The 71,258-nt window shown below is 46.1% G+C and overlaps 1 protein-coding gene across 3 annotated transcripts; it reads left to right on the top strand.

Moving 5' to 3' along the window:
- Positions 1–29,152: 29,152 nt before the first annotated feature.
- Positions 29,153–68,103, top strand: ANP32A (acidic nuclear phosphoprotein 32 family member A). Of its 3 annotated transcripts, none has more exons than XM_027553064.1 (7): positions 29,153–29,412; positions 59,704–59,853; positions 60,086–60,208; positions 62,791–62,989; positions 64,371–64,468; positions 66,610–66,673; positions 66,874–68,101. In XM_027553064.1, the coding sequence occupies exons 1-7, from the start codon at positions 29,359–29,361 to the stop codon at positions 66,933–66,935; spliced, it is 750 nt and encodes a 249-aa protein (XP_027408865.1). In that variant the 5' UTR covers positions 29,153–29,358; the 3' UTR covers positions 66,936–68,101. The 3 variants fall into 3 exon arrangements, with proteins under 3 accessions (XP_027408865.1, XP_027408866.1, XP_027408867.1); XM_027553065.1 differs by lacking the exon at positions 29,153–29,412 and adding an exon at positions 32,618–32,785 and having other exon boundaries at positions 66,874–68,103; XM_027553066.1 differs by lacking the exon at positions 29,153–29,412 and adding an exon at positions 56,169–56,201.
- The last annotated feature ends 3,155 nt before the right edge of the window (positions 68,104–71,258 follow it).

Genomic DNA, 71,258 nt, shown 5'->3' with positions numbered 1-71,258 from the left:
ACTGTATGATCCAGGAAATTCACTCCTGGGTATACAGCCACAAAACCCACTAATTTCAAAAGATGCATGCAGCCCATTGTTCACAATTGCCAAAATATGGAAACAACCTAAGTGTCCACCAGCAGATGAACAGATAAAGAAGATGTAGTGTATATAAATGGAGTACTATTAAGCCATAAATGGAATCAAACTTTGCCACTTAAAACAGTGTGAATGGATTTGGAGGGTATTATGCTAAGTGAAATAAGTCAAATACAGAAAGATAAATGCCATATGATATCACTCATATGTGGAATCTAAAAAATAAAACAAACCAGTGAATATAACAAAAAAGAAACAGACTCACAGATATAAAGAATAAACTAGTGGTTACTGGTGGAGACGGGGAATCGGGAAGGGCAAGATACCAGTAGGGGATTAAGAGGAACAAACTACTAGGTATAAAATAAAAAAGCTAGCAAATTCCCTGGCAGTCCAATGGTTAGGACTTTCACCTAACCTAGGACTTTCAGGATTCATCCCTGGTCAGGGAACTAAGATCTCACAAGCTGCACAGTGTGCAGATAAATAAATAAATAAAAAATTTTAAAGGGAATATAGCTAATATTCTGTAATAACTATAAATGGAGTATAACCTTTAAAAATTGTGAATAATGTTGTACACCTGAAACATATAATACTGTACATCAACTATGCATACATGTATGCTTAGTCACTTCAGTAGTGGCTCTTTGCGATCCCATGGACTGTAGCCCACCAGGCTCCTCTGTCCTTGGGATTTCCCAGGCAAGAATACTGGAGTGGGTTGCCATTTCCTTATCCAACATCAACTATACCTCAATTAAAAAAAGAGAGAATAATGCTGCTATGAACGTTAGTGTACAAGGTTTTGTGTGAACACACATTTAACACTTCTTTGAGAATATACCTGGGAGTGGAATTGATAAGTTATAAGGCAACTCTATTGTTTAACTTTTTGAGGAACTGTCAGATTTCCCACGATGGATGCACCATTTTACATTCTTGCCAATGTGTGAAGTTTTCAGGTGAAGTTTTTTAATGTTGTCATTTTTTAAACTTTCTAAAAAGGTTGTATAACTGGGTTTAAGTTATATAGTTTATGTTTTGCTTTGCAAATTTGTAATAAAATAAGCTGGGAATGCCACACGTGGGAAAAAACTATTTCAATAATAAAAATGTAGTACTACCTCTGATATCTATAAACCAGATTATATTTCTATTCAACCCTAACACCTGTAGTCTCCTGGCCAACAGGAAAATATGGGGATGATTCTCAGACCTTGCGCGCGGCGCGGGCTAGACTGTTTCAGCAATCACCATCACTCCCACCAGTCCTCCGCAATGCAGAGCAGCGGAGAACTACATTTCCCAGAATACCCCCTCCCCCAACTCTCGCCCACCTCCGCTTCCAGGTTGGAGTTTGCACGAAGGGAATTCGGGGGAAATTTGGAAAGCAGAAAGGAAAGGGAATCTATCATTCTCCAGAGGTGGCGAAAGCCAGATGCTGCACAGATGTGGGAGTGACCGAGGCTTCCCAGCAAGCTCTCAAGAGCTAACCACTTACTTCAGGCTGTGACACCTTCCACATCCACTTCTACCTTCGCAGCAGCTGCCCCGAGTTCCGCTCCCTCCGCTCTGCCAACAATCCTGTAAGCCCCTAAAGCTATATTAAGCCCCTTTTATCCAAAGACGTACGTAGAGTGGCTTATGTTTTCCTGAACAAACCCTGAATAAGACACATGTATATTGGGACAGTGGTACCATTTAACGTTTGAAATATGTAAAATATAACGAAAGTAGGGAAATGTGATGTGTCTAGAGAGACAGTGTTTTTTTTTCACCAACGGTAAATTTCTGTTTCGGAGCCAAACCGGAGTCCTGGCTTGCTATTCTTAATTTATCATGAACATTTTTTTAAAAGTGACATTAAAAACTCATTGTAAGCACCATTTAATGGTGGAATAATCATCAGATATCACGTGACTTAACGAATTAATTCCATAATGTTTTACATTGTTATTATTTTGGCTATTATGAATAATCCTGAAAAGAGCGACTTCTTTGACTACCTCCTTTAGACAGATTCCAAAAAGAGATATTTCTGATTCAAAGAACAGAAACATATTAAAGATTATGGATACACATTGCTAGAGTGGTTTCCAAAAATGTAATTTACACTCCTACAGGCAGTGACCAAGTATTCCTCTTGCCACTCTGTGACTGCCATCAGATACTATAATGTAACAAGAATGTGTGCTAATTTGAAAGGTAAAATTTCAGGTTTATTTCTTATTCACTTGTTGATTAGCCATTTCTGTTCTCTCCACCCCACCCCCACTTCCTTTCTTTCTGTCCTGACTTCCGTCGCCTTCTCCCCTCTCTCCTCCCTTTAGCTCTCCTTTCCTTTCCTTCTCTTTTTTCTGTCTTTCCTTCCTCCTTTTTTTTCCTCCCTCCCTCCTTCCTTCCCTCCATTCTTCCTTCCTTTCTAGAGTTCATATACTTTGCCTATATAAGTCTGTCAAATGTTTTTGTATAAGTCCTCCCAATTTCTGTTGCATTTAATTTTGTTTATATTTTATTATATAGCCGTATTTTTATGTAGCAGAAATCTATTCCTTTAGAGTTCCCGACATTGTTTTTAATATTAAATAATTTATCTGCTATTCAGAAGTCAAATAAGTATTAACTTCTATTTTCTATTGTTTATGGCTTGATTTAAAATTATGGCTTGGTTTTATACATTAACTCTTTGACTTACCTGAACTTTTTGGGGGGGTTATATTTTAAAAGGAGAAGATCTAACTTAATTTTCCCCCATAACAACTAGTTGCTTGAGTACCCTTTGGACAAGTCCTTACTTTTATATAATTATATATATTTATTTTTAGATTTTAGATGTGCCTCTTTTAGATAAGTAGGACAGACTTGAAAAAAGTCCAAACGATTCAGAAATACATGATGTGGAAACTGAAAGACTCTTACCCTCTAGAGCTAACCACTGATAATGATTTAGTGAATATTTTAAAATTAGCCTTTTAAGTTGAAGTATACAAATAATGTGTATAGTGCATAGTTTGATGAATTCTGACAAATACATACACTCAGATAACCCTCATCCAATCAAGATATAAAAATTTCCACAAAGTTCCCTCTTATCCTTTTCCAGTCAATCCCTAATTCCCCAAAGCAACTATTCTAATTTCAATCTCTAGATTTTTAAAAATTTTAAATGGAGGATAATTGCTTTACAATGTTGTGTTAGTTATTGCTGTACTACAGTGTGAAACCTCTATGGTTTTGTTTTAGCCGTTCCTTAACTTCATATAAATGGAATCATAAGCGTAAATTCATCTAGGTCTGGCTTTGACATAAGTTTTTGAGAATCAACCATTTGTTCTGTGTAATAGCAGTTCCTATATGTTACTGAATAGTACTCCATTATGAGATAAACGACAGCTTATCCGTTCACTTACTGATGGACATTTGGGTTATTTCCAGTTGGAGACTGTGTCAACGAAATCTGCTAAGAACATTCTAGTACAAGCTCTTTAGTGGATCTTTCTAGGAGTGAAATTACGAAGTCATAAAGTAGATATAACTTTAATTTTATAAGAAACTGACATAATTTTCCAAAGTGGTTGTACCATTTAACCATCAAGCAGGGCCAGCTGCTCTACATCCTCACCATACTTGGTATTATCTTTTTAGTGTCATTATAATTTTAATTTTTTTAAAAAATAGCACAATCACAAAAGTTACAAGTACAGTACAAAGAATATTTTTCTTTCACCATTTTAGAATAAGTGGCCAACCTGGTGCCTCAACTCCCCCTAATTCTTTAGTGTGCATTTAGTACAAATAAGGACATCCTCCTACTTAAACATCATAATTAGTAAGGTAACATTGGTAATATTGGCCTGTGATTTTCTTTTTTTGTGTATGATATCTTTGTCTGTTTTGATATCAGGGTAATTGTCACTTCATAGAATGAGTTTGACAGTGTTTCTTGCTCTGCAATTTTTTGGAATAGTCTCTGAAGTATACGTGTTAGCTCTTCTCTGAATGTATGGTAGAAGTCAACTGTGAAGCCATCTGGTTCTGAACTTTTGCTTTTGGGACATTTTAAAATTACTGATCCAATTTCAGTACTGGTAATTGGTCTTTTCATATTTTCTATTTCTTCCTGGTTCAGCCTCAGAAGATTGTACCTGTCTAAGGACTTGTCCATTTCTTCTAGGTTGTCCATTTTATTGACGTATAGTTGTTCATAGTAGACTCTTATGATCCTTTGTATTTCTGTGGTGTTGATTGTTCCGTTCAGTTGCTCAGTTGTGTCTGACTCTTTGGGACCCCATGGACCGCAGCACGCCAGGCCTCCCTGTCCATCACCAACTCCCGGAGTTTACCCAAACTCATGTCCATTGAGTCGGTGATGCCATCCAACCATCTCACCCTCTGTTGTGCCCTTCTCTTGCCTTCAATCTTTCCCAGCATCAGTGTCTTTTCTAACGAGTCAGCTCTTCGCTTCAGGTGGCCAAAGTATTGGAGTTTCAGCTTCAGCATCAATCCTTCCAATGAACACTCAGGACTGATCTCCTTTAGGATGGACTGGTTGGATATACTTGCAGTCCAAGGGACTCTCAAGGGTCTTCTCCACCACCACAGTTCAAAAGCATCGATTCTTCGGCGCTCAGCTTTCTTCACAGTCCAACTATCACATCCATACATGACCACTGGAAAAACCATAGCCTTGACTAGACGGACCTTTGTTGGCAAAGTAATGTCTCTGCTTTTTAATATGCTGTCTAGGTTGGTCATAGCTTGGAGTAAGCGTCTTTTAATTTCATGGCTGCAGTCGCCATCTGCAGTGATTTTGGAGCCCCCCAAAAAATAAAGTCAGCCACTGTTTCTACTGTTTCCCTGTCTATTTGCCATGTTGATTGTAACTTCTTCTTTTTAGCTTCCAATTTGATTCATTTGGGCCCTTTTCCTTTTTCTGTTGATGAGTCTGGCTAAAGGCTTATCAATTTCATTTATTTATTCTCTAAATTTAGTTTAAATTTTTTTTTAATTGGAGGAAAACTACTTTACAATGTTACGTTGGTGATTATACATATATCACCTCCCTCTTGAGCCTCCCTCCCCTCCCCCAGCCCACCCCTCTAAGTCATCAAAGAGGGCCAGGCTGGACTCCCTGTTTCATATAGCAGCTTCTCACCAGCTGTCTGTTTTACACATGGTAGTGTATATATGTCAGTGCTACTTTCTCCATTCATCCCACTCTTTCCTTCGGCCACTATGTCCACAAGTCCATTCTCTATATCTGCATCTCCATTTCTTTCCTGCAAATAGGATCAATACCATTTTTCTAGATTCCACATATATGCATTAGTATACTATATTTGTTTTTCTCTTTCTGACTTACTTTACTCTGTATAGCAGGCTCTAGGTTTGTCTCCACACTAGAACTGACTCAAATTCATTCTTTTCTATGGCTGAGTAATATTCCATTGTGTGTATGTACATCTTCTTTACCCATTCACATGTTGATGGACATCTACATTATCCTAGCTGTTGTAAATAGTGCTGCCACGAACACTGGGGTACGTGTGTCTTTTTCAATTATAGTCTCCTCAGGGTATATGCCCGGTCATGGGATTGCTGGTCACATGGTAGTTTTGGGCTTCCCTGGTGGCTCAGATGGTAAAGAATCTACCTGCAATACAGGAAACTTGGGTTCGATCCCTGGGTCAGGAATATCCCCTAGGAAAAGGAATGGCTACCCACTCCAGTATTCTTGCCTGGAGAATCCATGGACAGAGGAGCCTGGAGGGCTACAGTCCATGGGGTTGGAAAAAGTCAGACATGACTGAACGACTAATGCACACACACACGGTAGTTTTATTCCTGCTGCTGCTAATGCTAAGTCGCTTCAGTCGTGTCTGACTCTGTGCGACCCCATAGATGGCAGCCCACCAGGCTCCCCCGTCCCTGGGATTCTCCAGGCAAGCACACTGGAGTGGGTTGCCATTTCTTTCTCCAATGCATGAAAGTGAAAAGTGAAAGTGAAGTCGCTCAGTCGTGTCCAACTCTTGGCGACGCCATGGACTTCAGCCCACCAGGCTTCTCCGGCCATGGGATTTTCCAGCCAAGAGTACTGGAGTAGGGTGCCAGTGCCTTCTCCAGTTTTATTCCTAGTTATTTATTTTTTCAAAGAACCAGCTTTTAGATTCATTGATCTTTTTTATTTTTATTTTTTCGTGTCTATTCCATTTATTTCTGTTCTAATCTTTATGATTTCTTTTCTTGTATTAAATTTAGGTTTTGTTTCTTCTTTCTCTAGTTGCTTTAGGGATAACTTTAGGTTGTTTATTTGAGACTTTTCTAATTTCTTAAGGTGAACTTGTTTTGCTATAAGCTTCTCTCTTAGAATTGCTTTTGCTACATCCCAAAAGTTTTGGATTATTGTGTTTTCATTTTCATGTGTTTCTAGGTATTTTTTAATTTCCTCTTTGATTTCTTCAGTGATCCGTTGCTTGCTTAGTACCATATTGTTTGGTCACCACGTGTTTGTAGTTTTGGCAGTTTTTTCCTTGTAGCCAGTGTCGTGGTTGAAAAGGATGCTTGATATGATTTCAGTTTTCTTAAATGTCCTGAGACTTGCTTTGTAACCCAACATTTGCTCTACCTGGGAGATGTTTTGTGTGCACGAGAAAAATGTATATTCTGCTGCTTTCAGATGGAATGCTCTATAAATATCAGTTAAGTCCATTTAGTCTAATGTATCATTTAAGGCCTGTGTTTCCTTATTGATTTTCTGTCTGCATCATCTGTCCATTGTTGTAACTGGGGTATTAATGTCCCCCACTCTTATTGTGTTACTGTCAATTTTTCCATTTATGTCTGTTAACATTTGCCTTACATATTGAGGTGTTTCTATGTTCGGTGCATATGTATTTATAATTGTTATATCTTTTTCTTGGATTGATCTTTTGATCATCATGTAGTGCTCTTCTTTATCTCTTGTAACAATCTTTATTGTAAACTCTATTTTGTCTGATGTATTGCTACTCCAGCTTTCTTTTGATTTCCATTTGTGTGGAATACCTTTTTCCATTGTCTTACTTTCAGTCTGTATATGTCTCTAGATCTTAAGTGAGTCTCTTGTAGGCAGCAAATATTTGGATCTTGTTTTTATATCCATTCAGCCAGTCTGTGTCTTTTGCATGAAGCATTTAATACATTTATATTTAAGGTAATGATCGATACATATGTAATTATTGCCATTTTGTGAATTGTTTATTCTTTTTGTACGTCTTTCCCCCTTCTTTTCTTTTGTGATTTGATGACTGTCTTTAATGTTATATTTGGATTCCTTTTTCTTTTTTGTGTGTATATCTATTATATATTTTTATTTTGCAGTTACCATGAAATATTTTTTTAGGGGTCTATATTTTTATGTGTTTAAGTTGCCAATCTCTTACTTTCAAATGCATTTTGGATACCCCACATTTGTACTCTTCTCCCCTATGATTACTGTTTTTGATACTATATTTTACATCTATTTTTTGTGCATCCCTTAGCTGCTTACCGTGGATACAGATGATTTTACTCCTTTTGTCTTTTAACCTCCCTACTAGCTTTGTGCGTGGATGATTTCCTACTTTTATTCTATGTTTGCCTTTACCAGTGAGCTTTTCCATTTTGAAATGTTCTTGTTTATAGTTGTGACCTTTTCTTCCCTTTTTTTTGTTTCTTTCTTTATGGGTTACACTGGGTCTTTGTTACTGCATGAGGACTTTCTCTAGTTGTGACAAGTGAGGTGCGCTTGTCATTCACTGACGGGCTTCTCACTGGAGGGGCTTCTCGTTGCAGAGCACAGGCTCTAGGTGCAGGGGCTCCCGTAGTTGCAGCACATGGGCTCAGTAGTTGCAGCTCATGTACTCTAGCGTGAGTGGTTACGGCACATGGGCTTACTTGCTCCATGGCATGTGGAATCCTCCCAGACCAGAGATCAAGCCCATGTCCTCTGCACTGGCAGGCCTGGGACCCCTGACCAAAGCAACAGAAGGTGAAGGAATTGCATTAAGAAAAACCTGGAGGGGAGATCGACCAAGATGGTAGAGTAGAAGGACCCTAAGCTCACCTCCTCTCATGAGAACACCAAAATCACAATTTGCTGAACAACAACCATCGATAAAGTAGACTGAAAACCTACCATAAAGCATCCTCTACAACTAATGACATAAAGACAGAAACAAAACAGATGGGTAGAAGAGGCAGACTTGTGATCTAATCAAATCCCATACCCCCTGGGAAGGCCACCCATAAACTGGAGAATAATTATATTATAGAAGTTCTCCCACAGGAGTGAGAGTTAGCCGCATGTCAGACCCACCCCCCGACCCAGCATGGAGGTCTAGAAATGGTTAGAGGAGCCCTGAGAGCATTTGATTGTGAAGGCTAGTAAGGCTTGACTGCAGGAGCTCCAGAGGATTGGGGAAAATAGACTTCACTTTTAAAGGGTGCACACAAAATCTCACATGCACCAGGACCAAGGGAAAAGCCATCATTTGATGGGAACCTGGACCAGACCTACCCATTGGTCTTGAAGAGTCTCCTGGGGACGCAGGGAGGAGGTCTGGCCTACCTGGGGACATAGGCACTGGAGACGGACCTATCAGGGAGCATTCATCTGTATGAGCTCCCCTGGAGGCTTACATTTTGACACCAAGCCCTGGTCCCACCCTACAGCCTATAGGCTTCAGTGCTGGGATTCCTCCGGCCAGACAACACACTGGGCAGAGGCACAGCCCCATGCATCAGCAGACAGGCTGCCTAAAGACTTCCTAATACAGGCACCTCTAGACACACCCCTGGACAGCGCCTTGCCAACCAGAGCACCAAGACTGAGCTCTGTCCATCAGGGGCAGGCATCAGTCCCTCCTACCCGGAAGCCTGAACAAGCCTCTAGACCAGCTTCACGCACCAGGGGGCAGACACCAGAAGCAAGAAAACTATGGTCCTGCACCCTGCACACCACATCTGCTAATGCAGGCCAATCATTACTGGGACAAGCTGGCCCCTGGCCCTTGGGTAACAAGAGGAGTGTACTCTTGGGACACACAGGACATCTCCTACTGAGAGCCACTTCTCCAAGATATGGAAACATCACCTGCCACATACATAAAAATACCAATAACAACTTAGATAAAATGAGGTGACAGAGGAATATGTTTCAGATGAAGAGAAGAGATGAAACCCCAGAAGAACCAAGTGATGTGGAGACAGGCAGTCTACCTGAGAAGGAGTTCAGAGTAATGATTATAAAGATGATCAGAGGGGTCTTCCCTGCCAGTCCAATGGTAAAGACTACACTTCCACTGCAGAGTTCAATCCCTGGTCAGACAACTAGATACCGCTTGCCACTGCACCATGTGGTAAGGCCAAAAAAAATTAAAAACAAGGAAATGGTAAAAAAAGAAAAAAAAAAGGATCAAAGAATTCAGAAGAGTGGATGCACAGAATGAGAAATTGAGAAATTAGAGGTTTTTACCAAAGAATTTGAAAATATTAAGGATAACCAAGCATAATTAAAGAATACAATAGCTGAAATGAAAAATAAACTAGAAGGAATAAATAGACTACATTAGACAGAAGAACGGATCAGTGAGCTGGAAGACAGAGTAGTGGAAATCACCGCCGCCAAACAGGTAAAAGGAAAAAGGAATAAACAAAATGAAGAAAGTTTAAGAGAACTTTGGGACAACATCAAGCAAACTGATATTCACATTGTAGGGGTCCCAGAAGGAGAAGAGAAAGAGAAAGGGCCAGAGAAAATATTTTGAGATAATAGGTAAAAACTTCCCTAACCTGGGAAAGGAAACAATTGACCTCGTCCAGGAACCACCTATAGTCCTATACTGGATTGACCCACAGAGGACTATTATTGGACGACACATTGTAATCAAAATGACAAAAGTTAAAGAGAGAATATTAAAAGCAACAAGGGAAAAAGCAATAAATATCATACAGTTCAGTTCAGTTGCTCAGTCATGTCCAACTTTTTGTGACTCCATGGATTGCAGCACACCAGGCTTCCCTGTCCATCACCAATTCCCGGAGCTTGCTCAAACTTATCTCCATTGAGTGGGTGATGCCATCCAACCATCTCATCCTCTGTCGTCCCCTTCTCCTGCCCTCAGTCTTTCCCAGCATCAGGGTCTTTTCTAATGAGTCAGTTCTTTGCATCAGGTGGCCAAAGTATTGGAGCTTCAACTTCGACATCAGTCCTTCCAATGAATATTCAGGACTGATTTCCTTTAGGATTGACTGGTTTGATCTCCTTGCTGTCCAGGGGACTCTCAAGAGTCTCCTCCAACACCACAGTTCAAAAGCATCAATTCTTTGGCATTCAGCTTTCTTTATGGTCTAACTCTCACATCTGTACATTACTACTGGAAAAACCATAGTGTTGGTTATATGGACCTTTGTCAGTAAAGGGAACTCCTTTAAGGCTATCAGCTGATTTTTTAGCAGAAACCGCAGACCATAAGGGAGTGACACGATATACTGAAAGTGCTCAGTTGCTTCAGTCATAGCCGACTCTTTGCGACCCCATGGACCGCAGCCCACCAGGCTTCTCTGTCCATGGGATTCTCCAGGCAAGAATCCTGGAGTGGGTTGCCATGAATGTTCATACAATGTTCTTAAATTCACACTTCAATTTTAGTATTTTTTTTCATAGATTGAAAAAGAGTTTTCAGTGTAAACTATCATATTTTCTGTAGTAAAGACAGTTTTACTTCAACCTTTTACAATCTGTATTCCTATGTCTTTTGCTACGACATCCAATACAATGTCAAACAGAAGTGGCAATAGTGAAACCACTTGCCTTTTTCTGACTTCCAGGCAATATCTTTTCAACATTCAACCATAATTGTATCATGTTAGCTCTGGGATTTTCTTAGATGCCCTTTATCAGGTTGAAGAACCTGCCATGCCAGTTTAAGGTGCTTTAGTTGTGAACTGGTGTTCCCTTTTATTGAATGCTTTTTCTGAATCTACTGAGAATATGACATGGGTTTTTACCTGTACCTTATTATTGTGACCAGTTTCATTGACTGATTTTCCCATGGTAAACTATCCTTGCCACCATGGAATAGAGCTCATTGGCTAAATTTTGTTTAGGAATATGTACCTATGTTCCTGAAAGATGTTGATCTGTGATTTCCTTTTTTGTAATATCCTTGTAAAGTTTTATATCCAGGATATGCTGAATTCATAAATGCATTAGAGAATATTCTCTTATCATCTATTTACTGAAAGAATGTATGTAAATTAGTATCTTTTCTTCACTAAATATGTGATAGATCATCTGTGCTTGGAGTTTACTTTGTGAAAATGTTATTAGAAAGGTTTGCTATCAATTTATTTAATAGATATAAGACTATTCAGATTTTCTATTTCTTCTTGATTGTATTTTGGTAAACTGTGTTTCAAGGAATTTGTCCATTCATCTAAATATTCATATTTGGTGGCATAAAGTTATTCATAATGTTATCTTTCTCTTTTTTTAAGATTTATTTATTTGTTGGCTGTGCTGGGTCTTCATTACTGAGCACAGGCTTTCTCTGGTTTCGGCGAGCCGGACGTACTCTTCCCTGCGATGCGCAGGCTTCTCACTGCCGCGGCTTTTCTTGTTGCAGAGCGCGGGCTCCAGGCACATGGGCTTCAGTAGCTGAGGCTTGCAGGCTCAAGAGTGTGGGCTCAGTAGTTGTGGCACACGGGTTTAGTCACTCCGTGGCATGTGGGAATTGTATTGTATTGAATTCTCCAAATATGATTGTGGATTTGTCTGTCCTTTTCCTCTATCAACTGCTGCTTTATGCATTTTCTAGCTGTATTCTTAGGTGCATTGTTATTGCTTCCTGTTGAGTTAACTCTCATCAATTTGGAATTTCTCTTTATTTCAAGTAATAGCTTCTTGGCTTAAATTTTACTTTCTCTGGTTATTTGATTACATATAATAACATTAATGTGATCATACTTGCTTTCTTTGATTAGTTGTTTAAATGACATGTTTGGTTTGTCTTTTCACACAACACTTATTTGTGTTTTCATACTTTTGTGCATTTTGGCATGCCTTGTGTAAGCAGCGTGTAATGGGTCTTTTTTAAAGATTTAATTTATTATTTACTCATTCATTTTTGACAGTGCTGGGGCTTCATTGCTACATGCAGGCTTTCTCCAGTTGTGGTGAGCAGGGCTTACTCTTCGTTTTGGTGCACAGGCTTCTCATTGTGCTGGTTTCTCTTTGCTGAGCGTGGGCTCTAGGCATGCAGGCTTCAGTGGCTGCAGCTCGTGCATGGGCTTTGTAGTTGTGGCACATGCCCTGTGCCATGTGGGGTCTTCCCAGACCAGGGATCAAACCCATGTCCCCTGCACTGGCAGGTGGATTCTTAACCACTGGACTACCAGGGAAGCCCCGGGTCTTTTTCTGTTTTTAATCTTCTGCCAATCTGTTTTTTATTGGTTGTTTTGTTCCTTTACATTTACACTTACTCTCATTATGACATAATTAAATTGGGGTTAAGTCTGCCCGCCTGTAAGTTGCTTCAGTTGTGTCAGACTGTGTGGCCCTAGGGACTGCAGCCTGGGTTAAGTGTACTATCTTGCTGTTTTTTTCCCCCAAGTTTTCCCATCTGTTCTTTTCTTCTTCCCTTCATATCTTCTTTTTATTAATCAGGTATTTTGATACCCCATTTTATCTTTTTGTTTCCCTTTAACTGTCAATCTTTTCAGCAATTAATCCTAAAATTTTTTTTAAAAGTGTATTATTTCAGTATACCTACTATTGTCACAAATAATGCAGTAATCTTACAACAGTTTATCTTCATCTCCATGCACATATTTTTATTGATTTTATGTATTTTATTTCCTACTTATGTTATAAACCCTACAAATATTTGTCATTATTGTTACTAGTCGATAGTCTTATATTTACTCAGTATGATGATGTAGGACCTTTGCCTTTTAATCTGACTTTTTTATTTTTTTTGTCATGGAAGCCTGCTAGGGATACAATTCTGCAGCTCTTATTTATCTGAGAACATTTTTTTTAACTCTCATATTTGAAGCATTTTTTTCTTCATATGGAATTCTAGTTTGAAAAGTTTTTTTGTGGTTTTTGTTTGTTTGACCCTTTAGCAGTTTGAAAGTGAAAATGAAAGTGAAATCGCTCAGTTGTGTCCAACTCTTTTCGACCCTATGGACTGTAGCCTACCATTCTCCTCTGTCCATGGGATTTTCCAGGCAAGAATACTGGAGTGGGTTGCCATGTCCTTCTCTAGGGGATCTTCCTGACCCAGGGATCGAACCCAGGTCTCCCACATTGCAGGCACACTCTTTACCATCTGAACCACCAGGGAATCCCTTTTAGCAGTTTAAGGACGTTATTTCATTGTTTTTCAATGTCCATAGATTTTTGTTAAGATATCAACTATTATATTTATAATAGTTTCCCCAGGAGGTACTGTGGCTTTTCTTGACCACTTTAAAGATTTTCTTTATAAGTTAACTTTTCAGAAGTTTGACTATAGTATCCTTAAGCATGGTTTTCTTTTATTATCCTGCTTGGTGTTTATGAAGCTTTCTGAATGTGTGAGCTTTATCATTCATTAAATTAGGAAAATCTCAGCCGTCAATCTTCAAATGTCACATATGTCTTGTCTCTCTCTCCTCTCTGTTTGGGACTCCGATTACATGTATGTTAAACCTTTTGCCTGTGATCCAAATCTCTGTAATACTTTGTTCTTTTTCAATACTTTTCTTTCTGTCTTCAGTTTAAATATTTTATATGACTGTATTTGAATCTAGACTCATACTGTAACCATTCAATTAGCTCTTAATTGCAGATGTTTCAACTTGCATTTCTAGAATGCCCATTTGATTCTTTTCCTAGATTTAAAGTCTCTACTGAAGTGCTCTTTTTGTCAATTTTGTTCATCTTTTCCTCCAATTTATTTAACATACTAAGTATAGCTATTTTGAAGTTTTTGTCTGGTAACTTGAATTTATGAATCATCTCTGGGTCTGCTTCTTTTATTGCTTTATCTTATGATGATTTGTGGGTTTTTTTGTTTCCTCTGCACATTCAGGGATTGGGCATGTGTGTGTGTGTGTCTGTATCCACTAGTTAATACAGTGGTTAACAAAATGAAGAGGTTCTAGATTATATTGTTTCCCTCTAAGGTTGAATCTTGTTCTGGAAACAAGTATCAATTTAAGTCTAGTCCTTACTCCTGCAGGTAACACTGCTGGTTCATGGTCCTTAATGCTAGGATGTAGCCTTTCTGGGGCCCTCATCAGTGTGGAGGAATTTGTGAAGCTTTATGCATTCTACAGGGCTTCCCAGGTGGCACTAGTGGTAATGAATCCACCTGCCAGTACAGGAGATACAAGAGATGTAGATTCAATCCCTGGGTCAAGAAGATCTCCTGGAGTAGGAAATGGCACCCCACTTCAGTATTCTTGCCTGGAAAATTCAATACTAAAGCCTTTGATTGTGTGGATCACAACAAACTGTGGAAAATTCTTAAAGAGATGAGAATACCAGACTACCATACCTGCCTCTGGAGAAACCTGTATGCAGGTCAAGAAGCAATAGTTAGAACTAGACATGGAACAACAGACTGGTTCAAAATTGGGAAAGGAGTACAGCAAGGCTGTATATTGTCATCCTGCTTATTTAGCTTATATGCAGAGTTCAGTTCAGTTCAGATCAGTTGCTCAGTCATGTCCGACTCTTTGCGACCCCATGGACTGCAGCAGACCAGGATTCCCTGTCCATCACCAACTCCTGGAGCTTGCTCAAACTCATGTCCATTGAGTCGGTGATGCCATCCAACCATCTCATCCTCTGTCATCCCCTTTTCCTCCTGCCTTCAATCTTTCCCAGCATCAAGGTCTTTTCCAGTGAGTCAGTTCTTTGCATCAGGTGGCCAAAGTATTGGAGCTTCAACTTCAACATCAGTCCTTCCAATGAATATTCAAGACTGATTTCCTTTAGGATGGACTAGTTGGATCTCCTTGCAGTTCAAGAGACTCTCAAGAGTCTTCTCCAACACCACAATTCAAAAGCATCAATTCTTCGGCACTTAGCTTTCTTTATAATCCAACTCTCACATCCGTACATGACTACTGGAAAAACCATAGCTTTGACTAGATGGACCTTTGTCAGCAAAGTAATGTTTCTGCTTTTTAATATCCTGTCTAGGTTGGTCATAGCATTTCTTCCAAGGAGCAAGCATCTTTTAATTTCATTCACCATCTGCAGTGATTTTGGAGCCCAGGAAAACAAAGTCTCTCACTGTTTCCATTGTTTCCCCATGTATTTGCCATGAAGTGAGTACATCATGCAAAATGCAGGCGGGATGACTCACAAGCTGGAATCAAGATTACCGGGAGAAATATCAACAACCTCAGATGTGCAGGTGATACCTTGGTAATGGCAGAAAGGAAAGAAGAACTAAAGAGCCTCTTGATGAAGGTGAAAGAGTAGAGTGAAAAAGCTGTCTTAAATCTCAACATTCAAAAGACAAAGTTTATGGCATCTGGTCCCATGGCAAGTAGATAGGGGAAAAAATGGAAACAGTGACAGATTTTATTTTCTTAGGCTCCAAAATCACTGTGGATGATGACTGCAGCCTGAAATTAAAAGACACTTGCTCCTTTAAAGAAAAGCTATGACCAACCTAGACAGCATATTAAAAAGCAGAGACATCACTTTGCCTTCAAAGGTCCATCTAGTCAAATCTATGTTTTTTTCAGTAGTCATGTACGAATGTGAGAGTTGGACCATAAAGAAGGCTGAGTGCCGAAGAATTGATGCTTTTGAACTTGAGAGTCCCTTGGACTGCAAGGAGATCAAACCAATCAATCCTAAAGGAAATCAGTCCTGAATATTTATTGAAAGGGCTGATGCTGAAGCTGAAGCTGTAGTACTTTGGCCACATGATGGGAAGAGCCAACTCATGGGAAAAGACCCTGATGGTGGGAAAGGTTGAGGTCAAGAGGAGAAGAGGGGTCACAGAGGATGAGATGGTTGGATGGCATCACTGACTCAATGGGCATGAATTTGAGCAAACTCTGGGAGATAGTGCAGGATAAGGAAGCCTGGCATGCTGCAGTCGATAGGGTCGTAGAGTTGGACACGACTGCGTGACTGAACTGAACTAAACCTCTCATGTCTCCCCATATTGTGAAACCTCTGAAAATCTCTGTTCAGCTCTCAGCCTCCAAGAAATTGTTCTCTGCTAGGTCTCCTAGAGTCTAGATTCTTGCCTTGCTCTTCACATCTCAACAGTGAGCCAAGTAACTGAGGGAAATTTTTATGCAATTTTGGAGGGCTTCTTCTCCACAGCTCCCTTCTGTAAGGCACCTTGCCCTCCAAACCCAGCTGGGTTAGCAGGGCTGAAGTTTGATCTCTTTCCTGTGCCCCAAGACACTCCTGTTCTCTGCTTGGGCTCTCCATTCCTGGGGTAGGAAGAACATGAAGCTGACCTCAAGTGCTTCCTTCTTCTGCCTTGGTTGCTGTCCAGTGTCATCAATCATTGTTTTACACCGTTCGTCTAACTTTTATTGTTTACAGCAGGCAGGTGAATCAAATATCAGGTACTCAATCACAACCAGAGCTGGAAATCAGGAGATTCATTTTTGTAAACGGAATGAATTTAAGGAACATTTATATTTTTCTCATCTGTAACCATAGAGAAAGGCTAAGCATAAAGATCCTCTTATTAACTGCTGCCACTCAAATTCAGATTCCAAACTGAAAGTCATAATTTTAGAGTTCTTGCCTTTATTTTCATGCCTCTCTTAAAATCATTAATAGCTTAATAAAATATATTCATTCTAATCTTTGCTAAATTTTCTATTCATAAAATTGGAGTGAAACAAAAACATGTGCCTATTGCTTTTCATATTTATAGAGCATTACAGACAAAAAGTTACGTTTCTTAGGTCAAAGACAGAACACAATAGTGCAAGTGCTAAAACAGATTCCCTTCGTTTTAGGTGTGGAACATGATGCTTTGATATATGTATATGTTGCAAAATGACTACCACAATAAGTTTAGCTAACTAACATCCATCCCCACAAACAGTTTTGTTTGTTTGTTTCTTTGTTTTTCATGTTATGAGAACTTTTAAGACCTACTCTCTTAGCAGCTTTCAAATGTACAACACAGTATTGTCAACTTTGGTCATCATGCTATACATTGCATCCCCAGGATATATAACCAGAAGTTTGTACCCAAAGGTAAAAAACTGCCTTTTCACATTTTCTCCACCTGCTATCCCCCATGTCTGGCAACATCAGTCTGTTCTCTGCACTATGAGTTCAGTTTTTTAAGATTTCATTTAAAAGTGAGATTACACAGTGTTTATATCTCTCTGACTTCTTTTGTTTAGGATAATGCTCTCAAGGTCGATCCATGTTGCTGCAATGCACTCATCCGTCAGTGGATACTTGGGTTGTTTCTGTACCTTGGCTGTTGTAAATAATGCCGAAGTGGGCGTGGAGGTGCAGATACCTTTTCCAGGTAGTGGTTTTTTTCCTGCAGCTGTATACCCAGAAGTAAAATTTCCGGATCACATGATAGTCCTATTTCTCATCTTTTGAGGAAACTCCGCACTGTCTTCTGTAGCAGATGTGCCAATGCACATCCTTACGGCACTACACGAGTGTGCCCTTTTCTCCAAATCCTTGACAGCACTTGTTGTCTCTCGTGTTTCTGATCAAAGACATTTTAATAAGTGTGAGATGATAGACCACTGAGGTTTTGATTTGTATTTCCCTGATAATTATGATGCTGAGCACCTTTTCAGGTACCTGTTGGCCATTTGTATGTTTCTTCAGAAAAAAAAATGTCTGTTCAGTTCCTCTATACATTTTTTTCATTGGATTCTTTTTGTTTTTGTTACTATGGAATTATTGTTTATATATTTTGACTATTAACCCCTTACCAGATACATGAGTTGCAGAAAATTTCTCCCATTCTATAGGCTGATTTTTCACTTTGTTGATGGTATCTTTTGCTGTGCAGAAATTTTTTAATTTGATGTAGTCTTACCCATTTATTTTTAATTTTGTTGCCTGTGCTTTTGGTATCAAATCCAAAAAATCACGGTGAAAATTACTGTCAAGGAGTTTACCCCTATGTTTTCTTCCAGAAATGTTGTGGTTTCAGGTCTTTGAGCTTTGTCATATCATTCTGTCTTGCTTTTTGATGAGTGTAAAACCCAAAGGAACAAATATTGTATACCTTCATTAAAACTGGCAGAGACACAAAATTAGAGTTAGGGAGCTCTGTAATTCCCATCTCTCCTACAGATTGTCTTTTAAGACAATTCAATCCCTGGGTAGGAGCCTAAAATAAAAGACAATTCCTGAGTAGAAATCTAAAATAAAAATTTTATAGTAGAAAAGCTTCTGTGTTATGGTCATAGAAACAAGAATTTATTTTTGTTTCCTTCATGTTGGAAAGAATAAAGAAGTTGCTTAGCCATCTTTGGTTCTCCAATACCCTATTGCTATTTATGTGATATTGAAGATCAAAGTTATTTAAATCAAGGGTCCCTGATCTCTGGGATCTAATGCCTGATGATCTGAAATGAAGCTGATGTAACAATAATAGAAATAAAGCATGCAATAAGTGTAATGCCCTTGAATCATCCCAAAACCATCCTCCCCCCACCCCCAGTCCATGGAAAAATAGTTTTATATGAAATTAGTCCCTGGTGCCAAAAAGGTTGGGGACCACTGATTTAAATGTTTCAAAGAAACTTTTTAAAGTAGAATGCCAGCTGTGCTCGAAGCATTATTTAGCCGTGTCTGTGTGTGTGTCTGTGTGTATGCTGTGCTAAGTTGCTTCAGCTGTGTCCAACTCTTTTTGACCCTTTGAACTGCAGCCCACCAGGGTCCTCTGTCCATGGATTTCTCCAGGCAAGAATACTTCAGTGGGTTACCATGCCCTCCTCCAGGGCATCTTCTTGTCCCAGGGATCAAACTTGTGTCTCATAATATGTCTTGCGTTGGCAGACAGATTCTTTACCACTAGCACCACCTGGGAAGCTCTAGATATATGTAAATATATATAATGGGGTAACATTTTTGTTACCCCTCCATTATGTCAGATCCTCCAAATGTGTCAGACATTCTTACCTTCACAGAGTTACTGTGGGAGGGGTAATTGAACACAGTACATGGGAGTAAGTGGTCTCTTGATAACTTTTGTAGTGTTAAAAAAGCTCAAGGAAGGGAAGATCTTATTTGTTTGGGTGGATCATAAAAGGTTTCATGATGCAGTGCTATCAAAATTGATCTTAAATTTTGGGCAGAACTTTGATAAGGATTAAAAGGAAAGGGCATATCACATCAAAGTGATACAAAGGGAGAGTCACATCAAAGGTAGAAAAGAGGGGAATAGCAGATGATCTGATTTGTCTAGAAATGAGAGATAACAATGGGAAGGTAGTGTGGGATCTTCTCATTGGGGGACTAAATGCTAGTTTGTGGGGTGTAAGCCACCTGGAACCAAAGAGGCTACTGTTGATGGAAGGAACACTGTGACTGGAGCTCATTTGGTCATGGGAGGATATCAGGACCTCAGGGCCAGTGCTGGTTCACAGAAGTTTCTAACTACCTGAGTAGAAAATCTTGAAGAAGGTAATGATTTGCATAAAACTTAATTTAATTAAGGTAAAAGACTTTCCTATATTCTGAAATTAGCCCTCTCTATTCTACTATTTAAAACATAGTCTATAGAAAATATATGATAAATCCCCATGTTCACTGCAGCATTATTTACAGTAGAAAAGACATGGAAACAAACTGTCAGTGTATGAATGGATAAATTATGATATACACTTATTTATAAATATTAATATGTGATATATATGTGATATATTTATATATGAATATTATCCAGCCATAAAAAGGAAGTTTTTAAAGTACTGTTCTTATTTGGTGAAATTAAAAGTTGACAATCATATATTGGTCCTTAAAACATTTTTTTTTTATATTATTGGTCAGAAAACTAAAGCCTGGGAGCTACTGTCATATAGGGCCAATTGGAGCTGATTGAGTACTCTTGGACAGAATGGAGAAAGTGGGCTGAGAGGAGGAAAGATATTTGGGAAGTAACACTTAGAAGATGAAGCAACCATTTGGCTATGTGTCGAAAGGTAGCCTAATGAAAGCAGGAGAGTGAGGGACATGATGGCATTTTGGTAGAGGCAAAGCAGGCAGCATCGGGCTTCCCTGGTGGCTCAGTTGGTAGACAATCCGCCTGCAGTGTGGGAGACCTAGGTTTGATCCCTGGGTTGGGAAGATCCCCTGGAGAAGGAAACAGCTACCCACTCCAGTATTCTGTCCTGGAGAATTCCATGGACTGGGCTGGAAGAAGCACAAGCTGGAATCAAGATTGCCGGGAGAAATATCAATAATCTCAGATATGCAGATGACACCACCCTTATGGCAGAAAGTGAACAGGAACTCAAAAGCCTCTTGAGGAAGGTGAAAGAGGAGAGTGAAAAAGTTGGCTTAAAACTCAACATTCAGAAAACGAAGATCATGGCATCTGGTCCCATCACTTCATGGGAAATAGATGGGGAAACACTGGAAACAGACTATTTTGGGGGGCTCCAAAATCATTGCAGATGGTGACTGCAGCCATGAAATTAAAAGACGCTTACTCCTTGGAAGGAAAGTTATGACCAACCTAGACAGCATATTGAAAAGCAGAGACATTACTTTGCCAAAAAAGGTCCGTCTAGTCAAGGCTGTGGTTTTTCCTGTTGTCATGTATGGATGTGAGTTGGACTGTGAAGAAAGCTGAGTGCCGAAGAATTGATGCTTTTGAACTGTGATGTTGGAGAAGACTCTTGAGAGTCCCTTGGACTGCAAGGAGATCCAACCAGTCCATTCTGAAGGAGATCAGCCCTGGGATTTCTTTGGAAGGAATGATGCTAAAGCTGAAACTCCAATACTTTGGCCACCTCATGCGAAGAGTTGACTCACTGGAAAAGACTCTGATGCTGGGAGGGATTGGGGGCAGGAGGAGAAGGGGACGACAGAAGATGAGATGGCTGGATGGCATCACTGACTCAATGGACGTGAGTGTGAGTGAACTCCGGGAGTTGGTGGTGGACAGGGAGGCCTGGTGTGCTGCGATTCATGGGGTCGCAAAGAGTCGGACACAACTGAGCGACTGAACTGAACTGAACTGATGGTCCATACGGTTATAAACAGTCAGACACAACTGAGCAACTTCCACTCACTCAAAGCAGTCAGAGGCTAACCAGGGAAGATCATTTTAGTTGTGGCAATGTTCTGTGGACGATCCTGTAGGAAACTTGAAAAATGTCCCTTGGGCAACTGAAATGTCAGTCTGGAGCTTGGAAGAGAGGTCATTTCTTGATGAAAGAATATATTTATTTTATACCTACTGCGAGCTAAGCGCTGAATTTGGGGGGAAAAGATATATTTGCGTGTCAATTATACAGACTCCCTTACAATGATCTTTTCTTCATTAAGTACTTGTTTCTTTATACAGTCATCCTTGGAGATTCACGGGGGATGGGTTCTAGGAACCACTGCAGATACCAAAATCTGAGGATGCTTGCGTTCCAGTGTTGGCCTCTGAAGCTTTCCCTCTGCATCCATGGATTCAACCAATCTTGGTTGTGTTCTACTGCCTTTATTTTTTTTAATCTGCATGTTAGTGGACCTACACAGTTCAAACTAATATTGTTCAAGAGTCAACAATATAGCTATTTTATTTCTCTTTTATGGTACTTTAGAAGTACTTTTATGGTACTAATTCAAAGATATATCACAAATACAATAATAAATATCTAAAATTTACAACTAATCTACAAAATTATAAATGAATCAAAAACTAAGACTGAAAAAAAGTTTTATTAGTGTATTGGTTAGCCGAGGCTTCAGTAACAAATAAACAAACGTGTAATAGCACAGTACCATAAAGTCTCTCACTTGGTCACACTCTGTCTCTTGATGAGCAAGTGAATAGGTTGGTAGAATGGCTCTCCAAGGAGACCCAGGCAGATGAGAGGTTCCACCTGCATGAACAACACATGGCTTCTAAAGTCACTCTGTCACTTCCATCTCAGTCAGCATGCATTCAAGATTTCATCCCTCAAAGTGGCAAACATGGCTTCTACTCACACTCTACTGGCTAGAACTCAGATATATGGCTCAATCTAACACGGGCAGCTGGGAGGCACAGTCAAGCTTTATGTCCAGGAAGAAGAGGAAATGGATTTGGCTGAATAATTAGCTGTCTGCCACGGTTTGTATTATTAATAAATTGTCTGAGAAAGAGTTAGATTCTAATAAGTGAAGCACTTGATCATGAAGAGCATTTAGTCTGTCAATAAATAGAATCTTGAGCACTGCATCTCTGGAGAGAAGTTACTGCCATTTATAAGGAACGTCTATTCATGTAACAGTTAAACCATGCTTTATATTTGTAAAAATAAAACAGTTGAATTCCTATAAGATTGTGCAGAGTCCTTGCCAGGGTATCATTTGCTTTTTCCAGCTGAAAAGCAATCTAAGCTAAGTGACCTGAGATGATGGGGGGCAAGAGGAAAAAGGACAGCATCCCAAGATTAATATGTTTTCTATAAGCAGATCCTTTCCGACCTTCCTTTTTGTTCCCAGGAACATGGGCCTCTTTGATGTGTTTGTGGTTTTTGCATTTCTTTTACCATCAGCATTTTTTCTTCAAAATTGTCCTTAAAGAGACTGTATCCTATTGTGAACCCTTACTTAGCCTGTGACCATTTGCCTATTTCAAATAAATTTTTACTACAAATCTCATACTGATCAGCTTAGTTCTGCACCTGAGCCTGAATATACGTTCACAGTAGATAGAAATCCATCAGCAGTAAAAACATCACTACTCATGATCTTGTATCACCTGATATCCAGAGATCTCTGCATTTATTCATGACGTATGACTTGTAGATTACTTCTATCCTTAGCATAGCCCTTAGGACTAAATTCTTTGTGACTTAAAATCAATTATCTCTACTGCAGATCCTTCTTCTCAAAGTCTTAGTTATTACCAGCTCAACTTTGTAAGTATTTCGTTGACATCACATTGTTTCTTGTGGCCTCAGGTTTGGAGAGGGAAGCATTTGAAAGAAAATTAGAGTTCAGCTATTAGCTCTGTTTTAGGTTGGTCCTAGATATGTAATGCAATCTTGTCTTGGTTTCTTTGGGTTGCTTTAACAAAATACCACAGGTTGGATGGTTTATAAATTAAAAGGAATGTACTTCTCTTTAACAGTTCTGGAGGCTAGGAGTACAAGGTCAGGTGCCAGCATGGTTGGGTGAAGGCTATCTTCCAGGTTGCAGACTTCTCACTATGGGGCCTCTTTAATAAGGGCACAAATCTCAATCATGAGGGCTTATGATTTAGTCACCTCCTGTGAGAGGAGGCCCCACCTCTTAAGACCAACACTTTGGGGATTAGGATTTCAACATATGAATTGTAGGGGAAGGTGCACAAACATTCAGACCATTGCAAGTCTCTTCGTAGTAAATAGTAGTGAGCAGGGGAGGAGCTCAAATAAAGCTAATTTGGATCTTTAGGAAACCTTCACAGTATTATTTAATCAAAACATTTCAGTGGGTTTTGCTTTTGGTCATCTAGCATCAGAATACTCTTTGGGCAGGATTCTTAAATAGATAGGAAGCGGCACTATAGAAGCTACAGGGGGCAGATAATCTTTTCCTCTGATAGCTGGGGCCTCTGCAAACAGTCCTGCCCAGGGCTTTGGACCTTGAAGGTGTGACACAAAAATGAAGGCTTGTGAAAAATCATTCACAGCAGTGGAGGGGTGTAGAGTCCACAGGCTAGAGCTGACTTCTGAGGTATGGGGGTCCTCTGAAGACTACACCTTAGAGTACCACATTAAATGCTCCAGATCACTCAGCTTTACTGCTCTTTTCCTCTACCTTGGTCTTTGGTTATGAGATATAAGAAATTGCCTACTGCTTGTTCAGTCAGGGAAAGTTTCTATTGTCTGCACTAAGAATTCCTACTAGCACAAACATCCCTGAAATCTGCTATATTTCCTATTAAAATAATGTTTTCTTCTTGCAAAAATACTTATCAACTGAAAACCTTAGGAATTATATAGACAGGAACAAAAACCAGTGTAACCGCAACACCCACAAAGAACCTCTGTAAAAAGTTTTAAACATGTTCTGGTGCATACTCTCCTAGACTTTTCCCCTGGATATGTGAACATATTCTGTTTATTTAGCTATTATTAAAAAATGCTGCCATACCGTGATCAACATGGGTGTTATTTACCTGCTATTCTGCCTCATCTATAATACTGCTTCTCCCCATGAACATGAATATAGACATCATGAGTTGGTCCAGCCTTGTGAAAAGTATTTGTCACACTTAGGCAAGTTGCCTTTGAATAAACATATGTAGAAGTGACATAATTCTCCTACACAAGAAGGCATACAAAATGATTTCAGACGACAGGGTTCCTCTGCTGGGTAAAAATCCTCATATGACTCTTGGTGAGGTCAAGTGATATGTAATTTTTACATTCAAGTTGTTACAATTCAGAATTTCAGAATAAGTTCAGGTCCTAATGTTTCCATGAAATAATTTTAAAATTACTAATTTCTTGGAGTGCATTATATTGATCTCTAAGAAGAATTATAGAATATACATTTTTAAATAATTTCTTTTATATACAAATAACTGCCATTACAAAGTAGGTAAGCTGAGAGGACAACTTTACCAGGTAGGCTTAAACTTAGACTATTTGCAGATAGTAAATATATTAAAAGTTCTTAAGAAAGTCTGTTCTCTTCCTCTTCCCTCTTAATAGACTTCAGTACTCTTCTTCAAAGAGATAACTTCAACCCCAGATAGATTAAGATGAATTAGTAGATTCTAAATGCATTTTTATTTTTTCAACCTCTGTTGCCCTCAGCCTTGTTCTCTGGCTCTTCATTCCGTTATTTGCCTTTAAGGCTTTTTTTTTCATTTCTTTTCTCATGGCATTGCTGTTGTTGTTTACAGTAAGTCCAGGCTGACTCTTTGCTACCCCATGGGCTGTAGCCCACCAGGCTACTCTGTCCATGGGATTCTCTAGGCCATTCCCTTCTCCAGGGATCTGCCCAACCCAGGGATCGAACCCAGGTCTCCTCCATTGGCAGGCAGATTCTTTACCTCTAAAGCACAGGGAAGCCCTTTTATAGCCATATTTAATACTAAAATGTTTATAATACTAAAATATTTAATACTAAAATGCTATGGTTTTCTTCCCAGTGAATGGTAAACAAACTTTCCTTATTGCTACTCCCAAACTACCTTTAATAAGTATATTAAAGAAACAGACTCAAAATTTCTAGTGAGTTCCTAACAAGTATATAGGTGATAGTTCTTTTTTCTTTTTTCTTAAACTACTTTTAAGCTGCTTTTGTGATTTTTTACTATTTTAAAATCACATATAATGACTATTCTCATTATATATTGCATAATGACAGTGCTTTTTCTCCATAACCAACACAATGATAAGGTGTCAATAATAAAATTCAATAATTCTGAAATTCAGTAATTTGAACGATAAAATCATCCAATGCTTTATTAAGCAAATTAAGAATGTTTTAACTTTTTAGATCCTGAACCTCAACATGCCTTTGCTATTCAAATCAAAATGCAGTAGCCTTCACATTTGTTACCATGAATTTCAAAAGAATAATTTACATTTCTAAAAAAAAAGGAAAAAAATAATCTGCATTTGTAAAAGCTATTTATATAGAAAGACAAAAGAGAACATAACTAAGCTGGAGCCTTTCCATATCATTGTCTTTTGGGGTCCAGGCAGCGAAACCATGATGTAGGTGAAAAAGTACTATGGCCAGGTTCCAGTGTATGTGATGCAGGCTGAAGAGCAAGAAGCTCAACTGTGAATACCTTAACTTGACTCCTAAAAGGATGCTAACCAGAGGGTCTCCATTTTTAGAGGCCAGGCAAGTGTAAATGAGTTAAAATGGCAGCAGCATCAACGTGGGTTACTTATAAAACAGTACTTTTCAAAATGTATTGAGAGACTAAGGACACCCATTGCTCATACCTCTTAGAGAATAAGATTGCTCATTTGTTGGGAATGGTTCTTGAAGGAAAATATTCTTCCTGTTCTGGAAGGCAGGAAGGTATCTTTCCTTACTTGAAGGCCATCTTTCTCCCTAGGGGCTCAAACTTTTGAATTGTATCTCATTTATTCTTCTCAATGTGAATCAAATCCAGTTCTACAAGTTACAAACTCTGTATCTTTCATAACCTAACTCCCATTGTAGAATCATTCAAGAGTTAGGAACTCATCTTCTCCAAAATTCAGCCACATTCCTTGATATGGGGCTTCTCTTCTCACTATGCCTGATATTCAGAGCCATTAAGGGAACATTTATTTCCTGTAATATGCAATGAAGTCCAATTTAAGAAACTCTGTAAAACAGGGACTATAAGGGCAGTGGTGGTGGTGTTTTGTTTTGATGTTTGGTTAAGTAGCCTGGGGCAAATGGCTCAGCTTTGGCTGAGCTATATTATTTCTTTTTGGCAACAAAAATAAAAATCACTAAAATTTTCTGAGAAATAAACTACAAACAAATCTATTTGTGAGTGAGAGAAAAATCTCTTCTTTCAAAGTATGTTGGAAGTATTCAATTGGCTAAATACACTTCTTGGATATTTTAACTTCTGTAATGACTGACATCCAGTAAAGCCTTCAATTTTCTAAAACCAGTACAAAAGCTGTTATAAGTTTAATATTTTGAGTAGTAATCAAGTCACGACTTTTCCAATTCTGATTTGGTCCTGTACATTCTTTTTAACAGAGGTTTGGGCTCCCAAGTCATCCTCTCCAGTCTTCCTATGTTAAATTGAGCTATTTGTTTCAGTTCAGCAGAGCTGGATGGTGGGTAGCTCTGCATTTGATTGGTTGACTTTTAAAGGATTACTTCTCTGGAAAGATACTGTCTCATATCACATTGCTAGTGGTGTGGACTTAGCTGCAGTTAAAATTTTAAATTGAAGATGAGCATTTACCACCAGAGAGAACAAACTTCAGGACTCTTGTGTTACACAGATTCTATGTATCATGTCAGCATACTGTGTTTGTGATGAAGAGCTCTGTTTTCAAGCAACCTTAAATACCATATCCAGAAATAACAACTGACTCTGGCAAAGAGAAGTAATTTGGGGTCCCTCTATGTTTTATAATGAAACCAATATATTTTAAAACGATAAATTCCAACTACACAAATTGATGTCAATAAGATTAACAAAACTGATGACTGACATCTGCTAACACAAGTAAAACACCCCATAATACTTATACCCAGATGAAATAAAACAATGGCTTCCCAGTTTTATTTTGCATCTCCCAGTTACTCAAAAAGTAAATATGACCCCTTTTCAAATTTCACTTAATATTTTACCTGAAAGAACTTACTGAGTAAAATGCTTAGTTGCAGGATTTCACATTTGCAATCCATCAGGTTACAATTTCAAAGTTACAGTTTCTTCCCCAGTGTAGGCATTCACTATGTGCCTTTTACATTGTCACTTTTTATTTCCTCCTAAATTTTATATATTCAAGAATATAACTGTATAAGAGTTATGTAAAAATATTTCAGACTTGCAACATACATACATATTGGTTTATCTATCCCTTGAACCCATGTCTCTGAAAAATAAATACAATGTATCCAAAAGAACTACCTTCGAGCACATGAGGAAGAGTGTAGACGTGTAGAAATAAAAGAATCGAAAAATACTTGTGTGGGGATGTATTTGTCCTGTTGACAGCAGTCCCTATTACCTATTAACAGACATAGGCAGCCAACTTAGTACACAATAAATGTTCTAGAACTGGCCACAATAAGTTGGTAACCAGGTGGGAATTAAGGCTTTAAGATCTCTTACAACTGTGATTCAGAAACCCCAAAGCAAGCAAACCGTAAAACCTGGAGAAAGTGCTCCAAATAGAGCCTCTTTGGCAGTCCAAATTGAACCAAATGACTCAGGTGGACAATTAAAAACTGTGCGCCGTTTTCTTTCACTAGGTCAATAAAGCCCATAAATAATGTTTGGTCCAGAAAACCAGACTTAGTAGCACCTTCCTTTTCCATTTTTAAAATATTCAAAATATTCAGCATCAATTCTTGGTCCATGGTCTTTACTCATTTATTGACTAAACAAGACTGCCGGTGCCTCTAGATCACTCCTTCCAAACTGACCTTATATGACAACAAACTGAAATGCCCCTTTAAGTAGAGGATCTAGAGCGCGAGTTAAGTCACCCAAAGGTGGACGCATCTTATTTACTTATGTATTCAAGGGGCTGCGATGGTCACGGCTGGACTACGACGAGGAGGGAGGGGAAGGGTCGCGCGGATTGTGAGCCGCAGACCCGGAGTGGGAACCCGCGGAGGAGATGGGGGGCAGCAGCCTCGCTCCGCTAGCTTGGCCCTCTGGACCCAGAAAATGACCAGCCCCTCCCCCAACTGCACCCTTGATCCCTCCCCCCTTTTTCCAGGCCTTTCATCGGCCCGCCCGCCGAGCAGTTCGCGGCCCCCAGACCTCTCGCCGCCTGCCTCTTTCCACAGCCCAGTCGTGCGGCGCGGACAGACCCGGGGCGAAGCCCACGGCCCGGCGAGGACCCCTACCCCCGGCCCCTCCGGCCGCACCCCTCCCTTTGGTGTAACGCACCTGCGGCCCCGCCCCCGGCCAAAAGCTGAGGCGGCGGCGGGCTGGCGAGGCCAGGCGGCTCGGCCCTCCAGGCACAGTCGCCTTCCCTTCCCCCGCCATTCCGCCCACCCCCCTCGCTCAGCCACCGAGCTGCCGCCGCGCTCCTCAGCCGCCCCGAAATCTAAAGGGGTCCGTCTCCGGCACCACAACCAAATGGCTGAGCCTCCCTGGCCGGCTGCGCAGCCCGCCCATTGGTCCCTTCCCCCCCCGCCTCCACCACCATTCGCTGTTGCCCGGAGACCGGCGGCGGCGATTGGCTAACGCTGCTGTCACTCATTCGCGAGGCCGCCGATCCCGCCTCCACGGTGATCAGGTTAGTGTGCGCCGCGGGTGCTGGGGGCTCGAGAACCGAGCGGAGCTGGTTGAGCCTTCAAAGTCCTAAAACGCGCGGCCGTGGGTTCGGGGTTTATTGATTGAATTCCGCCGGCGCGGGAGCCTCTGCAGAGAGAGAGCGCGAGAGATGGACATGGACAAACGGATTCATTTAGAGCTGCGGAACAGGACGCCCTCTGATGTGAGCATTTGCCAAAAATATCTCTGTCGGTCCATTCTCCTACTTTGTGTGTGTGCGCGTTAGGGGGAGGCACTTTTTTTTTGAGGGGGGGCGCCCGGGAGATGTGGGTTTGGGGGTCGGACTGCAAATGAATTGCAAGGTTGGGGGGTTGCAATGCCATCCAAGCATGTTCCGGCTGCCGCCGCCGCTGCCCTTGGTGTGTGACTACCTGTGCGTGTGCTCCCGCGTGTGCGAATGTGGGTGCGAGAGTGTGCGTGCGAGTGTGCACCCATCGGGGGCCAGCGGGCGCACGCGTTTGGGTCGGAGAGAATGAGGCAAAATAACCCTCTGAGCTCTCTGCTCCCGTGACTCCGTCTGGGGGAAAGATTAACGAGGGAGGAGGAGGAGAGGGGCTGCCTCCTGGATTTAACAACAAAAAAAGGGGGGTTTTATATTTTATAAATGAATCCCCCCTTCCGCCCCCCTCCCGCGCCTTCCCCCTCCCTTTCTCTCTCTCTCTCTCGCACACACACAATAAGTTTTGGGCTTCGCGAGTCCGGTTTAGTTTCTGATAAATGTGGGCCGAGGCCCCTGGGGAGAGCGCGTGGGGAGGGGGCTGCAGCGGAGTTGGGAATGGCTCGAGTTTAAAGTGCGTCTTCATTTCTTTGCAGTGATGAGGCGAGAGACGGGGGAGCCATATTTGTAACTTTGTAGTGTTCGTGAACGCGCCCTTTCTCTCCCTCCCTCCCTTTCTCTGCCTCCCTTCCTCTCTCCTCCTCTGTCTCCCTCACTCTTTCCACCCCACCTTCGGGCCAGATGCTGATGTTTCTTCCTTTCCTTCCGAAGGGAGGATAAATGGAAAGAAGGGGGGGAGGGATTTTCGAACGTGCAAAGGCACAGATAATCCCCGCGCCTCCCCACCTCGCGCGATCGCTACTGCAAGTTACCCAAAGGCTACGTCCCGGTCCCCCCTCGCCTCTGCTCCTTCCGGCCTCCCTAAGATGCCAGCCTTTGAGCCCTGACGCCCTCCGGCCTCGACCCCCGGCCCGTCTTTCTCTAGGGTGGGCTCCTTGGCAGCCATTCGGCGCCCGATTAATAAATGGGCCCGGGAAACTTTGTCAGGACGCGAGCTGCCCAGAGCTGGTGCCCGTGGTGGGTATTGGCTGGGTCCAGATTTCTGCGGGCATAGCAGACACGCAGCTCGGGGATGGGAGTTTGCCTTCCCGTCGCCGTTATTGATTGGGCAGCAGCGGGAGTACAGCCGGAGGAAACTTACACGGATGGGAACTGGGAGGCTCGGGCGAAAGCTCACCCCCAAGGAAGGGAAAGGTGACAGTGGGTTACTCGGACGCCCGTTTTTATTTCTGTCTCCCTCTCGCTTTCAAACACTGTTTTATGTGAGTTGGTGGCTCAGCGGAGGAGACCCCGGGTCTGGGGCGGAGACGCTGGCTGACTCCTCTGGTGGCCCCTCTGGGACCAGCGGAGCGCGGGCGGGTGGACACCCTCACCCCAGCCCCGGTGGCCAGGGTTCCACAGAGTTGGGAGTTTGGGGGGCACTGTGCGCTGACCTGTCGCCCCTCCAACCCGTTAAAACCCGAATCCCTGGCGGAGGCAGGCCTTGCTTCCTCTTTTCTCTAGTTCCTCCCCCAAACCTGAGTGAGACTTTTGAAAACAAGATCCTTTTTGTGCCCCCCCCCCCCCCCATCATAACGCAGCTGTGGACTGTAGACGTGCAGTGCCTTATGGCGCGCAGGGCGGGGAGGGGGTGGCGGAGGGAGGGGAGGGGTTGCCCGCCGGAGGACGCTGGAGTTTCCGCGAACAATTTGCCGGCGGTTTGCGTTTCTCTGGCCAGTTTCGTCCCAGCTTGGACCCCGAGCCAGAGGATTGGGGGGCTGGGTGTGGTGATGGGGGAGGGGGCCGGAGCCGCGGGCTTCCCGCGTACTTTCCGGAAGCCCCCCGTGCGGAGGGGGAAGGGCGCCAAGTAGGGGGCCGGGGTCGCGGTGGGAGGGTGTGGAGGCGCGGTTCGGGCGGCCAACCCTACCCCCCGCTGCTGGCCAACTGGGAGCGAGATCGAAAGCGGGTCGAACCGGCTCTTTAAACTTCCCGAGAGTGTGCTGGGGGAGGGGAACGCGCCGCGCCGATCTGGGAGCGATTTCTCACGCTTCGCCCCCTCGCCTCCGAGCCTCCCGGCCCACTCGCCTGCCCCCTGCCTTGAGGCGGGGTGGGGTGGACGGGGCACTTTCTGTCCGTTTGGGGAGGAGGGAGAGAAAGCTAGCTAATGAGGGACAAAAGGGGTGGGGGAGGAGGGGCTCGGTTTTTTAAACGTTCTTAAAATAAATAGCTCCCGGAGAGCGCCCCCTGCACCCCTCCCCGCCCTGCTCCCCCCGGGACCCCCATCACACCCACCTTGGGAGCCTCTCCCAACTCTGATCCGGGGGCTGGTAGCCACGCCGCGACGCCGAAATAGGACGAGCAGCCATGTTTCCCGGGTCTCGCGCGGCCCGCCCCGCCCCTCCCCCATGGCGCGGCCGGCGCCGAGCGCGGGGCTCCGAATGCGGGCGCCGGGCTCCATGCGGCGCGGGGCGCGGGCCGGCGGCCGGGCGACGGGGCGGCCGGGCCTCGTGCGCGCGAGCCGGGCCGCGGGCGCGCCGGGCTGGCCCTCGGGCGGGCCTTTTGGCTTCCCGAACTGGTTTGGAGCTCGAGGTGTTTTCTTATTATTGTATTTTTAACGGCCAGGCCCGCCGGAGACCGAACCCGAAGGGTGCCGAGGCGTTACTGGGGGCCAGGGGCGGCCGCCAGGGCCCTGCACGCCTGTGGCAGGACTGCCGGGCGCCGGGCTGCCATTTTGTCACCGTGGCTGTTGTCGCTGTGGGGTGGGAGGGGTGGGGGGGGGCCCGCAGACTTGCGCCATCGCCCCGACGGCCTCGGACGTGGAAGCAGCAAGGGGAACGGGCTCCGGGGACCCCGAGTTGTGCTCTGGGCCCCGATGTGCGGGGGGGGTCCCCCTCCCGTTGCCAACGGCTTGAGGCTCTTCTGGAGCGTCGCGGCGGCAGTTGCTGTGGGAGGGCGACGATCCTCCCTGCGAGTGCTCCCCCCACCCCCCAGCGAGCTCCGTGCCTCCCCCGCCCCCCTTCTCTCCAGTATTTCGTCCTTCCTCCGGCAGGCGTTTTAGAGGTAGTTGAGTGTGGCCCTAAAGACGAACGGCGGAACTGATAGGAGGGTAGGGGGAGAAATTAAATACGAGGTTTCTTTGGAGGGTTGTGGTGGGGGGGCGGGCGGCGATGCGGACGCGACTCTAGCGGCCCTGACTGGAGCCAAGGACAGCAGCCGCTTACCCGGGAGGGACGAGTTGATGCGTTGGGGAAACGCCCTCGGGGCTGGGCTCTCCGGGAAGGTAGGTCGCGCTCCGTGTTTCAGGTGGGTGTTGCAGCAGCCCTGCTGCCTGCTAGGGGAGGCCCTCTCACTCTTCCTCGGCTTCTCCCCCTTTTATTTTTGCCCGCGGGAGGGCGGCTACAGTAGTAAATGTAATCCTAAACCGAGAAGAGTAGGGAATGAGGCTTGGTTTTTTAAAAGTCAATGTTATCTTTTTCCAACTGCCTTTCTTTGGCTGTTGACTGCGGAGCCAGGCAAGTCATTCGCGTCGCCAGCATCTCTCTCAGACTTTTTAAAGCTGATATCCATGCTGGTTAAGCACCTCACTGGTTAAACTCTGGTACACGTCTGCATGGAGACTAGCTTTCATGGCAGTGGCCGGCCAAGGCTGCCCAGGAAGCCAGGTTTAACTTTGACCTTTGGAATACATCGCATGATGTTTTCCAGACTGACTTACTGCCTAATTGGGTTCAAGTAGCCTGATATTAACTCCAGTTTGTGCAAGCCTACCAGGGATCCAGGAGCAGAAAATTGAGCATGAGTTCTGTATGGTCATGGTCAGTTATGTTTTGTTACTGGATTGTTGCTGCTGATGGCAGTTTTGAGCCTAAGGGCTTCACGGGGGAGGTGGGTAGTAGAACCACACAGGCCTGAGTTTAAATTCCTCCTGCCACAGAAGTAAGATAAATTTACCTGCCCCTGTGATCGCAGGCAGGTTAACTTAACCTGCCTCTTTGATTCTTGGTTTCCTCACCTGTAAAATGGGAATAATCCTATTTAATAAGTCAGTGACAAAACTGGCCTGATCTGGCCCTCAGGTGCTTAGTATGTGATAGTTTTATTTCTCAGATATTGGGGTACAATGAGGTACAACTTTGTGCTTCTATAGAGTTTACAGAACAAAAATAATAACTAATGCTTGTGTAGCACCCATGTATACCTGTTACAGTTCTGAGTGGATAACACAAATCAATTAATCTAGTTCCCACAGCAGCATTGTGAGGCAGGTACTATCATTATCCTTATATAAACATAGGAAATCAAGGCACAAAGATGTTACCACAGCCAAACTTCAAACTCCATCCCTCATCTCTACTGCCTCCCCTGAAGCACCCTTACTTGTAAGGTACAGTGAGGAAAAGCTTTTTCTTCCCTGGTTTTGAAATGGTGCTACCCTAATATGAAAGTTTGAAGACTGGACAGCTTCTTAGTTGAAAATACCGAGGTGGGTGGGCAGGATCAGAGGCTCTCTGGATTTTCATGGGGATGGGGTGGGGAGGGGAGGCGAGGAGTCAAACATCTACTTCCCTAGATTGGGTTAGCACATCACATCTGGTTAGGCTGAAAGAAATATGGGCTTTTAGGTGTTGGGGGACACATTTTGAGTAAGAGGATAAGCAGGAGCCAGTCAGGCAGTGGTGTGTTGGGGATCGTGCATGTAATGTGTTACCCACTTTTATTAGTCTCCTTCTGCAGACACAAAGCTAAACAGAATTGGCATGTCCTTGGTTTCCAAGACCTAGTTTACCAATAACACTTCTTGGATCATCTCACTTAATCCTCCAACAACTCCTTAAGGGTAAGCCAAGGAGGGTGACATCCTCTCCTGGGAGGGTGAATCATTCAGATTGGAAGAGAAAGGAAAACAGCTGGTACATAGCAGAATTGGGTTCTCCTACCGTAAAACCAGAGATCCTTTAGTTAGACAGGAAGAACTTTGAATATTATTTAATTGTTGAGACCCATCACCAGAATCATCTGGGGAGCATGTAGAATGCAGATTCCTGGCCCCACCTCTAGACTGTGATTTAAGCACATGCATGTATACTCGTGTCTGACTCTTTGGGAGCCTGTGAACTGTAACTTGTCAGGCTCCTCTGTCATAGGATTTTCTAGGCAAGAATACTGGAGTGGGTTGTCGTGCCCTCCAGGGGATCTTCCTAACCCAGGGATTGAACCTGGGTCTTCTGCATTTGTTTAGCATAGGCATTGCCAGGTTTGGGGTGAGCTGCCTGTTTTTGTATTGTGAGCTAAGAATACTTTGTACATGTAAACACTGCAATCAGTTTGATAATGTGGAACACTTTGAATCCCAATTAAGTGAAATGTTATCCCCGCTTCCCCCTTGCAAAAAATTCCACTTGTCTCCTTGGACCTTTATTACCAAAAGAATTGTACTCATTATATATTTTGAATTTTATCAATAAAAGAATTGTGGAAATTTGTTTTCTTTCATTATAAAAAACTGCCTATGTAGTATTGTCAGTTTTGCTTTAGGTGAAGTTCACTATCTGGCCCTTTACAGAAAAGATTTGGTAATCCCTGGTTTAACAGATTGTTGGTAAGGAACTTTTGATCTGGGTGTTTAAAAATTTTTTTATAATTCATAAGTTTTTAAAGTTTATGTGGGTGGTGCTTTAGGGGTTTTTCCAAGTCCTTTTACATGTGGTGTTGATGTCTAGTAGAAATCGGCCTCGATCCATGAACATCCAAAAGAAGAGAAATCCTACTTGTTGCTGGTGTAAAATTGAGCATCCCTTCTATCCAGAAGTTGTTCAGTGTAACCAACCGAAATTCTTTATCTTGCCTATTCAGGATATTTCAAAAGGCTTTTGCATGTCTTGTAGTTAAATAGTTACTCTTAAGTTTTAGATGTCTTAGAGGTGGAAAGAACTTTGAAGTGCGGTGGTTTGAGTTTTGAGGCCTGGTAGGTACCACAGCTGTGTACCTGGTGGCTGACACTCAGACCCTCAGAGCACAGTTAACTGAAAAGCACAGATAATCCTGGAATCTCTAGTTTGGGCCTGCTGCTCTTCCATAGTGCGTGTTGCCTGGGGACGGACCAGCAGCAAAGTGGCTTTGAGTTCCAGAACCCTTCTTTGTACCGGTAGCCTCTTGTGCCTGAGCTGATGAAGGTATGGATAGATTGGCCAGACCTCTGGAGGAGGTGATAAATCTAAGAGTGCAAATCCCAGTCCCCATAACTGTGGCCTGTACTTTAAGGATAGCAGACCCAGTTCCCTCTCTGGGCCGCTGCTGCACCACCAGCCTCTCAAGATGACTTGCTCTGTTGCTGCTGCTGCTAAGGCGCTTCAGTCGTTCCGACTCTGTGTATGCTGACACCATAGACGGCAGCCCACCAGGCTCCGCAGTCCCCGGGATTCTCCAGGCAAGAATACTGGAATGGGTTGCCATTTCCTTCTCCCTGCACTGGACTTATACAGCCCTTCAGGCACGTGATTGAGCTCTGGAAGCTGGTCATCCAGAGTTTTATTTCATATTAATTTTATCACATTGAAGTAAAAAACCTCAGGACTGTTGGGTATCCTTTATGGAGATTGTATAGGACGTTCATCAGATGTGTCCTTTCCACATGCCTGCCCTCTACTCTACTGCATCACTTAGGAAAATGGCAGAGAGCTTGTTGCTGAGCGGTCAGGAACCCTGGTTGAATGATTTTGACCCAGTTGTTTAGTCTGCGTTCTGACTTGGTGAAGAGAAGGCCCATTACTCTTGGTGTCCAGACAGGGTCCTCCCTTCGAGATATTCACTGCCATGCCCTCGCTGGCAACACACACATTTTGATCTGTCCGCCCTCTATTCTAGCTAGTACTCTAGTCTCCTGGAAAGTACCCTCCCCTGGTACCCCATCACACTGCCTTCCTCCCACAAGCAAGTAAAGAAATAGTGACCTGAGTCTGAATCTTATATTACATATATTGAAATATATGACAGATGATTAATACCCAGCAGTGATGTTTTCATTAAAGAAATGGAGTCTGCCAGAGATGGAGAATTGTGAAGGCATCTGCTATTCCAAACTTCTCATTTAATAAAATGGGTTGAAGGTAGATGAGCAAAGTGGCCCTGGGCCCCTTTCCCAGACATGGAAGCAGCCTGCATAGAACCGGTTGTCCTGATGACACTTGTTACGGTGAAGCCTGTGAAGTCAGACAAGATGTGTCTGTTCACCAGCACTGGGCCCCATCCAGTGTCTATTGGCCACACCCTGCGACCTTTGTCTTTTCACGCAAATTTATTTTGTTTTGACTCGGCAGATGCCCTGGTGCAACCATCTGTTGCTTTCTTTACCGAAACTTTTTCTTCTGCAGCAGATTTAAGAGATCAGTTTACTTACCCCACTATGACTCTAATGTGGATTAAAGTCTGGGCTGTTTTTCCCAGAGAAATTTGCCTTTGGAGATTCCGGTTTGGTGAGGAAATTACCAGAGAACTATTAGAGACTTGGGTGCTGTTCTCAGCTTTCTTAACTAACTTGAACAAGTTGTCTTCTTTGGGCCTCTGTTTTCTCCACTCTAAAATGGGAATTTCAATTGAGATCAGTGATTTTCAAGCTTTTCATTCATATAGTAAGAAATGTTTTATAGTATATGTGTACATATACAGGCTATCTAAAAAGCTGACAATATACTCCTTTACTATGGATAAAACACTTCTCTATTCATTCCAAAAAAAGTGCTGGCTTTAACCTGTAAATTGATTTCATTACTTGTTAATGTTTGAAAGACAGTTAAAGATGAATATTAAGTTTCCTTCACACATATTTTGTGGTTTGATTTTGGGGGAAGGTAGTGGGAATGCCATTTGGAGCTTTGTGAAACCTGTCCACCAAGAGTCAGTAGTGATTTCCTCCGCTTTTAAGCCAGCTCATCTTGGGTCCCATGTTCTAGAGCTGCTCTCCTTAACTCGTTCCCAACCCTCACCTTCTCCCAGCATTATGGAGTCACTATCCTAAATTGACTCAGTGGTCAAGAACCCACCTGCCAATGCAGGAGACATGGGTTTCATCTCTGGGTCAGGAAGATCCCCTAGAGAAGGAAATGGCTACCCGCTCCAGAATTCTTGCCTGGGAGATTCCATGTGAGGAGCCTGGCTAACTACAGTCCATGGGGTCACAAAAAGTCGGAAACAACTGAGTGACTAGACAACAACAGTCCTAAGTTCCTGCCTGGATGGATGCCTTCCAAGTGTCCTGAATGTGCCAACGACCCTCTGCCAAGTGTGTTCCTCCACCCCATTCTCTCTGCCTTACCTGCTGCTGCCCTCCACTATACCTCAGGGTGCAGCACTGGGTGCCTGGGGGCTCGAACATTTCCAGGGTTGGGGGGTGCACTTGGCCCCTGCTCTCCCCAAGACTGTAGCCCCCACTTCACAGTACCTTCCCTGTCTGTCTCTGTAAAATGATGATGTAATAGCACCTACCACCCAGTCTGGCACACAGTAAGCACGCAATAAGTGTTAGATGTCATTGTTGTTATGGTCTGTTCTGCTGAAACACCACAGTTGGCCTTCACTTTTTTAAAAAAGCTTACATTATCAACAGACATATCAAAGAGTAACATTTGTTTCAATGGGAAAAAAGGTTTTCAAACTTGCCAGAAGTTGTTTTTCCCCACAAGCAGTTCAACAGTGAATGTGTTGTTTCTCTGTGTAGTTACAGCATCTACATGTCAAGAACAGCCCCAGCACTGAATTCCAAGTAGTTTCAACTTGCCCTTTTCCTGGACACGCCTGGTCACTACCTCCAGCAACTGTTTCAGACTCTCCTCCTCAAACTGCCCACCGACCCTCCACTCTCTGCCTCCCAGCCAGCAGAGATGTCTACTTTCCTCTCACAGAGAAAGTGGAAACCTCCAGATTTCCCAAGAAATTTCTAGATCAAACCTGTGCCCAGCTCAGCTGTCCTTTGGGTCTTACCTGGGCCTGCCCTTCAGTTACCTTTTTCCTCCTGGGTGCCTAGCTACTCCTTTGGATCCTTCTCAAGCTTGGGATGTTTCTCCCATCTTAGACGGCAAACATCCTGTGATCTTATGTCTCACTCTTGCTACTGGCCATCTCTCTTCCCGTTGACATTGAAACTTCCTGAATGGTCTCTCCCTTCTCCCACCTCTCTCACACCTCAGCCTTCTCAGTCTGGTTGGCTTTCTAAACAGCACCCCCCAGTTCCGGAAGCCTTCACTGTCATCTTTTTCTATGTTCTTCAGCAGCAGTGTTCCCACCCTTGACCTTCAGGAGGTGTGTTCCCTGTTACCTCTCCCTTTCTCCAGTGTCTCTCCTATAGCCTTGGCCGCTCCTCGGTTGCTGGGGCCCTTTCACTCTCCTCTGCAGACGTGAGGTGCTGGACCCGGTCAGGCCCAGGCCCTGAGCGCTCTCCTGTTTTGTGTTCCCTGTCCTTACTTGCTCTTCCTCACTGACAGCTACAGGCGCTTTGTCCTTCTGGGGTCTGATGTTTACTGTTAACACCTCTGATCAACCTCTTGGCTGAGCTCAGGATGCACCTAACGTCTCCCTCCAAGTGCCCCTACCGCACCCCACACTCAGAATGTCCAATGGGCACCCATGACCTCTGCAGCCTCCTCCATTCCCCCACATGCACACATGTGATCTTTATATCCATCACAGATCCTGTCGATTCAAAATAGCACTCTCTACTGCTTGCCAGCAGATTGCCCCTGCACACAGCCCTCTTGAAGGCAGGCTTCAAATTTGTCAGAATGATCTTAGCAAAATGCAGCAGTAATCATGTCACCCTGTACTTAACAGCACACCGTTTTCTTTAGGATAAAGCCCAAAAGCTTTAGTAAGACCTGTGAGGGTCCTGTGTGGTCTGCCTCTTGCTCTCATCTTTTTCCTCACCCCGCCCTCCCCTCTCCCCTTTGCGCTGCACTGGCCCCACTTGCCACCATTTATGCCCTCAAACCTACTCATGGGAACTGCCATCATCACTTCCTTAGCATCTAATCATCTCTCCCACCCTCCTCAGCTGTCGGTCTAGTTCTTTTGTTCTAAAACTCTTACAGAAATTGCCTTCAAAGAGCTTCAGTTTGTAATTAGGCATTCCTGCATGTGAGTGTTCGAAATAGCATCTCTGTCCCCTGTAGCCGGTAGACTGCATGATTGAAGGGGCCTGTTTGGGCTCAACACTGCTCTTGGCACGTGTCGGGCATTGTAGAAGTATTGGCTGGGAGAAGAAGCCACACTGCTTGGAAGATCTTGTCATTTTCCTCACCCGCAGTCTGTGAGTCACGCACAGAGCCACTGGAACAAAGCATCTGAAGCATCACCAGCTTTAGTGTCCTCGGTTTTTCTTGGGTCACTGTGAGCTCCTGCCTCTCGACGGCTGATTCACACTTTCTCAGCCCAGGGGTCCTCACATTTTTGGGTTTTATATCCTGTGTCTGTAAAATCTGAACCTGAGTCCCGGCCCCGGGATGTCTACCTTTTAGTTAGGAATTATTCACATACACTGGACTTCCCCGGTGGCTCAGCGGTAAAGAGTCCACCTGCAGGGCAGGAGATGCAAGTTCAATCCCTGGGTCTGAAAGGTACCCTGGAGAAGGAAATGGCAACCCACTTGAGTATTCTTCTCTGGAGAACTCCGTGGACAGAGGAGCCTTGTGGGCTGCAGTCCATAGGGTTGCAAAGAGTCAGATATCACTAAAGTGACTGAGCACACATTCACTATACTACCTATAAATATGTACATTGTAAAACACCAAAAAATTAAAAGGTTAAGTTAAAAAATATTAATAGCCCAAGTGCCCCAGTGGAATGTCTGAGGATGGTCCACTTAGGAGACCACTCCTCCAATCAATTGCTTACTTTATCTTTAATTTTGGTTACCAAGGTTCACACCATACAAGAATGCATGTGTGTTGTGTGCTCAGGGATCCATTGCTACATGTAAACTGGGTTCTGCCTGGTCAGACCGTGTACACAGACCCATCCAGGCTCCCTCCGGTCTTCCTTGGTTCAGTAAAGCTGACCCCTGGGCTGCTCCTGCAGATGCTTAGAAAAGCCTGCAAGTGTCTGAGGTAAGAGGATTTTATCAGCCATAGATTTCAGTCGGTCAGTGCAGGGGAAGGAGGCTTTCTCTTACCTACCCGCAGGCTGGAAATAAGTCAAAGACAGAATCTGTGCAGGCAGGAAGAGCAGGCTTGGAGGACCGAGGGAAGCATGAAGGAGAGAGGTCTGCTGGTGTTCCTGTGTGTTTCTGGGGAACACTTCAGTAGGGTTGGGTGGGACTCTACAGTCAGACGTGCCCTGAAGGTCTACATCGGTGGATTCTAATACCTTTTGCAGAACGTGCAAGAGATGCCTGAGAGAGAGAGGGCTGGTGGGGAGCGCAACTCTTACAGTAAATTTAAAGGGATTACTTGTAGATTTCTTTTGGGGCATGCATCCTGGGGAGAGACTCAACCAGCTTCCACCTGAGCTACTGTCTCATCCACAGGTGTAAATGGTGTGGCTGTGGAGGGGAGGATGAGGGGAGCCCACTGGCATAGTCTGTGCCCACAGCATCCAGAATGATGCAGGGGCAGAGTTGGGAGGTGTATGTAACACAGCACATTAGGCAGGAGGAAAGGTGTGTGGTTGGTAAGGCTGATTTCAACCCCAGCTGTGTATCAGAACCACCAGGGGAGCATTTTGAGAAATTCCCAGAGTCTATCCCATTACAGAATCAGTCTCTGAGGGTGGTGCCCAGTCTGTGTATTTTTAGAATCCTCTAAAGGGGCTTTGAAACAGGGTTGGGAGCTACCACATTGAGGCAGGGTGTGGAACTTCACAGCAGGTGGGAAGAGATAAACTAAGTGGTTGAAAGAGAGAGAAAAATGGAGCACGGAAAACAGGAACTAGGAAAGAGGGTGAAGGATTTAAGCTACTGGGGTGTTGGTACCTAGTCCTTGGCCTGCTAACCTTACCCCCGCCCCCAGGTCCCACACTTAGCCACCCACCATGGCCACACAAAGCTCACATGTGCCCACATTCCTGCTCATCACACTTGAGAGTTTTCATTTACTTGTACTCTTGAGGCTGCTGAGTGCTAAGTGGAATTTATTGTGCAAGGCTGGACTTGGCCCATCCTTGATCTCCAGGGACTAAGGCCAGTGGGCATTTTGTAAAGAGAGAGCCAGAGGGCCAAGCAGTCAGATCCTCTGAGCCATGCGGGGATTGCTGAGCCGGGTGGCTGGGGGATCAGTAGCAGGTCACCTTTTTGAGCCTCAGTTGCCTCATCTGTAAATGGGACTAACATTTCTTCCCAGGGGCTGTTGTCAGGACTGAAAGAAATAAGGTTTATGCCAGGTGTGTATTGTGGGCAGCCCCTAAAGGTTCTAACCAGCCTGGGCTTGATTGAGCTGTTGGAACGAGGGGGGGCCAGCCCCCCTTGCTTGGTGTCTGAGCTTATGTGTGGTGGGAGTACTTGGGAGTGCTATCTTTGCCTGCCTCAGAAGGAGGCCTTACTTGGAGCTGCTCAGGCAGTGGGCAAGGGCAGGAGGGGCCCCAGGCAAGGGACCAAGCCCCAGTTTTTTGTTGAGGTGGGGCTGGAGTGACATCCCCTGCTCCAGGCTCCCCCTTGCCATCTCGGGATTGGGGTTAGCACTCTACTCGGAGTGCTGTGTGTCAGCAGCCCCTCCCGCCTCTCACCTTCCACCCTGGCTGTAGACCTCTGGGTCTGCCCCTCTCAGGCCTTCATCTTTTCATTCAGACAGCTCCTGAGAAGTCTCCTCCAGGAAGTCTTTCCTGCACTGGAAGCAGGGGAGGAAACTGTGTCCGTCCCAAGTGCTGTCGAGATGTGCAAGTCCCCAGGATTTCTAGGTCACGCAGCCGTGGCTGGCTCTCCACTGAGTCTGGGATCGCCTCCTTGGGGTGCGCATGGTGGCCCTTGTCTCTGGACTGGTCAGTGTCTTTTTGGTCACCCTGTTGGAGGGCCACACTGAGGGTCTGCAGAGCCCAGCACAGCTCCCCTGCAGCTGGTGCATCGGGAAGGCGCTGTGATGATGTCATGGCCTCCAGCCTCCTGCCTGGCAGCTGGTGGGAGGATCTGTCTGTTCTGGCACAGGGGCCTGTTCCACATGGAGGGCCAGGAACAGGCCATCGCAGTCACGGGGGCGTTCCTTGCCCTGCTGCACGTCTCCCCTTCCCTGTGGAGATTCGGGTGTACCCTGGTGCCCAGGGAGAGTGGGCAGGCGTGGACTTGAGTGGAGCTCCTCCGCTGTCTGGGAGGCCTGATTCTTCAGCCTCTGCAGAGGCTGGCCTGCTGCCATAATGAGTGGTTCTCCTCTGAGCCCCCATCTAGTTTGCGGCTCTGTTGCAGACACTCCTTTGTGTGTCTTGGAGAAGAGCGCTGGTGTGTCTGTACATTGAGCTGTGGTCTAGGAGCCTGGGGAGGCTTCTCGGGTAGGACCCTCCAGGGTTGCAGTGTTGCGGGGAAAGCAGCCAGTCCAGGAGCAGAAGTGGCATTCTGGCTTCTTAAAACCAAGGGAGTACTTGGTTCAGAGCAGACAGTTGGCCTCTGTAGCGCTCGGCAATCTCCTCTCAGTTCCCGTGGCCAGTGTGGTCATTGTCAGGAGTGGCCACCCAGGAGAGTTGGATGTGGAAGTGAAAAAGCACCTCTGAGCCTGACCCGTGGCCTAAAACTCCTGTGGGATCTGGATCCTGGTTTAAGGTGTCCACTGTGCTGGAAATCAGACTTGTATTGGGCACATGGCTTGCTAGCCCCTGGAGGCTCATTGTGGCCACAGATCTCTGATGATGAGCAGCGCTGGCTGGCTAGTCCCTGTTAGCCAGAGTTGTGAGAGAGAAATCTGCAGATGGAAAACACTGCAGGGTCATTCATTCTCACTTACAGTATTGATGGCATGCCTACCGTGTGCTGGGTTCTGTCCTGAGCATTCTGGATACAGCAGTGAACAGGAGAAGGACGTTATCTGGGCTGCCCACGTCGGGCCTCTATTCCATAGAGGGAGACCATCAATAAGCCAGTCAGAGGTGTGACTGCTCATGTGACAGGTTCCATGGAGACAGATAAAGCTGTATTAAAGGAGAGAAGTAATCCAGGAAGGCTTCCTTGAGGAGGTGGCATTTGACAGAGACTCATGTAACCTACACTCGGAGAAGGCAATGGCACCCCACTCCAGTACTCTTGCCTGGAGAATCCCATAGGCAGAGGAGCCTGGTAGGCTGCAGTCCATGGGGTTGTTAAGAGTTGAACATGGCTGAGCGACTTCACTTTCACTTTTCACTTTCACTCATTGGAGAAGGAAATGGCACCCCACTCTAGTACTCTTGCCTAGAGAATCCCAGAGATGGTGGAGCCTGGTGGGCTGCCATCTATGGGATCGCACAGAGTCTGACACGACTGAAGCGACTTAGCAGCAGCAGCAGTATGTAACCTACACTAGACTTCTGCCCCCCAGGAGCTGGAACCTTAGAACGTTCCATCTGAAAGTACCTACGAATCATCTTGCTAGAAGCAAGCTGAGACCTAGTGAGGTTAAGATGCCAATTGATGAGCTAATGACATGATATAAAAGAGTGACAACCTTAGGCCTTCCCCAAGCCAGCTGACGCTTATACTTTGAAAAATTGGTACTTCCAAATCATGTTTGTTAACAGTAGTAGATTTATTTCCTCATTCGTGGCCAGGGTTGGGGGTGGGAAACAGTCAGCCTCCCAGGCACGGGCCCACCACCTGGAACTGGTCTTATTCCTGTCTGGGCAGAGATGTGGCCCTGTTTGGGTAGCCACAAGCTCTCCCTGCCTAGCACACTTTCTCTCCATGCTTCTGAAATAGTTTCTTGAGGGGCCCTATTGCTACTTTTCGGATTCCATCTGGACCTCTCAGGCCCTCCCACTTGATTTGGGGGGACAGATGCCTTTGGGTGGGAGAAGGAGACCCTGCCAAACCCTCTGATGAAGGGTGGTAAGGCAGGACTCACAGGTCCCGGGGCTTATTTTAGAGAGCGAAACCCACAGTTAGGTCACAAATCCAGCTGTGACCCACCTCTCCCAAGGACCGTGATGAGCTTTAATTGGCTGATAGTTTTCAGCTGGAAGCAGGCGTCTTGCATGAATATGAAAGGAGCTTCTGGTGAAGTAAGACTTCATTAATCAGCCTGTTAGGAGCCTGGCGTCCCAGGATTATGGGGGCTGGATAATTTGATGCCTACTGTTCTGCTTTAAGCTTCCAAATTAAAGGCACTAGATTTTCATCTTTTTTTGCTAAGTATTGAAAGTAGTATCTTTTCTGTGTGTTTTGTTTGCTTTTAATTGTTACGGTGTCTGGTACATAGATACTCATTTATTCTTATTTAATCTGTAAAGAAACACTGCAAAATGAGGTTATTCCCACTTTAGCAGATGAGGAAAGTGAGGCTCAGAAAGCTAGTGAACTAGCTCAAGGTCACATAGTGCTGAGGAGCTGTGCTGGGTGCAAAGCCAGGTTATGGCTTCACAGTAGTGCGTGAAACCTCGCATCTTAACTTTGACCTCTTGCCTCCTCTTAGCTGCTGCTAATATGGAAATACTCTAGACTCCTGACTTCCATTTATTTTTCTGTTATAAAGTCTGCTGCATTTGTTCCCCTAGGAAAGCAAAACAGATGATGCCAGAATTTCTGATTTTTTTAAAAGTGTGTTATTGTGAAAGAGAACACATTTCAGAGTAAACAAAACAAATGTGAGTTTCAGTGGTTTTTCTCCTTTAGATTTTTTTCCCTTTAAATGATTATTTTAAATCACTGTCAGTGAAATCCCAGGAAAATCAACTTTGCACATGCCTATCCTTGCCTGTCTGTGCCAGGGCCTTAACAAAATGTGTGTGGCCACTCTGATGTACTTCAAACAGGAGAGCTTGTGCACACAAATGAGAGCCGTACCCAGGAGATCTCAAACTATGAAAGAGGGTCTGGAAAGTGGGAGAAAGCCAAACCATTTTCCAAGAAAAGTGGGCTAAGACGTAATTAGGGGCTTGAGTGCTGCCTTCTGTAAGGCACGTGTGGTGAACTGCTGGCATGGCAGGGCCGTGTATTTTGCCTAGAACACCTTGCTGTCCTTGCCATCAGCAAGACTCCTCCTGTGACAGGAGTTAGACTTATCCTTTGCTGAGCACCTGCTCCAGGCCTTGCTTCATGTCAGGTACTTGGCAGATACTGTGTTTTGATCCTTTAAATGTCCCCTAAGGTGCAGATGTGGCCACCCTGTTACCAGATAGCGAGATAAGCCCACAGAGGTCAGATGGCCTTCAAGGCACACTGAACTTGCTTCTGGGGTCCCTTCTGCCTGTCCATCCACCACTGGACAGTCTGGGGGCAAAAGGGCAGGATACCTTTATCACTGGAGCCTGGTGCAACTGGCAGCATTTGGCAGGTGCTAAGTAGTAGTGCTGAATGGCTGGAGGCGAGATAACTTGTCCACACGGGTACAGTGATCAGCCCATTAGATTCTGGAACGCCCAAGTCTCCATGACTGTTGCCCTGCAGATCAGAAGTGGGGTCTTGATTCTATCTCATTGGTTAATAAGCTGGATAAGTGCAAAATGACATGTGCCAGCTTATCTATATTGCAACATTACAGCAAAAGATATATAACACAAACTTCATGGAAAAGGGCAAGGCAAAGGTCAATTTATAATATGTGAATTTGGGATAAAAGAGAGAAAAATAAGATTCTGAATTTGTATATGTGTAAACAAACTCTGGAAGGACACTTAATTGGACAGGATGGAAGGGAGAATGAACTGTGTGTCTTATGTTTTTTGGTTTTGAGACCTTGAGAATGAATGTGTTACTTACTAAAAAATGAAAAAAGAATGGAAATGACTTCAGCTGTTCTGTGTATCTGGGCTTCTCTCCCCCTCTCTGCATCGAGGCAGTTTGATTAAGGCTTCATCTGGATGGCATGTTGTATATGTTGTGTATCTCTGGTTTTCATGGGCTTTTCCAAGAGCTACTGACCCCATCCTAGTCTGCAGTCCCTTCTTCCGTTGGCGGCCTGGACCTGGATCAGCTCAGGCTGTTGGAGAAAGCCTGGGGTGACACAGAGAGCCAGGAGCCTTCTGCAGAGGAGTCAGACCTGTTCCTGTCCCCATCCTGGGTCTTTATCCTCTGAACACTCTGCCCTGATGTGACTTAGTTGGTTCTTCCCCCAAAGTGAAGGATCTCCGAGAAGAGAGACTGTTCTGAGCATTCTGGCAAAGTGCTACCGTTTAATAGGAAGGAAAAAAATGGCAGAATGTTTTCCCAGGTTATTTTTATGCTTTTCAGTTCAGCAAACATTTATTGCTAGCTAAGTGCAAGGCAGTGTGGGGAAATCAGAGCTACATAACACCTCCTCTCAGCTCCCTGGGGTGCCAAGTTCTGGGTACAAAACTTGCTTGTAAAATTCCTCCCTGTACCCTCCAGGACAGCACAGTTTACCTCATCTGGTCTCACAGAGACCTGTGGGATTTTTAGGGATATTCTTCTCCCCATTTTACAGATGAGGAAATTAAGCCACACAGTTGCGAATGATAAAGCCTGGAACGAAACCACGTTTTCTAACTACTTCTTATGCACCCATACACTCATAAGCAAACACTTCTGCCATAGGATACTTCCCAGGAGTGTAGCCAAGGCGTGTGTATACCTGGAAACGTTGGGTGAGCACAATCCTAACGCTCTTTTTTTTCCTCTAAGGAAGAGCAAGAGAAATCTCTGGCTTATGGTCAGCTCTTGGGTCTTACTATGGTTCAGACAGTTCTGCCTTCTGCTGCTTGTGAAATCCATCATCCTTCACCAGTTAGGTGTAGAATGTCCACGGGTGTGCACGAGTGCGTGTGACAGTGGCTTTCTTCCCGCCACTTTCCTTCTGTTCCACACATTCTGTTACCACCACCTGTTGTCCTAGCTGTTCCCCAAAAGGGCCAAGCATGCCCCCTGCTCGGGTCTTTTCCCAGGCTGTTCCCTCAGCCCTCTCTTCACTTGGCTTCAAGTCCCCAGGGAAAGCTCAGCTGGGATAGGCCTTCCGTGGTAGACTTTGTAAAGTTCTCTCTCATCACGATTGTGGTTCTTTCTTTTTTTCCCCCTTTTAGCATTTATATATGTTGTATATGGACATAAGGGCTTCCCGGGTTGCTCAGTGGTAAAGAATTCACCTGCCAATGCAGGAGATGTGGGTTTGATCCCTAGTCCAGGAAGATCCCCTGGAGAAGGAAATGGCAACCCACTCCAGTATTCTTGCCTGGGAAATCCCATGGACAGAGGAACTTGGAGGGTTGCAGTCCATGGAGTCCCAAAAGAGTCAGACACAACTTAGCGGCTGAGCAACAACGGTGAATATAGACGTATACACACATTGGCTTATTATCTCACTCCCCGCTAGATTGTAAATCCATGTGCTAGGCACCCAGGTTTGGCCACTGCTGTCTGGGCACTGCCTACGACGGGTGCCCAATATCTGACAGATACTCTGTAAATATTGTTGAATGAGTGAATCAGGCCTAAACATTAAGTCATAGCATTTTAAGAGGTGAAAAGACCCGAGGCTCATCTCTTTGCAGAGCTTCGTTACACAGTATTATTAATTCATTTAATAATTGGTTAGTGCTGTGTATGTGTACAGTTCTTTGCAGACAGTCACCGAGCAGCCTCCAGCGTGTACGCGTACAGGGACAGGGGACTCACTCATTTATTTATTTATTTTTTTTTTAGAGCAGTCCTTTCTTTCGTGGGACAGCTGTAAAGATTTAAATACCCTCTTGTGTTTTACATTGGGCTTGAAAACTGCCTGTTTGTAATTCCTGCACACTGATCTTGGCTCTTGAGCCGCTGGAGAACACAGAATAAATGTACTTGTATTTGCATAGGACTCTCCAAACAGTTGGAGAGAGTCAGCTATCGTGAGTCTACCTCGGCTCTGGCCTAAGCACCACTGGTTCCTTCCGTTGTTCTTCCAGTGTCACGCTTTTCAGAAGCCTCTCCACCCTCGTCGCCTTCCTCAGATTTGTTCCGCTTCAGGCGTTGGCACTGAGGGTTTGGTCCCGTCAGACAGAGTGTTCTGGGACCCTGACGGAGGACCCTTGGTCACCAGCCTTGTTTCCGTCCACACAACCTGGGACAGCCTTGTCTGTTAACCACCTTGGCAGGGGCCTTTATGAGCTTCTGATGAAGAGCGAAATCTCTAGGCTCTTTTTTTTTCTAATGTTATTCTGTTTATTTATTTTGGGCTACATCAAGTCTTGGTTGCCGCATATGTGCTCTTTGTTGCAGCGCCCAGACTCTCGCCGTGGCACTCAGGCTCAGGAGTGGCGGCACGGAGGCTTAGTTGCCTTACAGCAAGTGGGATCTTAGTTCCCCTACCAGAGATTAAACCCAGGTCCGCTGTATTGAAAGGCAGATTCTTAGGCCTTGAACCACTATGGAAGTCCCTAGACTTTTTTTTTTCTCTTCTTTTTACATCCGTCTCTTTGTCCAGCCCCTCCCTAACTCTTCAAGAATCGTAAAGGTTTTTAGGTTTTGTTTTGTCTTTGTTTTTGGCTTTTCAAGATTAAAGCAGCTGTAAATCCGTGAACAGCAGTGAATTCAACCTGTACTATATTTTTTTTTAAATGCAGTCAATACGGGCAAAGTTCTATCACCAAGATCGAGGTGAAGAGGATGGAACTCTGGAAGTAAAGAAAAACCCACAGAGCCTTTGACTTTTTCCTCTCTGCTCTTTTTGGCTGCCCGTGTCCTTTTCCCAGTGTCTGTCTGTCTCCTTCTCTCCCTCCATGTTCCAGCCCTCTCGCCGCCTCCTATCAGCCCTTTGGCTCCCATTCCATCCTTGCTCTTCCGTGTTCCCCCTTCCAGCTAGTGGCATATGGAACTAACATTACTCCTTAGCATTTCCTGCACTTCCATCACCAATACTTTTACCATCAGCCCTTAATTTCCAGACTAAGGCGAGCTGCACATGTCACATTTCTCTAAGGGAGAAAGAGATTAGATCGCTTCTTATGTGTGACCCTTGGCTAATTTGCTTTGCGGTCTTGGATAGAGAAAACTTTTGGTCCTCAGCCTCAGGTTTTTTTGCGTGATTGGTTCCCATTTTTGACCAAATCAGCGGTTTCCGATTGGTGGCTGGACACGAGGGCTTCTGTGTCTCAGTGTTTGCTCGGCTCCTGTCATTGCCAATGCTGCTGTCATTTTGGTAGAGGTGGCAGGGAAGGAGGCCAAGGTCGAGGGCTGCTTCTCCGAGTCTGCTGAGCCTCCCCCGCCTCTTCTGCCCTGCCAGCCCTCCTGGGCCACGTGGGGAGGCAGGCCAGGCACGAAGAGGGTCAGGTTCAGACCTGGGGCTCTTTTCCTAACAGTTGTTCTCTTTCTCCTCCTCTGTTTCCTCTTGCTTCCAGGAGATCACCCTGGAGAAACCTGCGACTCTGGGGTGTGGGCCCTAAGTTAGGAGGATAAGAATGGTCCAGGGTTCAGTTCACAGTGGGCTCTGTGACCCTGGGTAAGTCACAGGGTTGGTTTCCACCTGGCTTTGTCAGTTGCCTGAGTAGGTGGATTAGATCCAGTGGTTCCCGAGAGGTGTGATGATGGGTCCTTTGGTTCTCTGAAGCACTTTTCTAAAGCCAGCTGGAAGTTAGGCAGAGGCCCATACAAGGGCTGTGGAAGGTGTCCAGGTCTGTGTCTGAAGGTGTGGTGTCGTCTTAGGTGGGCTGTGCTGCTTGCCTGGGCTGAGCGGGTCAGGGGCTGTAAACTGCCGGCCTGTGGATCACTGCGTGATGAAGCTGAGGAAATGAATTAAATTCTGTTTTGTAGACCGTTTATCCACTTGGTACCTGAGGGGTGGGTATCTGTCACTGTCCACACCAGACCCACAGCAGAGACCCTGAGCTGTGTTCTCTTTTCAGACCCTGCTGACTGAGGACTCGGTGGAATTTCCACAAGTGGTCCCAGCCCCGCTGGGCTCAAATCCCTGGAAACTGGTTTCAAGGGCCCAGGAAGCCGTTTTTGTACCTTCTGTTGATTTGCCCCATTGGAGTTAACCGGGTGCTTTGCTTTCAAAAGTGAATGAAGAGTCAGAACTCTTGCCCTCCTCTGAAAAGTGAATGAAGAGTCAGAACTCTTGCCCTCCTCTGCTCCATCCTTTCCTCTCCAGTGACCCAGTCCAGTTTGACTACTTAGCCAGCCCCTCTGGGCAGGGCACCAGCAAGGGACACCGAGACCTCAGACCTTAGCAAGACTGTTTGGAGGAGAGACCGCAGGAGGAAAGACGGCCAGGCATCCTGTGGCCGAGCTGCGGCTCCCTGAGGACCCTGGTGGGTGGACAGGGGGTTTCCCTGGGGTAGGATCCAGTTGCCTGCAGGTTCAGTGTAGTACCTGGGGAAGCCCTTTGTGAAGTGTAACATGGGAAAGGAACACCAGGTGGTGTCACTGTACTTGGGGCAAGTCAGGAAGGCTGGCAGAGGGTGAGGCAGGGATGCACCTGAAAAGAGGCACAGCGTTTAGTCGGAGGCATTGATGGGCGGGGGCTGGGGATCCTCCTCTGGACTTGACACTTGACTCCCGTGACCATTAGAGGCTTTTGGACAAGGAGTGACAGGACTTGACGTGATCAAAACAGCATTTTGGGAAGGTCCTGTCAGATGTACCTCTCTGCTCTCTGGGCCTTGCTCTTCAGTCTCCTCCGGGTCTTCTGTTGCACAGGGCCAGTGCTGCAGCTCTTGGATAATCGTGGATGTCGTGGTTGTTTTATGACCCACAGGACTGTAGAGCAGCCTGAACAACTCTATGAGTTGAGATGCCTGCTCCCAGCTGTCCTGTAAGGTGGCAGGCATCAGATGGATGGTGCCAGTCTCCCATATTGGAAACCCAACACCTTGAGCCCTGGGGGCTGTTTTTATGATCCTGGTGTGTTTTAAGAGACAATATGATTGATTTTCGAATGTCAGTAATTATCAACATAATTGCCTGGCGGCCCAGATTTCCTTTTTGGCATATCAACGATGAATACTGGGCTTCTCTGGCCCATAAGATTCCCCACCTCCTTTTGGGGACCAATGACTGAGTTTGGATGTGGGCTAAGACTAGAAGTGGACAGACCCTCAAAATTTTGTAATTAGAAGGGATCTTGTGTCTGTCTGTCCAGTGTGCGAATTAGGGTACTGCAGAAGCCCAGAGAGGTGGACATGACTCCCCTCAGGGCACACAGCCAAGTGGTGGCAAAGTGGGCCCCAGAGTCCAGGTCATGAGCCTTCCTGACCAGCATCTTTGGCACTATACCCCCGTGCTTCTTGCCCCCCTTCCTTCTCCTGGTGTCCATTCAAACACAACCCAGCAGACCTCCCTGGGGCCTGCTTCCAACTCCTGCTTCTCACACCTTCCAGTACCCACTGAAGGTAGCAAGGGACCACTACTTAAAAGATGCAGCCTGCTAAACTTTTGCTTGATCGTGGCGTTGACCAGTTCTAAAGCCTTCAGCTCCCCTGTTCCCACTGCCCTGTGCCCCCACCACATACACATACACACATTCACACACCCACACACACTAAAGTCAGACCCAGCTTGACTCCTCCCCACTTCCTCTCTCCCAAACAGCCTTCTGGGCCTTTATTTTTTTTTCCCCTGTTCTGGGAATTGTTCACCTGCCCTTAAATTAAGCATGGCTAGGTCAAGGGTGGGCAGTCTGGGAAGGCTTCCTGCAGGAAGGAAAGAGTGAGCCTTACGGGAGGAAAGCAAAGGCTTAACACAAGAGAGAGGCCACTGCCCAGCCAGGCCCCTCTGATAAGCCCAAAGCCCAGGTCCTGCACCAACTGCGCCAGTCCTCCCTTTACCGCCCTGAGTCTGTTCTTCTGACCGGGGAAGCATCTGCAGTGGCACCAGCTCCTCTGTCTGCCTTGCCGAGGCAGAAGCCGAGCCCTCCGCACGCTTGGGGGAGGAGGTAGGAAGCCGGTTGCAGGCGGCGAGGGAGCCAGTCACAGGGTTTATGTTAATGCGGGCCCTCCCCCAGCCTGCGCTTAGCCTATTACCCGGGCCCTGCCGGCAGCTTCATTAGTGGCGCAGCGAGCCTCAGCCTGCCTTCCATGGTTCCCTAAAATAATAAGGATGGCGTCACCGACTTCCGCGGCCATGTGCTCCCACCCAGTGCCTTCAGAGCTCTATTGTAGGAAACAAACAAAATCCAGACACCTAGGTGCTTTTTTCTTAGAGAGGTTTTTTGTGTGTTAAAGTAAGGGAGGACCCTGCCCCTTAGTTAAGAATTTAAAAGATCTTTATGCGGTGTGGAGATCCCAGTCTTAGCTACCATTGAGGCTGCAGAATAACCTCCTGTTAGCAGAAATGAGAGAACTTCATGGTTGGTTCCAGGGTCTTCCACTGGGGACTGTGATTTCTGATCAGAGCAGTGGCGTGCTGTGGCAGGAGAATCACCCAGCTTGGGCTTCCTCGGCTCTCAGCCAACTCTGGACCTTACTGCTTCCTCTAGAAAAAGAGGGCTAAACTAGAGCAACATTTTGAAAACTGTGGATCACGTTAATTTTTTTTTTAATGTAATAGAAAAGAAAAAATTGTAAACAGGGTTAAGTTTTGTTTCTGTGTATGTGCATGTAAACACACAAAAATATATGTGTGCTGAGCCAAGGTGTCGATGTCTTTTTTACTGTGGGTTGTGGTCAGAAAGCCACTGACCTAGATGATCCTGAAGGCCTTTCTAAGCTTTTGAAATCAATGTCCAACTTTTCCCCCAGAGCCTGACGTTTCCCCCATGGAACATGACTGATTTTTGCAGGTTTTGCCACACTGATTGTTAAGCAAAACTAGAGATTTTATGGTTAAAAGGACAAAACCACAATCATCTGTCATTCCTATGGAACACCTCTGGGAAGAAGCCCCTTTCCCTGCTGCCTTGGTGTCTTAGGTTGGCCTTCGAGCTAGAAATGGGATCTGCAACAGGGGATGGCCCATTTAAAAGCTGACCTATTTAAAACCCACGAGCACCAAAAAAACACGGGGTCAATCTGATTTAAGTCTTCTTCTGTTGTAAGGCTGGGACCTGAAAACTAGATTGGTCAGGGACTGACAAGGTTGAAACCAAAGCTACAAATATTTGTTGCATGCCCATTTGGAGAAAGAAAAGATCAGACTTGGAGGTGAGTGGGAAAGACTAAAGGAACAAGGTGTAGCTGTAAAATCCAGAGGCGCGTCTTTGAGGCACACCATTCTCGGCTCTCTAGAACATGGGGAGGCCTTCGTTCCATGAAAGGGCCCTGCGGGCAGCAGAGGCGACTCAGAGCTGCGGGCCTGCCTTGACGCCCATTCTGTCCCTTGACCATGGACACAGCAGTGAAGGTGGCTGTGGGTCAAGGAGAAGGCAGGTGGCTTTTTCCAAGCTGGGGGTGCTTTCCGTGCATTGTTTCATCTAATCCAACCCCAGGTGATGGCACTATTGTCGTTGGAGGAAACAGAAGCTCAGAAGTGAGGTGATGAGCTTGCGATGGGAAATTTGGACTTGAACCAGGTCGGTCTGCCTCCAGAGCCTGCCTTCTGTCCACCTCTCTATGTTGCCTCGGGAAATGCTGGAAAAATAAAGAGCAGTCCCCTCTTGAGCTTCCTTCTCTCTGGTTCTAGCCTTCAGAGGGCTTTGCTTTAGGCCCAAGCTGTCCATTTAAATCCAGGCCAGCTTCACAGGCATGTGGCCATGTGACCACCCAGGCCCCACGCCTGGAAGGTCTGGGGATTCTTAACAGTTTTTGAGCAAGGGTCTTCCAGTTTCATTTTGCACTGGGCCCTGCAGATTATCTGGCCAGCCCTGGCGTTGCTAGAGTGCGTCCTGATTCTTGGTCTTGCTGGGTCCCTCCTGCCTGTGCTTAGCGTGCCCGTCCTCTCCGGGCAGAGGCATGTGAAGCATGCACCCTGTTCCAGCCTCGGGCCTGCTACCTGGCACACTGGACTGGAGTTGTTTACCGGCCGTCTGTCTCCTAGCCTGCCACCACACCTCCTGCTGGCAGGGACCCCAGCTGTGGATCGTTACTGGCTCCACGTCCCCTCCGCTGCTTAGATGGACAGTGTCACAGGAGCTTGCTGGGTGGAGAGAGGGGGTTTCTTAACGGGCAAGAGAACCTGCATGCAGAGCACTGGGCCAGGTCAAGAGAGGGTGCGGTGTTGACCGCGCTCCTCACAGGGCTTGCCTGGCGGACACAAGACACACCAAAACACGTTGTTATTGTTTCTAAAAGGGAGGGCTTATTCAACCTGTGTCAGACCAGTTGCACTGTTAATTTCACTATGGTTTGTCTCCCTTTGCATGCCCAGCACCTAGTGCTGTGGCCAGCACGATAAACAGGACATTTGTTAAGCAGTTGCTTGGCTGTCCGCTCCCTGCTAGGCTGATTACAGAGAAGGACAGTCCCTGACCTCTAGGAGGATCGGATGCTTAATACACGATTAAATGATTCATGTGGCAGCTGCCCTCGGTGCCCTGGGATGCTCAGAGCTGGGTGATGAAGGTTTCCTGGGGAGGGGTGCTTAACTCGGTCTGAAGGCAAGGGTGAGAGGTGGGGTGGGGGGCAATGAGATTGGAGGAAGTTGGCTGAGGTTGAGAGTAAAAGGCCTCCTTAGGTCAGTTTAGAACCTTGATTTTTTTTCCCGGAGGCGGCGGGAAGCCAAGAATGTTTTCTAGGCCAGAGTTTGTGCTTTATAGGCTAAACAGATATCATTGTCCCTTTTCTGCAAGGCAGAGCCTGAGACCTCGGGGATAGAGTCAGGGTCGTTCAGCAACCTGGGCCGGGCCTCCGTGTGGAGGTCTTTGCCCAGTAGTCTAGCATTCCTGCTGTCACAGAGACCCCATTTGGAAGCAGAATCAGACCTAGAGTGACTTAGACTACCGTGAACAGGACCATGTTGCTGGCAGTAGAGAGGAATGGTCAAATTTGAGAGATGTGTGAAGACAAGATTTCACAGTTTTGAAACAAGCAACGGGTTCTTCCTTAGAGTAATAATGTGTTCGTGTTTATCACGGACAGTTCAGCTCCGCTTGGTGAGAAATGACTGTCACATCTTGCTTTGGGGACGTGTTTTTCAGGAAATGCGGAGCCGGGCAGTCTGATTTCTTAGGAACCTTCAGTGCCTCCCTACTGACATCTCCAAGGGGGCCCGAGTATGAATATGCAGACACCTCTTAGGTGTTAACACTTGAGGAATGAGCCAAAGGCTCCTGTGGAGGGTTGTCACTGGGGTGACTGAAAAGCTCCCGATAGAAGCAGAGTAAGTCCAGTCCTTGGTTCTAGAGAGAGTAACCACATTTTGGTATTTTTAAACGGCCAGTGGGATTGGGAGAGAGTTTAAACCCAAAGTACAAATTTTCAGTTTAATTTTAACTTTGCGCTTAGCTCACACCCAGGGTTTGGCAGGGGGGAATGGGCCTTACTTTTTTTTTTTCTGTTTTAAGCAGAACACACCCTGGATGTAACAAGGATGTTCTCTTCACATGGAGGAAGGGTTTGCAGCAGCAGCACTAGGAGAGACGGGAGGAAGTGGGTTGGAATTGCGGCAGGATTTCTAAGAGTCAATTTAAGGAAGCTTGGGGTGGGTTGGACGTTTTGAAACACGCCCTGGAGCTGTAAGAAAGCGCAGCCCTGCATGGAGGCAGGTGGAACTGGGCTGGATGCCATGCCTTCGACAGGTCAGCTGTTGGACTGGACCTTTTGTTTTTTCCTGTTTGGTCCATTACAGACACATCACAGTCTGCTTACCTGCCATCCCCGATGTGACTCATCACCCCACAAAGAAACTGTGGGTTTCCCCCGTGGTTTGGGCTTTCTGGTAATATCAGCAACCTCAGGGTGTAAGCCTCAGCCCACCTACCCCGCCCTCTTTGATCTCTCCCCAAACTGTGCTTGAAACCCGGCCAGGAAGGAAATGCAGAAACCATGGGGATCCCAAAGTCCCCACAGACCTGGAGCAGCCACCTGGCCTTCCATATACCACAGGCTCTCCCTCCTGAGTGACAGGAAGCAGCCTTTTGCTCCTTGGGGAGGAACAGGGTCTCAGGCCCCCAGCCTCTGTCCAGATCCTTGCTCCTGACTGCAGTGTCATTGGAATGGGGGCTGGGTTAGGTTTTGTGCTTTGGTTACCAAAGAAGTGTAACCAGCGTGGGGACTTCTGGGAGTAGCCCCCATCCCGCCAGTGGAACAGCTAGAAAAGGGGCTGAAGGGGGTTTAGTGCAGTCAGGGTAGTTTGTAGGATTGAATTTGGGGGTCTGGGAGAACCTGTGCCCTGCTTGGGAACAGCAAGGAAACCCTCCTCGTCTGTGGCAACACTAACCATCAGGGCCTGTTCCTACAGTTTTAGGATCAGTGGTTCTGATGTGTGGCTGTACAATAGGATAGCACCCCAGGAGCACCCCATGAGGCGATTATGAGGATCAAATGAGACAGTGCCTGCAAAGAGAGTGCCTGCTGAGGGCTCAGGAAAGAGCCCTTGATTGTTGTTAATAAAGAAACAATCGTTGTTAGTAGTGGTGTCTTGCATATTGTCCCCAAGAAGAATGGCCACCCTTTTGGGCGTGGTGCTGGGACTGGAACCTTGGGTCTATCTGGAGAATTCCCAGGCAGCACTGAGCTGTTCTGGGAAAGAGGCAGACTTCCGGGAGGAATTCCCTTGACTCTGCAGCACCACCTCCTGGCCCCCTCTTACTGAGGCCTCCTCCTTGGCTGATGGCCACAGGAATAGAAGCCCTGACCCATCTAGAGAACCACATGTCTGAAATCTTTGAAGGTGGACTGGAAACCCTCCTCATATTTGTCTTTCCGTAATGGAACTTAAAGAATTCCCAGGGCCTTCCAAGGAAAGGAGTGACTGAAGGAGCCTAGCTGTGTGACCCCAGATAGAACTGCCCACGAAGGAGGTGGCGCTCCCTCCTCAGGACAGGTGATCTCCCGCCACTGCTCCCCAAAGGCCTGGCTTCCTGGCTCTGCACTGACCTCCTGCCCTAGGGCAGAAGGCCTCACGGGGTTTACTCCCAGTCTCTTGCCGGTGACCTTGAGAAGGGGGCTTGACCTGGATATCTGTCCTCCCCTGAACAGTGGGAAAGGACTTAACTTCCCCTGTCTCAGATGCAAGGGAAAGGTGAGCCTTGGCACCGGTGCCTGGCTGAGAGCTTGCTGGCTCTGGATAGGAGCTGCTGCACCTGGCTTCACCCCTCCTGCCAAATTGTTGCTGTCCTGAGTTGAGCAGGCCACCTCTCTCCACCAGGGAAGAAGACAGCAGGGCACCTGCAGGGCACTGTGGCCCAAACAAGCCCTGACCTCTCCTAGTCTGACCTCTTTCAAGGGCAGGCTGAGGGAGAGGCGCAGCAGCTTGCTGTGGATTCTCTTCTCCCACGTGGACATACGTCCAGTGATGCCCGAGGAAGAGGACCACTGTGGCAGACAGTCACCCTGGGCAGATGGACCTGCTCAGAGGTGGGGAGCAGCCCTGGACAGTGACTGGTTAGGACAGGCCTTGCTCACTTATCCAGGAGGAAAAAAGGCTGTGAGGGGCAGGAATGATAATGCAGGACTGCTGTCAACAGGACAGGCCTGGTCTGAGTGACCCATTGGTGTGAAATCCAAACTAGGGTTGGAAGTCCCAGGGAGCATCAGATCCAGGCAACATCAGTACACATTTCCTGGAGGCTGCAGAGATCAGGCTGGAGAAGGCAATGGCAACCCACTCCAGTATTCTTGCCGGAAAATCCCACGGACGGAGGAGCCCGAGTCCAAGGGGTCGCTAAGAGTCAGACATGACGGAAGCGACTTAGCAGCAGCAGCAGCAGCAGAGATCAGGCAAGTGGGGATGCAGTGTCAAGCACCAGATGAAGCCAGGAGGAATCACCTTTAAGGATCCCGCCATCCATGGAAGGCTGGGGAGCAGCCCCCTGTCCGCTCAGGACAGGAGTGGAAAGCTCTGGGCATCTGGTGGCAGGCCAGGCACCCTGGCATCCCTTGCTGACACCCCTGGGTCATGGCAGGCCTGAGAGCTGATGACTCTTCCTCAGCCCGTCTCCCTACCATCTGTGCTGGAGCCTGGACCCTCTCTTGTAGCCAAATCTGCCTTTTAACAACCCAGTGAGATGGTAGCTCTTTATCAGTTCTTTCTCCCTCATTCGAAATAAAGGGCTTAGGGCCAAAAGAGAAGATCTAAGGTCTCTTAACGGGGCAGAACCACCTCCAGGGAGGCAGGAAGCCTGCAGGGCCGCAGAAGTGTCTCCAAAGACCAACTTCTGGACATTGCCAAGCCCAGCATTTCTATGTGGGTTCATCCTGGGCTTGTGGATGTCCATTTTCCTTCCGTGTCGGCTCTCAGGACCTGAAGAGCAAAATCTAGAGCTGTGGTATTCTGTATGGTAACTTTCATGTATCTCTTTGCACTTTGATTAAAGCTGAATAAAATTTAAAGCTTAGCTCCTCAGTCTCACCTTACCGGCCACATATGACTAGTGGCTCCTCTCCTGGATGGGTTTCCATCGCCACAGGAAGTTCTGTTCGACAGCACTGGTCTCCATTCTGTAGAGTGGAGAGTTGGAGGGGTCCCTGGTCTGCAGCCCTTACTGTGGGGCAGGCCAAGCCAGTGACCAGGTGATGACTGCCAGGCTGGGTGGGCTGTCTCTGACTGTGGTGGAGGATTGGGTTCAGGTACATCCCGGGACCCATCCGCATGCAGTGGGTCACAGACTCAGAGGTAAAAGGACGGTGGAGACTGAGGAGGGAGAGTAGTAGGTAGGGGGCCTCAGGAAGGTGGTCAGGCTGGGACCATGGCGGACCCTGGGGTGAGGGGCTCAGAAGGAACGGCAAGGCCCGGAGGTTCCCTAACAGCATTGTGGCTGGTGCAGTGGGGAGCCTGGGGGCTAAGGGGCGGCAGCAGGGTTGGAAAGAAACTCCCAGTCTTGCTGTCAGCAGTGGGATTATTGGATTTGTCTTCTCCAGTCCAGCCAAGACACCTGTCCAGAAGGGCCCCCTGGTTCTGCAGCTCCAGTCACCCCAGCACCTCTCCCCACCCTGCCTCAGTGTTGCTAAAAGCAGAGAAAGATCAGGGTGGGCGCTGGCGCTGCGAGGCTTCCCAGTCTGCCTCCTGTCCTCCCCCCATCCCTGGCCTCAACCCCCATTCCTCACCCCGGTTGATTCACAACCTCTTTCCCTTCCCAGGTGAAAGAACTCGTCCTGGACAACTGTCGGTCGAATGAAGGCAAAATCGAAGGCCTCACAGATGAATTTGAAGAACTGGAGTTCTTGAGTACAATCAACGTCGGCCTCACCTCAGTCGCAAACTTACCAAAGTTAAACAAACTTAAGAAGGTAAATAGAGCGGAGGCGCAGGTGTGCTCGGGAACTGGGCTGGGGAGGAGGACCCGGTCATTTCTCCAAGTTGAAGGAGCATAACTGCAGGGGGGCCAGGGCGAGCCCCAGCACACCTGCCCCTTCCCTGAGCCGACTCCCTTCCTGGCCCATCTGCAAGGAAATGAACGCCTGAGCCCAGAGCCTTCATTGTAAGAGTCGTTTCTGCTTTTTCTCTCCCTGCCTTGTTTAGCTTGAACTAAGTGATAACAGAATCTCAGGGGGCCTGGAAGTATTGGCAGAAAAGTGTCCGAACCTCACGCATCTAAATTTAAGTGGCAACAAAATTAAAGACCTCAGCACAATAGAGCCACTGGTGAGTCATCGGGGCCTCCCCTCTCCTCTGGGATGGGAGGGGTTGATACCAGGGAATGCTACTTTTGCATTTGCATGACACGCCTTTTGTGTTTAATTATGTGCTATGAGATAGAATTGAGCTTCTATAGAGAAACTGAGGCCTCGAGAAGTTCAGAGAGCTTGACCAAGAGGCTGAAGGGTGCCGTAGGACCCGGGTCTCAATTTCTGGTCCTAGTGCTTTTCCTCTTAGAATTTCCACTCAGCTTCGGAAACCCGAGCTGTCATTTCTTTAGGCTTAGAACCTGGCTTGTGCCTTTCACTGGGGAGAGAGGAGCCATCCAGGAACTCAGCTGACCCTGAAGGTCGCTGCCTATTTTCTCCTTGGGTCACTGCCCAGAGGCTGGTGCCTCTGAAGGTGGGTCGGTCCTGATGCGGGTCCCATGGGATGACAGAAAGCTATGTGGTACAGGAGCCCCATGCACTTCTCCAAAGGGTATAGAGAAGAGTGACCCTGGTCAGCAGTCCTGGCTATGATGGTGACCACGGACTCAAAGACATGGGCAGTATGTCCTCCTTTGCTTGTCCACATAGAGCTGAGCACACCCAGACTTCACGATACACTCACTAGAAAAGGGCAGGTCATGATCAGAATAGCAATTTCTGTGTTGCTCCTGCTAAGTTGCTTCAGTTGTGTCCGACTCTGTGTGACCCCATAGATAGCAGCCCACCAGGCTCTGCCGTCCCTGGGATTCTCCAGGCAAGAACACTGGAGTGGGTTGCCATTTCCTTCTCCAATGCGTGAAAGTGAAAAGTGAAAGTGAAGTTGCTCAGTCATATCCGACTCTTCGCGACCCCATGGACTGCAGCCCACCAAGCTCCTCCATCCATGGGATTTTCCAGGCTAGAGTACTGGAGTGGGGTGCCATCACCTTTTCCGATTTCTGTGTTACGCATATCCGAATGACTGTATTCACTTGAGTTTAAGGAAATCAACTGTAAGATGTACCATTGATTAATTTTTGATTAATTAATCATTGATTTCTATTTGTTGAAGTATAGAAATACTACTGCATTAAACTGACACCTAGCATAAATATATACATAAGAATTACTTCATAAGTTGGTCCCCTTAGAATCAGGAGAGGGCCATAAGGATATTTGGCCAAGTTTGCACCTTTCCCTTTTCTGGGTATAGAGGGTACCAGTTGGGCTATCTCTCAGTTTGGATTCTTGTCCAAAAAGCATTCCTCGTACTTTGTGGGCACTTGAGGGGCTGGTTGATGTGCCCGTGTAGCAGAATGGGAGGCTGGCATTTCTCCTCCAAACTCGGGCCTTACCTGCCTATCTGTGGCATGTGGTCAGCTACTAGAATAGATTTCCCATAGAACTTTATTTTAGGACTTCTTCTGATCTCCTAGGGGAAAGCAATTCTATTTATCTAGCTAGAAACCTCAATTTCATAATTTTATTATAAACTGAAAAAAAATCTTTGAAGTTCTGTATATGTGTGTTTTGGGAGGCAAGTTATGGAGACTGTGTACACACGCGTGCACACACACAGTGTTCCTTTGGCCTAGAATACTCGTGTTTGTGTGATTTCTTCCCTGGTTATCAGTGTGATTATTGTGTTTCTCTCACCCCTGACAGTGGGGAACCGCCTTTGGTTGGGAGAGGCGGGCCTCACCCACCCAGCCCACAGCCCAGACTTCCTCTCTACCCTTGACCTTCTGCTAAAAATGACCAATCTCAAGAGAATGACCTTGTTCCTGACATTGACCTTGAGGGACAGTAGCTTTAATCACCAGTTAGGCCTGGCCCCACTGGAACAGGGACTTGGCCTGAGGTGGGATACCTCCTCCTGGAAGATGAGGGAACTGGAAAGATGTAGCAATTTCTTGCTAGCTGTGTGACCCTTTCACTTCCTGGGCCTCAGAATCCAGCTGCCAACAAGTGTAACATGGACTAGAGCCCGTCACTTAAACCCATTGGTATTAAGTACTGTGGACAAAATCTGGATCCTTCATTGGTTTTTCTCTTGTCCTTTTTGACAGGCAGTATTGCAGAGTGTAAGAACACAGGTCTGAAGTTGGACTGCCTGATCAAAACCCAGTTCTCTGCCCTCTGCTTCCTCTTCTGTAAAATGAACTAATAATTATTTCTGCTTTATCAGTCTGTTGAGGATAAACTGAGTTAATACAAAGTGCAGTATTAATTGCCATTATTATTATTCCCAGAAGGAGGTAGTTTGCATTCCTGTGGCCTTTTCAGTTCCTCTCTGGCTCCTTAGACACAGGGCAGGCTCCAGAGCTCTTGGCTTATGCACCAAGAAAACCCCGGGTTAATTTCAAACTTGTCAGTGTTATGGCAGAGGCTTTAATTGCAGAATAGAAGTGTTGGCATTGGGTGAGGCTCTGAAGATCCTCAGGTCCAACTGCCCATCTTTCACATGGATGAACAGGAGGCTCCCCAGCCAGGGGTGACACAGCCAAGCGCAGCCAAACCAGGGTTTGCCCCTCACCTGTGAGTTCTGCGTGCTGTCTCACGTCACCCCCACCAGTCTCCTCATCCTGCTCACTGTCTGACTTCACTGTTTCCTTGCAGAAAAAGTTAGAAAACCTCAAGAGCTTAGACCTTTTCAATTGTGAGGTGACCAACCTAAACGACTACCGAGAAAACGTGTTCAAGCTCCTTCCGCAGCTCACGTATCTTGATGGCTACGACCGGGACGACAAGGAGGCCCCCGACTCAGATGCCGAGGGCTACGTGGAGGGCCTGGACGATGACGAAGAGGACGAGGATGGTGGGTGGCGCCAGTGAGAGGCCAGGCCGGGTTTTACGGGGGGCAGACTGGGCGTCGCTGGTCCCTGAGAGCTGTCGACCTCTTTCTAGAGCTGTGGAGGGGGCAGGCCGTCTGCTTTGTTTACTGTGTAGACAAACAATGGTCTGTCTCATTGGTTGACACCCCTAAATAAAAGGACCTGAGCCCAGAGAGACACCCGAGGTTCTCCAACTGCATGGTAGCTCCTTAGAAACCATCTGAGGGACATCCCTGGTCAGGGAACTAAGATCCCACATGCCTTGCAGCCAAAAAGCCAAAACAAAACAGAAAAGATGTGACAGATTAAAAGACTTTAAAATTGGTCCACATAAAAAAAAAAAAACATCTGAATCCTCCTTTCAGTTTTTTCCCTTTTCCAAAGTCCTCCCCAAAATGAGATCCTACGATGTCTCACTTGGATTTGCTTACGGGGAGGAGATGAGCAGATAGAGGAAGGTGGGGCAAGGCGTGAGGGTCCCCTCTTTTCATTTAGGGTCCGGTGGTGGAGATGAGGTCATGGCTGGAGAGACTGTGGGGCCCCCTGGTGGCTGCCACCCATAGGACCACATGGCAGGACCTGGGGGTTGAGGACTCAGGAGCCCCAGGGATCTTGGAAGCAGAGGAGGTTGTAGGTAGCACAGTGGGCTCCCTAGTGGCACAGTGAGGACTCAGGGACTTGCAGGAAGGAGAGAAGGAAAAGGAAGGGGGACCTCCCGTCTCATCTCCTCTCCACACTGCCAGCTCAGTGCCACTTCTGTGCAGGGCTTTGTGGCCGAAGTGGAGGGTTGAGACTTTGCCTGAATATTTCACAGATGAGAGTGCTTATCCCTTCTTAGGTGGGAATATTTTACTAGGTATTCAGACATCCAGTTGTTTCATCTTGTGCTGGGACAGAAAAGTCTTAGGACTAAAATCCTGAGACTGGGCTTCTGAGCCCAGCTCTGTAACTGACTCCTTGTGTGATCTTGAACAAGTCACTTCTCCCCTCTGGGACTCGTAGAGTTTGGCTCAATGCTCTCTCTGAATGAGTTGACTTCTTGGCTTTCCTGGGCCCTGTAACTTGGCTCCCTGAGCTGGCATCTTCTCTGCCATCTTAGCCTCCATGTGGGATCTTTCCTTTTCAGAATCCTTGGGAAGAGGGCTTACCTTTGAGGTCATTCTAGGATGCTTATTTTTTGGATGACTTCAGGGTGTGTTCAGTCACATTAAAGCATCCAGGCTGTGAGCTGGGTGGGTGTGGGAGTCGTGGCCCCTACATCAAGGAGTGCATCTCCTGTGCTAGGCCAGCGACCTGGGGCCTGTACTGTGGGAAAGAGGGGTCAGCTCACCACACCCTTGTTCTTGTCCCCATTTCTGCTCGCAGAGGAAGAGTATGATGAAGATGCTCAGGTAGTGGAAGACGAGGAGGACGAGGAGGAGGAGGAGGAAGGGGAAGAGGAGGACGTGAGTGGAGAGGAAGAGGTAAGAGGCTGGGCTGGGCTGGGGGACCATGTCTTGGAGCCCCCCTTACTTGCTTTGCTGCGTCTGAATCAGTCCCACTAACTGCCTGACTGATCGGCCTTAGCAGCCAGGAGCCCTGAGTGTGTATTGAATCATTTTAGGGCCTGTTACTGGGCTGATTTGGGAAAGGCAAGCCTTGCAGTCAGCCCTGGAAAAGAAAGAAGGGGTTCTGGAGGCCAGTAAGGAGGGGACTCTTCTGCTGGGACAGCCTGGCATTTGTTTCCATGTAAGAATCAGTTCTTATAGAATCCACATCCCCATTTCCACCTTTTTGCGTTTGTGTGTTAATTTAGATACTCAGCACTTACAGTATGCTGGGGAAAAATCAAGGACTGCCTTGGACTGGTGGGTAATAGGATAAGACACTGCTGGATTCCACATCAGAGGGTGGCAAGGGTCCCCCACACGGCGGATAAAGTGCCGTTATCCTGACACGCTGGCTGGCATTCTTATTTAGCGAGGTCTGGGATGTGTCTGTGACACGGTGCAGCCCGTTTCTACCACTTGCTAGCTGTGTGTCCCTGGGCAAGTTGCTTGACCTTCTGAGCCCGTTTCTTTATAGGTGTCATTTTATAGCTGGGTTGTAAATAGGGAGCAACTCACTGGATTGTTAAGAGGATAAAATAATTTGTAAGTAAAATCCCTAAGGACAGGGAGTGTTTGACCACTTACTATTTTAGGCTTTCACACCCTTCAAGGTCCTGGCTCTGTGTGCCTGGTTTTGTACTTGGATGGATGTTCTGAGTCTTTCTAGAGCAGAGTCATTTTCTCTGACTTTTCAGCTTTCTAAATCTGACTGCAAAAGTTAGATGGAGAGAGGTTTAAAATGGTGACAGCACGGACAAGGTACCTGCCTTCTCCCATAACTTCCTGTCTCTCCCCATCAAGGGAATGGACACCTATTGGCCACACAGGCCCTCTCAGGTGGGACCTCCTGGCTGGTCCCTCATGCTGGAGAGAGGCAGCTCAGGGTCAGAGGAAAAGCTGGTGACGTAGGCTTGGTTCCCCCCGAGAGGTGCTGCCGGGTGTCTCTCCTGCCCAGGTGTAGGCTGCTGAGTTCACTGCTAAAGAATATTATGTATTTTAAAAATAGAGACAGCAAAACAGCACACCGCCCCCGCGCCCCGCCCCCCAGGACAGGGCAATAAGGCATTTTGGCTAATGGACTTGCTCTTCCTGTCACAGGAGCCTCCAGAATGCAGAGGGTTTCTGTTTTGGGATTGGGTAGTGGTGGAGTGTTTTTTGGGTTTTTTTTTCCTTCTTCTTCTGTAATCTCATTAACCATGTGCAGATTACACACACACACACACACACACACACACACACAGTCTTAGCAAACAGACTGATTAAGGAACTATTTGGTGACATTATGAAAGGATATTCCCTTGACAAAAAGAAGTCTATTGCCAAGTTCTTTTTAAACAATGGATTGCCTGGTGCCTCAGGAACAGTATCATGCAGATTCAACTAGCCTGGACCCCCAGGAGCAGCATAAAGTGTGGTCCTGGGTTGAGGGTGAATTCACACCCCTTGTTGAATCTCAAGGAGCTGGAAGTGATTTTCTTTGAGGCGGGGAAGAGGGGAGGATATTGCATTTTCCCTCTCCTCCGAGTGATCCAAGTTTGCAAGAAGTGAAGGGGCTGGGTAGGGTAAGGCTGGACTCACCCACGGAATCTGGATTGGGGTTTTCCCGTGAACCAAAACTAGATTGAGGGCAGATGAAAGTCCAGCCTGCTTCATGTGATGGAGAGTCGCTGGGGGAACTCACTGCTCTGGGAGGGCACGCTGCAGAGCTGCCTGAGTTACAAGGACTTCAGGTCAGTAATTCTTAACCTGGGCGCAGAATCCACCCCAACTCCCCGCTCTTGCAGGTACTTTTGTGATATGGGTATTTCCTGGAAAAGAGGTTCAAAGCTTTCTACAGAGGCATAAAGGTGGTCCTGGATATAAAAGAACCTCTGCTTTCGATTCACCTGACCAAGCCTTGGGGCTGCTGAGAGGCTGGCCCTCACCTTTCTGAGCTCAGCATCAGGGAAAGTGGCTTCTTCCCCATGTCCCGAGGCCCGGGCGTTCCTAAAATCCAATGTCATCTTCTCTTCTAGGAGGATGAGGAAGGTTATAACGACGGGGAAGTAGACGATGAGGAAGATGAAGAGGAGCTTGGTGGTATGGCAGCCTTTTTACTCTCCGAGGGTAGCAGGCTGACCCCTTCGGTCATGGTAGATTGCTGGGCCCTGAGGACCAGGCCTCAGTTTGCCAGGGGCAGCAGAGCGTCCTAGACTTGGGCTCCCTGCTTTCCTGGTGGGTGGACGGAGTCAGAGGTGAGATCCATGTCTAACCTGAATGCCTTTTCCTTACTCTTCCAGAAGAAGAAAGGGGTCAGAAGCGAAAACGAGAACCTGAAGATGAGGGAGAAGACGATGACTAAGTGGAATAACCTATTTTGAAAAATTCCTATTGTGATTTGACTGTTTTTACCCGTACCCCCCCAAATCCCGCCCCCTGAAACTTATTTTTTTCTGATTGTAACGTTGCTGTGGGAACGAGAGGGGAAAAGTGTACTGGGGGTTGTGGGGGGAGGGAGGGTGGGAGGGGGTGGAATAAAATACTATTTTTACTGCCACTCTTTATTTTTTTCCCCTAATTTTTCTTTGTGTCTGGTTCTGTCCCTGTAAATGCAATAGCTGAGTACACACACGTGAACGTTTGTTCCTTACCCTCAGAGAGGACAATTTGGAGATCTCTGACATTTCCTGATACTTCCCAAGTCTCTTGAGTTGATTGGAAGGCCGGGGCTGGCCTCAGTTTGGTTTCTCAAAGCCCAGGAGGGCTGAGCACCAGCCGCGTCTTACCTCTTGTTCCGGATCCCATGATTTTCACGTTTCTTGGGCCTGCTAGAGGCAGCAAGCGCCTTGGCTTGTAAATAGCAACCTAAAGGCGAATCTTGGCCCTGGTCTGGGGACCTTCCCTGTCTTCCATCCCCTTTCTCTCTTCCCAGACGGTGGTGGGCTTTGCTCTCCTGAGAAGACTCTGATGTCACTCTTGAGTGATGAGCCAGAGAGCTGGAAACAGCAGGCTTCAGAGTTTAGGAGTAAAATGGATTCAGTAATTCTAATTAAAAGAGAAGAAGCAAACCCTCAAACTTCAACCTCTTTCAAAGATATAAAAAAACAAAACTCTCCCTATCTTGTTGTGTAAAATATTAGAACACTTTGTTTTACAAAATGACAGGAGAACTCTTCTGTGCGTCCTGCTCGGCCTAGACCATTTTTACAGACCTAGGCACGGGACACACTGCTGCATGTCGGCTGGGTTTTTTTTTCATACACCCGAGCACGGAAAAACTTAACGCAAAATTGTATTTTCTTACCTAGTGGAGATCTGAAGTGACTGCAAATTCCTAGTGAATGTACAGGCTCGCTTTCCTGTCCCTCTTCTGGATTGCTTTCCAAGTGACGCGTGACTTCCTAGCCCATGTTTCATCTGTATAAAAGAACATCTGCACCGGTTTTCCTCCCCCTCAGAAGAGCCAAACTTTTGAGTTTTATGTCTGTTTGTCATTGATAAATTTCAATAAATCTTTTTATACAATTGTTTTTGGGGTGGCTTCTTTTGAGTCCAACATGCCATTGGTGATGCCATCTAGATAACCTGGTGGGGGGCAGGAAGCTTCACGTTGGTTACCTGATAAAATAGTTTTTCTTAGAAGATCTGTAACCTGATGAAGTTTGGCTACTCTGGGTCTCAACTCAAGACTTGGTGTGCAGTCTTCATTAAAGACTGGATTTGGGCAGGGAAGTGGTGGGGGATGGGAGTTTAAAAAGATAAAGACATAAAAAGGTTTATTAAACACCAAAAAGCTGGCCTTGGGACCTTATTTTTAGTATATTTTATTGTTTTGTTGTTCAGACCGTAAAAAGAATACAGGAAAACCAAAGGAATGTACAAAACAAATCTGTACCTTTTTCATTTAGCGTTAAGTATGATAGTTTCTCCCTCTAAAGAGGCTTTAAAAGCATATACCTGAAATGGCTATGTAGTAGTCTATTAATTTACTTAATTCTAACCAAATGGTAAGATACTCAGGTTATTTTCAACTTAACCACTAGACATTGTGTTACACTCTTTATGGATTTGATAGTCCAAATGCTTAGGAGTCATTGTACCAAAAATAGACGTTTATAAGTCTCATGTGCAAGGTTCTGTGTTTTCCAAAAAGATCATCCCACATACTGTGGTAGTTGATACATATACACAGAAATTCATTCTCAGCCATAAGAGCTTGAACCTCACAGCAAGCCCTAGATCCTATGTGATTCCAGCAGAAAGGTGCTTCTCAGGAGAGACTGACCCACCTTGCCTCTGGGTGGTGCCCAGATACCTCCTGCCCCCTTCTTTGGAGCAGATGGACGTTTTCTGGCTCCAGGTGTAGGTTGGGGAGGTGGCCCCCAGAGGCCCGGTGCTGTGCCTGGCATCAGGACTGTGAGAATGACCAGGTGTGCCCTGCCTCACAGAGCTGGGAAAGGAACATGGGAGTGGAGTGAAATGCAGAGACGCTGGTCTCAGGTTTTCTGATACTGACTCCTATGAGGGCTTTTAACAATCAGTTAATCACATAGATTGGAAATAAATTGTAAAATGAATGATGGTGGGTGGGTTGATGCCAATGAGATCCAGGGAGGAAAAACCTGTCTGTGTCAGTCATTAGGCAGTCACATCAGCCCTTGAGATAAGGTCTCACTGTGCCCATTTTACTAATGAGGAAAACAGGTCCAGTGACTTGGAGGTATGAAGAACAGGAGGCAGGGTGAAACCTAGGTCTCTTTGGGCTATTTCCATTTCACAAAACTTAGTCATGTATGGCAAGTAGAAGAGGAAGCTCAACCAGAGGGAGGGAAGCAGTAAGCTAAGCTCCTCATTGAGCTCTTGCTGGATACCTGGTATTGCATCTCATTGACCTGATTGAATCCTCACAGCCATCTTAGATAGGTGCCATAATCCTTGTTATACGGGTGGCTCAGAGAGTGACAGGCCCAAGGTCATGCAGTCAGATAAAAGCAGCATCAAGAATAAACCAGGGATCTGTGGTTCCAGCCCCAGCCCTCTTAGCAGGTGGTGGTGGTTTAGTCGCTAAGTCGTGTCCGACTATCACGACCCCCATGGACTATAGCCCTCCAGTCTCCTATGTCCTTGGAATTCTCCAGGCAAGAATACTGGAGTGGGTTGCCATTTCCTTTTCCAGAGGATCTTTCCCACCCAGAAATCGAACCCCAGTCTCCTGCATTGCAGGCATTCTTTATGACTGAGCTACAAGGGAATCCCTCTTAGCAGGTGGCTCAGTGGTAAAGAATCCTGCCAGTGCAGAAGATCCCTGGGTCAGGAAGAAATGGAAATTTATTTCCTTGAAGGAGGAAATGGCAACTTTCCCTTGAAGGAGGAAATTATATACTTTCCCAGCTGTGGACAGAAGACCCTGGCTGGCTACAGTCCAGGGATTCATAAAGAGTTGGACCCAACTTAGCATGCACACACACACCAGAGTACCTCCAGCCTCCTCCCCCAAGCTGCAACCAGCTGTGTTGAAGCAGTTACCCCTCCTCACCCTTGGTGCCAGGTTGCCCCACCAGGTCTAGCAAATGCCACAGGATGGACCCTTGAGACAGAAGGGCCGTTAGAAATCACCTAGTCCTCAACCAACCCTCTGATTTGATGAAAGAAGAAACCAACCCAGGAAAGGTTAAGTGATGTGCCCAAGGTCATCCTGCAAGACAGTGGCAGAGCCCAAACTCCCATTCCTGGGCTTCTGAAGAGCCATGTCTCTCACAGCTACATCCTGTGGTTGCAGGGAAGCCAGCTGTCATAAGATCTAGGATGTACACGGTGTAATGTCTTCCAGAACACAGCCAAGTCTTGGGGGGACAGGATGTAGTGAGTGCATGACACATCTGTTTTCTGTGACTTTGGAGTTCACCTGTGTGTTTCAATATTCACAGTGGGTTTGCCTTCCTGGTAGTGTCTGAGAGGTTGATCATCCTAGAAAAGGGTGTGAATTTCTTGATGGAGAGAGCAATGTGACGATTCTTGATCATGAGTTCCTTCTTTGTGTAATGTGCTGTATCTACTGCCTCCCTCAATCCTCATACAGATTTCAGACAAAACCAAGGCTTAGAGAGGTGAAACAGCTAGCCTCAAACTTGTCTTTCTGATACAAGAGACCTTGTTCTCATGTACTACATCGAAAGAGCCAGGCAGATGAGGGAAGAGGGGATAAGCAGTTCAGTTTGTCTCATTTGCTGACTTGCAAAGGCTGTTTTTATCCTCATTCAGAAACTCATTGTTCTTGGTTGGAAAGATTCCCACAGTGGGTCCCTAATAAGCAGCTTTGGACAATGGCAGCCCTGAGTCCCGGGACCAGCCCTTCAACAGGCCCCTGTGGCCGGCTGGACCAGGGGTGAGCGGGGCCAAGGACTGGAGATGGTGAGACAGATGAGGGCAGGTCTGAGGCTTCCTCTGCCTGACGGAGGCCCTCAAGGTACTCACAAATATGCCAGCAAAAGGAAAGACCAGAGACAGATTCAAACCTGACAGGGCTTCTGTGGACTGCTAACGGTCTGATTGTTGAGGCTGATGCAGGGGACATCATGGAGTTGCCCACCAAACATCAGCTGCTGTTGGTTAAGAGACCAACAAAAGGACTCACACGGATATGGGCCACTCCCATTCCTGAAGTTCAGATGGGGCTGACCCCCAC

This window comes from Bos indicus x Bos taurus, chromosome 10, assembly GCF_003369695.1.
Source record: "Bos indicus x Bos taurus breed Angus x Brahman F1 hybrid chromosome 10, Bos_hybrid_MaternalHap_v2.0, whole genome shotgun sequence".
Lineage (NCBI taxonomy): Eukaryota > Metazoa > Chordata > Mammalia > Artiodactyla > Bovidae > Bos > Bos indicus x Bos taurus.
The sequence above is the reverse complement of the archived record's forward strand: the minus strand, read 5'-3'. Positions and strand labels throughout refer to the sequence as shown.

Bases quoted from the DNA above. Each gene is read 5' to 3' on its own strand.
- ANP32A (XM_027553064.1), top strand. From the start codon at position 29,359: ATGGACATGGACAAACGGATTCATTTAGAGCTGCGGAACAGGACGCCC. The intron at 60,209-62,790 runs GTGAGTCATCGG...GTTTCCTTGCAG, and splicing joins TCAGCACAATAGAGCCACTG to AAAAAGTTAGAAAACCTCAA. The intron at 66,674-66,873 runs GTATGGCAGCCT...TTACTCTTCCAG, and splicing joins AGATGAAGAGGAGCTTGGTG to AAGAAGAAAGGGGTCAGAAG.